This window comes from Neoarius graeffei, chromosome 8 (assembly GCF_027579695.1).
Source record: "Neoarius graeffei isolate fNeoGra1 chromosome 8, fNeoGra1.pri, whole genome shotgun sequence".
Classification (NCBI taxonomy): Eukaryota; Metazoa; Chordata; class Actinopteri; order Siluriformes; family Ariidae; genus Neoarius; species Neoarius graeffei.
Window position 1 is genome coordinate 83,337,132 of NC_083576.1, and position 72,089 is coordinate 83,409,220.

General features: G+C 43.4%; 1 pseudogene; it reads left to right on the forward strand.

Moving 5' to 3' along the window:
• The first annotated feature begins 14,000 nt into the window (after nt 1-14,000).
• LOC132890966 (zinc finger protein 850-like) lies at nt 14,001-49,567 on the forward strand (annotated as a pseudogene).
• Nucleotides 49,568-72,089: the final 22,522 nt, after the last annotated feature.

Here is a 72,089-nt window from a genome sequence, read left to right on the forward strand (position 1 = left end):
ATAAGCGTAGAGCCAAAGCTACCGCTGAGGCTCGCCCACAGGAGCACCACTCCTCTCTGCGTCACGTGCCGAACAGGTTTGCTCTTCTTAGTGATGCACCCACTGAGAAACCTGAAAGAGCTCTGGTTATAGGGGACTCTATCATACGGCATGTGAAATTAGCTCAGCCTTTAGGGGCACCAGCAGCTTTAGTCAGGTGTATTCCGGGAGCCAGGGTGCCAGACATAGCAGGTAATCTTAGGGTCCTAGGCAAGCACAGGTTCTCAAAGATAGTTATCCATGCAGGAGCTAATGATATACGCCTTCGTCAGTCTGAGGTTACTAAGAGTAACTTTGTAGAGGTGTTTAAATTAGCGAAGGCGATGTCTGTCTGATGCTGTAGTATGCTCTGGCCCCATCCCAATGCGGCGTGGTGATGTAGCTTACAGCAGGTTATGGTCGCTGAACTGCTGGCTGTCCAGGTGGTGCTCTGAAAACAGTGTGGGCTTTATAGATAATTGGGCTAATTTTGAGGGCACTGCTGGCCTGTTAGGGCGGGACGGTATCCATCCCACTCGGGAAGGTGCTGCTCTCATTTCCTGCAGCATAGGTCATCGTCTCAGAACAGGCCTAGTTAATTTCTGACAATCCAGAGCCAAGGCCAGGGAGCAGACGAACAGGCTAAACCGACTGTCTGCTAGCTGCACAGAGTCGTCACTCAGGGTCCACTACATCGAGACTGTGTCTGTTCCCCGAGCTCAACAAAAAGGTAGAAATTTTCAGAGAGTTTGTTCCAGTAACCTAATCAATATAAAATTAGATCATACTGACTGTACAGCTGCTGCCAGCACCTTTGATCTAAAGGTGGGGCTATTAAATATTAGATCTCTTACATCTAAAGCGCTAATGGTTAATGAACTCATTACTGATCAGGAGTTTAATGTACTTTGTTTAACTGAAACATGGATTAAGCCAAATGAATATATAGCATTAAATGAAGCGAGTCCTCCTGGATACAGTTATATACACCAGCCTCGTCTAACTGGCAGAGGAGGAGGCGTTGCGGTTATTTATAACGATTATCTAGGTGTAACACAAAAACCTGGTTATAAATTTAATACATTTGAAGTTCTTCATACTCATATAATGTACCGGTATGTAGCCTCGAAAAATAAGTCTACCCAGTTAATTCCATTGCTTATTATTTACAGGCCCCCGGGGCCATATTCTGAGTTTCTTTCTGAATTTGCAGATTTTATCTCAGATCTGGTTATTTCCTTAGACAAAGCTTTAGTTGTCGGAGATTTTAATATTCACTTCGATAACCCAGAAGACCCTTTAAAAACAGCGTTTGTGTCCATCTTAGATTCAGTCGGGATTAAGCAGAATGTCATAGGACCGACCCATAATGGTGGTCACACCCTTGGTCTAATACTAACATTCAGATTAAACGTAGACAATATAGTCATACTTCCACAGTCTGAAGTTCTCAGATCATTATCTCATCTCATTCAAACTATGTCTGAGTAATAATATATGCACCTTACCACGCTACTGTATTAAACGTACTTTCACTTCAACTACTACACAGAGCTTTATAAATGATCTCCCAGAGTTGTCAACTTTGATTGGGTCACTGTCAGCCCCTGCAGAACTTGATCAGGCAACTGAATGCTTAGAGTCAACATTCCGCCATACTTTAGATAATGTAGCTCCTCTAAAAAGGAAAATGGTCAGAGACAAAAAATTAGCACCCTGGTATAATGATGACACTCGCACATTAAAACAGACCACTCGAAAATTGGAACGTAAATGGCGTCAAACAAAATTGGTAGTGTTCAAATTAGCTTGGAAGGAGAGCTTCCTGAAGTATAGAAAAGCTCTTAGTGCTGCGAGATCAACATATTTCTCCTCCCTAATAGAAGATAACAAAAATAATCCTAGATTCCTATTTAATACTGTAGCAAAATTAACCAGGAATAAGTCCACTATCAACACATGCACACCTGCAGTATGTAGTAGCAACGACTTCATCAATTTTTTTAATGACAAAATTGAGAATATCCAACAAAAAATTCAAACTACTAATTTAAGGTCAGACAATGCAAGTGACCGTGTAGTTAACAATATAACTGTATCAGATCATCAGTTAGAATGTTTTACTCCCCTTAAAGAAACTGAATTACTTTCATTAATCTCTACATCAAAAGCCTCAACTTGCGTACTAGATCCCTTACCTACACATCTATTCAAACAGATAATGCCTGGAGTAATTGAACCGCTTCTAAAAATAATAAATTCTTCTCTTATGATTGGCTATGTACCCAAATCCTTTAAACTAGCAGTTATCAAACCCCTGATTAAAAAACCTGACCTTGATCCCTGTCAGCTGTCCAATTATCGGCCAATATCAAACCTCCCCTTTATCTCCAAGATCCTTGAAAAAGCTGTGGCACAGCAGTTATGCTCATATTTACATAGGAAATAACATCCATGAAATGTATCAGTCAGGATTTAGACCTCATCATAGCACAGAGACAGCACTGGTTAAAGTAGTAAACGACCTACTGTTGGCGTCTGATCAGGGCTGTGTCTCGCTACTTGTGTTGCTTGACCTTAGTGCAGCATTTGGTACCATTGATCATTCCATTCTTCTGGATAGACTAGAAAATGTTGTGGGAGTTAAGGGAATGGCCCTCTCCTGGCTCAGGTCTTATCTAACTGATCATTATCAGTATGTTGATATAAATGGTGATATTTCTAGACATACCGAGGTAAAGTTTGGTGTTCCACAAGGTTCTGTCTTGGGTCCACTGCTTTTTTTCTCTATATATGTTACCTCTGGGTAATATTATTCGTAAACATTGTATTAGTTTCCACTGTTATGCTGATGACACACAGTTGTATGTCTCTGCAAAACCTGATGAGAGACACCAGCTTAATAGAATTGAGGAATGTGTTAAGGACATTAGACACTGGATGCTCATTAATTTCCTTCTGCTTAACTCTGACAAGACTGAAGTACTTGTACTAGGACCACATACAGCTAGAAGTAAGTTTTCTGATTACACAGTGACTCTGGATGGCCTTTCTGTTTCTTCACGTGCAGCAGTAAAAGACCTCGGAGTGATTATTGACCCCAGTCTTTCATTCGAAACTCACATTGATAACATCACCTGGATAGCTTTCTTTCATCTCAGAAATATTGCAAAGATAAGAAATTTAATGTCATTGCGTGATGCAGAAAAACTAGTCCATGCTTTCGTTACCTCCAGGTTGGATTATTGTAATGCCTTACTGTCTGGATGTTCCAATAAGTGCATAAATAAGCTCCAGTTAGTTCAAAATGCAGCAGCAAGAGTCCTTACTAGAACTAGAAAATATGACCACATCACGCCTGTCTTATCCACACTGCATTGGCTCCCAATCAAATTTTGTATTGATTATAAAATACTACTACTGACCTTCAAAGCACTAAATGGTCTTGCACCACAGTACCTGAGTGAACTTCTGCTCCTCTATGACCCGCCACGCCTACTTAGATCAAAAGGTGCAGGCTATCTGCTGGTACCTCGTATAGTGAAGGCTACATCAGGGGGCAGAGCCTTTTCTTACAAAGCCCCACAGTTATGGAACAGCCTTCCAAGTAATGTTCGGGAATCAGACACAGTCTCAGCATTTAAGTCTAGGCTGAAAACATATCTGTTTAGTCAAGCCTTTTGTTAATGGTGTTTATGAGGTAAAGGTGTAGATCTAGAGGGTCCTCAGACATAGAGTGTTTTGGTAAACTGGGATGTATGGATGCTGTCAGTCCCCACTCGCTTGCTCACTCGAGTTTGTTGACGGTGTAGTGGCTGGCTGCTTTATGTCCCGGGGCTCCCTCATGCCTGTGTTACCTTCTGGCTCTCTCCTTTTAGTTAGTTGCCGGAGTCCCTGCTTGTACTTGGTGCAATATGTATACTGCTCCTACTTATTCAGGTGACATTGGGCATACCTAACAACCTGTGTTTTCTTTCCATCCCCCCCCACCCCAAATCTGTCCCTCTGAGTTACCGTACATGGAGTCAACAGGAAATCTTTTGGTGGAGAGGGTGGAGACCTCGACTGGCTATCGTAGTCTGCAGGGAATTGGCCGTCAGACTTTCTGTCGCATGTCCCAGACCCGGTGAAATGTAACTGAATTGTCTTGGCCCATCTAAGGGTCCCATCTGCATCTCATCATTGCTGAGGAGTGTGCTCCCATCACCCAATCAAGCATCCAGCCAGAGCAGGTCATGATATATTTTTTACCATATTAACATGCCATTGTTGTGTGTTGTGCCTGATGTAAAGACTCTCGTCTCTGCAAGCCTACCACACAGATTTAATACTTGTCATTTTTAGGGCATACCTAACAACATGTGTTTTCTTTCTCTCTCTCTCTCCCCCCCCCATCTGTCCCTCTGAGTTATATGTTGGTCCTGGGATTGAGATGCTGGCCTCTTCTGCCCCTCGGACCTGCTTGATCCATCCTGGTGCCCTGTGTCTGGTCGGAGTTTTATCGCACCGCTCCTGTGAAGGACGGCCCCACGAGGACAGTTGAGGGTTATACCTGGAGGATGCTCTGGACTCTTACAGTAATGCTTTTATGGCTGAGGACTACAGTTGTCTTGCTAACTTTAGGACTGCAGTTATCATGAACAGTTTTGCACTCAAGTTTCCATCAATGAAGAGTTATAACATCAACGAAACTGTCCTCATGTTAAAACTGTTAATATTATAGTCAGGCTGTCTGTTGTTGCCCAAATGAGGATGGGTTCCCTTTTGAGTCTGGTTCCTCTCGAAGTTTCTTCCTCGTGTTGTCTGAGGGAGTTTTTCCTTGCCACCGTCGCCACAGGCTTGCTCATTGGGGATATATTAGAGATAAAATTAGCTCATGTTTTAAGTCGTTCAAATTCTGTAAAGCTGCTTTGCGACAATGTTTATTGTTAAAAGCGCCATACAAATAAACTTGACTTGACTTGACTTGACTAGTTTTTGTTGTGGGGTGTACTCATTTTTGCACCACCCTAATTTGAGTAAAACTGAAAAAATGTGTAATCCAAGTTATATTATTAACCTTACTTTCACGTTATAAGTTAAACAGATGTTATATTAAATTTTGTCTTGTCAACATTTTGGAAATTGTGTTCATTGAGATATTGTTTAAAATGTTACTTTTCAAAGGGGGTGTACTCATTTATGCTGAGCACTGTATATGTTATAAAATGATTAATGAAGTCAGCGACGTGGCTAAATATGTAATTTTAAGTCTTTTTAATAAGATTTGGGAGCAAGGTAGATTGCCTTTGTGTTGGAAACATTCTGTATTGGTTCCGATTGGAAAACCAGGGAACAATGAAACTGAAGTTAAAAGTTATAGGCCAATAGCATTAACATCTAATTTACAACCCCAATTCCAAAAAAGTTGGGACAAAGTACAAATTGTAAATAAAAACGGAATGCAATGATGTGGAAATTTCAAAATTACATATTTTATTCAGAATAGAACATAGATGACATATCAAATGTTTAAACTGAGAAAATGCATCATTTAAAGAGAAAAATTAGGTGATTTTAAATTTCATGACAACAACGCATCTCAAAAAAGTTGGGACAAGGCCATGTTTACCACTGTGAGACATCCCCTTTTCTCTTTACAACAGTCTGTAAACGTCTGGGGACTGAGGAGACAAGTTGCTCAAGTTTAGGGATAGGAATGTTAACCCATTCTTGTCTAATGTAGGATTCTAGTTGTTCAACTGTCTTAGGTCTTTTTTGTCGTATCTTCCGTTTTATGATGCGCCAAATGTTTTCTATGGGTGAAAGATCTGGACTGCGGGCTGGCCAGTTCAGTACCCGGACCCTTCTTCTATGCAGCCATGATGCTGTAATTGATGCAGTATATGGTTTGGCATTGTCATGTTGGAAAATGCAAGGTCTTCCCTGAAAGAGACGTCATCTGGATGGGAGCATATGTTGCTCTAGAACCTGAATATACCTTTCAGCATTGATGGTGTCTTTCCAGATGTGTAAGCTGCCCATGCCACACGCACTAATGCAACCCCATACCATCAGAGATGCAGGCTTCTGAACTGAGCGCTGATAACAACTTGGGTCGTCCTTCTCCTCTTTAGTCCGAATGACACGGCGTCCCTGCTGACCACAGAACAGTTTTCCACTTTGCCACAGTCCATTTTAAATGAGCCTTGGCCCAGAGAAGACGTCTGCACTTCTGGATCATGTTTAGATACAGCTTCTTCTTTGAACTATAGAGTTTTAGCTGGCAACGGCGGATGGCACGGTGAATTGTGTTCACAGATAATGTTCTCTGGAAATATTCCTGAGCCCATTTTGTGATTTCCAATGCAGAAGCATGCCTGTATGTGATGCAGTGCCGTCTAAGGGCCCGAAGATCACAGGCACCCAGTATGGTTTTCCAGCCTTGACCCTTACGCACAGAGATTCTTCCAGATTCTCTGAATCTTTTGATGATATTATGTACTGTAGATGATGATATGTTCAAACTCTTTGCAATTTTACACTGTTGAACTCCTTTCTGATATTGCTCCACTATTTGTCGGCACAGAATTAGAGGGATTGGTGATCCTCTTCCCATCTTTACTTCTGAGAGCCACTGCCACTCCAAGACGCTCTTTTTATACCCAGTCATGTTAATGACCTATTGCCAATTGACCTAATGAGTTGCAATTTGGTCCTCCAGCTGTTCCTTTTTTGTACCTTTAAGTTTTCCAGCCTCTTATTGCCCCGTCCCAACTTTTTTGAGATGTGTTGCTGTCATGAAATTTCAAATGAGCCAATATTTGGCATGAAATTTCAAAATGCCTCACTTTCGACATCTGATATGTTGTCTATGTTCTATTGTGAGTACAATATCAGTTTTTGAGACTTGTAAATTATTGCATTCCGTTTTATTTACAATTTGTACTTTGTCCCAACTTTTTTGGAATCGGGGTTGTATGTAAGATTATGGAAAGAATGATCACTAGAAGGCTAGTGTATGAAATTGAAAAAAGAGGTCTTGTCTCCCCACACCAGAGCGGGTTCCGTAGTGGACGTACTACAATGGACCCTATTGTATGTTTAGAAAATGAAAAGCACAAGTCAATCAAGAATCAGTTTTAGCAACATTCTTTGATATAGAGAATGCGTATGATATCCTATGGAAGGAGAGGTTGTTAATTAAGCTGAATAGGATGGGTATTGGTGACAAGATGTTTAACTGGATTAGAGACTTCTTAAAGGATAGAACAATAGAAGTAAGAGTTGGGGTTAACTTCTCTAACATCTATTCAGTAGAAAATGGAACACCTCAGGGTAGTGTATGCAGTCCAGTACTGTTCAACGTTATGATTAATGATGTTTTTCATAAAATTGATGACATTAAAATCAATAGAGCATTATATGCTGATGATGGAGCTTTGTCGGTAAAAGGACGAAATATTGATGATAATATTAGAACTAAAATGCAATTAGCTATCAACAAGGTAGAAAAATGGGCATGTGAGTGGGGTTTTCATTTGTCTGTAGAAAAGACTCAATTTTTTTGTTTTTCAAAGAAAAGAGTAAGTCCAACACTAGAGCTTAAGTTATATAACCAGTCCTTCGAGCAAGTTAATATTGTTAGTGACTTGGGAGTTTGGTTAGATGTCAGGTTAACATTTAAGGAGCATATTCAGAAAATAATTGAGAAATGCAAAAAGGGCATTAATGTTTTGAAATGTTTATCAGGGTACAACTGGGGAGCCTTAGGGATCTCATCTCATCTCATTATCTCTAGCCACTTTATCCTATTCTACAGGGTCGCAGGCAAGCTGGAGCCTATCCCAGCTGACTACGGGCAAAAGGCGGGGTACACCCTGGACAAGTCGCCAGATCATCACAGGGCTGACACATAGACACAGACAACCATTCACACTCTCAGTCAATTTAGAGTCACCAGTTAACCTAACCTGCATGTCTTTGGACTGTGGGGGAAACCGGAGCACCCGGAGGAAACCCATGCAGAGAATATGCAAACTCCGCACAAAAAGGCCCTTGCCGGTCACGGGGCTCGAACCCATACCTTCTTGCTGTGAGGCGACAGCGCTAACCACTACACCACCATGCCACCCAGCCTCAGGGATGTCTCTTAAAATAATTTATATTGCACTGATAAGATCAGTTTTAGATTATGGCTGTATTGTGTATCTTTCAGCATCTAAGACGTTGCTTAATGAACTCAATAGAATGCAGGCTAAAAGTCTGAGGATTTGTTGTGGTGCATTTCGAACTTCTTCCATATCAGCATTACAAGTAGAATCAGGAGACATGCCTTTAAGCCTCAGACGTCTTAAGTTGAGTATAGCTTACTGGATTAATTTAAATGGACATGAAGCATCACACCCGACTAAAAAAGTTCTCAGTGAGTGTTGGGAGTATGTTAGATCCCAGATTTGTAGCTTTGGATGGGATGGTAGTAAATTAGCAAATCAATTGGAAATAGATGATATCATTTGTAGCAAGACTGTGCCCCTGGTAACAACTCCACCTTGGTTGTTTTGCTCCCCTCCGGTGATCATGGAAACCAAAGAGAGAGCTAAATCTGTAGGAGTGTATCAGAACGTAGAGCAATATTTAGGAAGTAGGTACTATAATACAACAAAGGTTTATACAGCTGCATCTAAAGATTCAGAGGGTAAAACAGGTATTGCAGTTTATATCCCGATTACAAAATCTCTATTAAAAAGAGACCATCAGATCATCTGTCCATATTTGCAGCTGAAATGACCACCATTATTATTGCATTACAGTGGATAGAAGCTAGGCCCCCTAAAGCAGTTATTTGTTCTGATTCTATGTCATCTCTCACATCCATTCAAAGTGGAGAATCACCATGCCGACAGGACTTATTGAATGAAATTAATAATATCTTATTTGCAATGTCAACAGGGAATATCAATCCAGTTTGTATGGGTTCCAGCCCATAAAGGAGTTGGTGGTAATGAAGAAGCAGACAAGCTGGCAAAAGAGCCAACCAAAGAAGAGGAGTTTCAATTAAGTATTCCACTCAGTAGATCAGAAGTTAAGGTATGCATTTAACATAAAGTTAACATAATATGGCAAGATGAATGGGATAAGGAGAAGAAAGGTAGACACTTATATAATATACAAAAAGATATTTCAAGTAGCAAACCTAGTTACCCAAACAGAGAGGAGGAGGTTTGGTTTACAAGACCAAGAATAGGCCATACTAGATTAAATAACAGTTTATACGTTATAAACAAACATCCATCTGGAAAATGTGAACTTTGTGGAGTGAGAGAGAGGATGTTCTTTTAAGGTGCTTAAAATTCTACAGACAAAGAGAAAAACTGAAGAGGAAAGTGAACGCAGTTAAGAAAGCCTTTTCTTTAGACACCTTATTACAGTGGTACTTGAAAGTTTGTGAACCCTTTAGAATTTTCTGTATTTCTGCATAAATATGACCTAAAACATCATCAGATTTTCACACAAGTCCTAAAAGTAGATAAAGAGAACCCAGTTAAACAAATGAGACAACAATATTATACTTGGTCATTGATTTATTGAGGAAAATGATCCAATATTACATATCTGTGAGTGGCAAAAGTATGTGAACCTCTAGGATTAGCAGTTAGTTTGAAGGTGAAATTAGAGTCAGATGTTTTCAATCAATGGGATGATGATCAGGTGTGAGCGGGCACCCTGTTTTATTTAAAGAACAGGGATCTATCGAAGTCTGATCTTCACAACACATGTTTGTGGAAGTGTATCATGGCATGAACAAAGGAGATTTCTGAGGACCTCAGAAAAAGCGTTGTTGATGCTCATCAGGCTGGAAAAGGTTACAAAACCATCTCTAAAGAGTTTGGACTCCACCAATCCACAGTCAGACAGATTGTGTACAAATGGAGGAAATTCAAGACCATTGTTACCCTCCCCAGGAGTAGTCGACCAACAAAGATCACTCCAAGAGCAAGGCGTGTAATAGTCGGTGAGGTCAAAAAGGACCCCAGGGTAACTTCTAAGCAACTGAAGGCTTCGCTCACATTGGCTAATGTTAATGTTCATGAGTCCACCATCAGAAGAACACTGAACAACAATGGTGTGCATGGCAGGGTTGCAAGGAGAAAGACACTGCTCTTCAAAAAGAACATTGCTGCTCGTCTGCAGTTTGCTAAAGATCACGCGGACAAGCCAGAAGGCTACTGGAAAAATATTTTGTGGATGGATGAGACCAAAATAGAACTATTTGGTTTAAATGAGAAGTGTTATGTTTGGAGAAAGGGAAACACTGCATTCCAACATAAGAACCTTATCCCATCTGTGAAACATGGTGGTGGTAGTATCATGGTTCGGGCCTGTTTTGCTGCATCTGGGCCAGGATGGCTTGCCATCATTGATGGAACAGTGAATTCTGAATTATACCAGCGAATTCTAAAGGAAAATGTCAGGACATCTGTCCATGAACTGAATCTCAAGAGAAGGTGGGTCATGCAGCAAGACAACAACCCTAAGCACACAAGTTGTTCTACCAAAGAATGGTTAAAGAAGAATAAAGTTAATGTTTTGGAATGGCCAAGTTAAAGTCCTGACCTTACTCCAATCAAAATGTTGTGGAAGGACCTGAAGCAAGCAGCTCATGTGAGGAAATGCACATACATCCCAGAGCTGAAGCTGTTCTGTACAGAGGAATGGGCTAAAATTCCTCCAAGCCGGTGTGCAGGACTGATCAACAGTTACCGGAAATATTTAGTTGCAGTCATTGCTGCACAAGGGGGTCACACCAGATACTGAAAGCAAAGGTTCACATACTTTTGCCACTCACAGATATGTAATATTGGATCATTTTCCTCAATAAATAAATGACCAAGTATAATATTTTTGTCTCATTTGTTTAACTGGGTTCTCTTTATCTACTTTTAGGACTTGTGTGAAAATCTGATGATGTTTTAGGTCATATTTATGCAGAAATATAGAAAATTCTGAAGGGTTCACAAACTTTCAAGCACCACTGTAGGTGAGCCTAGATTAGGAAAGATCACTCGTGCTATGATAACATTTATCAAAGAAACAAAATTAGCAGGGGCGGCACGGTGGTGTAGTAGTTAGCACTGTCACCTCACAGCAAGAAGGTCCGGGTTTGAGCCCCATGGCCGGCGAGGGCCTTTCTGTGTGGAGTTTGCATGTTCTCCCCGTGTCCATGTGGGTTTCCTCCGGGTGCTCCAGTTTCCCCCACAGTCCAAAGACATGCAGGTTAGGTTAACTGGTGACTCTAAATTAGGGTTGCCACCATTCAGAAATGAAAATAAGGGACGCCCACCATGGCTCTTTGGGGCCATGACCACCATGGACACGACTCCCATGGGGTGGGGTGCCCGCAGCAGTGGTATGTTTTATTTTGTAGGTGTTTTTAGTAAAGGGGTGATCAAGAAAGCTAATAATATAACACACTAATAAAATACAATTTTTAATCTAGGAAATGTATGTCTCGTCTCATCTCATCAACTCTAGCCACTTTATCCTGTTCTACAGGGTCACAGGCAAGCTGGAGCCTATCCCAGCTGACTACAGGTGAAAGGCAGGGTACACCCTGGACAAGTCGCCAGGTCATCACAGGGCTGACACATAGACAACCATTCACACTCACGGTCAATTTAGAGTCACCAGTTAACCTAACCTGCATGTCTTTGGACTGTGGGGGAAACCGGAGCACCCGGAGGAACCCACGCGGACACGGGGAGAACATGCAAACTCCGCACAGAAAGGCCCTCGCCGGCCACGGGGCTCGAACCCGGACCTTCTTGCTGTGAGGCGACAGCGCTAACCACTACACCACCGTGCCACCCGGAAATGTATGTCTCATCTCATCTCATTATCTCTAGCCACTTTATCCTGTTCTACAGGGTCGCAGGCAAGCTGGAGCCTATCCCAGCTGACTACGGGCGAAAGGCGGGGTACACCCTGGACAAGTCGCCAGGTCATCACAGGGCTGACACATAGATACAGACAACCATTCACACTCACATTCACACCTACGGTCAATTTTGAGTCACCAGTTAACCTAACCTGCATGTCTTTGGACTGTGGGGGAAACCGGAGCACCCGGAGGAAACTCACGCGGACACGGGGAGAACATGCAAACTCCGCACAGAAAGGCCCTCGCCAGCCACAGGGCTCGAACCCGGACCTTCTTGCTGTGAGGCGACAGCGCTAACCACTACATCACCGTGCCGCCGGAAATGTATGTATGTATGTATGTATGTATGTATTTATTTGTTACTATTATAATATACCGTACGCCACTGAAAACACTCGCCAACAGACTTTACAGTTTGCTCTGTAGTCGACTCCACTCACGCTGTCCAGCCAAGGATGTGCCTCTTCCTACTCACATCTGTATTTTTGTAAGCGTTTACGCTTTTGAGGACGTGGTGGAGTCCCGGGTGCAGCAGACATTTTCTTCTTCTTCTTCTTTAGGTTTTATGGCGGTTGGCAAACTAACGTTAATGGTGCATTACCGCCACCAGCTGGACTGGGGTATGAATCTGAAGTCTAACCCTAACAAGGAAATACAAAATAATATGAGGAAAAAGAAAAAAAAAATTTTAATTGTTCTTCTAAATTCTATGAAACAGTCCTGTGTTCTTCAGGAATCTAAAAACAAAATTTAAACAAACCTCTCCAGTACTCCTTTGTAAAATATCTTGCAAATTAAATTGAATCTTTTCTCTCTCTAACTGTTCTATTAGACTTTGCCTGTTTTCCTGGTACCTTGGGCATTGTATAAAAACATGATCTACAGTTTCTGGATAACCACAGTAAACACAGTTACCATCAGCATGTTTCTGTATTCGATGTAGATTACTATTCAAACTGGTATGTCCAAATCTCATCCTTGAAAATACATTCTCCTCTCTCCTGCTCGTAGGCCTAAGTACTCCTACTTTTTTGTGAATGTTATAAAACTGTCTGCCAGTCAGCCCATCCTCCCACAACATTTGCCACTCTCCTTTTACTTTGCGTTTCACCATACTTTTCACTTCTGCTTTACTGACGTTTACTGCCATATCTATGCTTGGACGTTCAGTCGCCTTTTTTTGCACACTTGTCAGCCATTTCATTCCCCAAGACTCCTATATGAGCTGGCACCCACACAAAGGTAATGCCAACCCCTGACTTCATTAGATTACTTGCAAGAAGTACAATTTCCAGGACAATATCTTGCCTGGTTTCTGATTGTCCAGTTTTGATGGTGATCAGCGCTGAACTGGAGTCTGACGCCACCACTACCTTCCTTGGTCTTTTCTCCTCAACCCACTGTAAAGCCAGCCACACAGCTATCAATTCCCCTGAGTATACTGCCAGGTCATCAGTGATTCTTTTCCCTTCTACATGTTTCAATGCAGCAGACATTTTTAAAAGGCCCGGGTTTTTTGAGCAGCGCTGGTGTGTGTTGTCTGTCGCTAGGCAACCGTGACAGCGCCACACGCAGTGACGCAGGCAGCCAGGCACAGACGCACAGAGCGTGACGCAGAGTGGAGGGGTTTGTGTCCTGGGTAGATCCCGCAACGGAGTATTTCCTGTTTTATTTTGTTCATTATTGTTAGATTTAGTGTTGATATGTGTGAGACAGACATGTGTATTGGACATTTATGAAAATACGGAACAAATCGCGTCCCGTATCGGTTCAATACGGGACACAAGATTTAATTGCCAAATAAAGGACGATTCCGTATTTTACGGGACGGGTGGCAACCCTGCTGGCGACTTGTCCAGGGTGTACCCCGCCTTTCGCCCGTAGTCAGCTGGGATAGGCTCCAGCTTGCCTGCGACCCTGTAGAACAGGATAAAGCGGCTAGATGAGATGAGATGAGGTTATTATTTTCCTTTGAAATGACATCCATTTGATTGCACCTCAGTCCAGTAGATGGCGGTAATACACTTTGCCTGTAAACTGCCATAAAACCTGACAGCAGAAGAAGAAGAAGCGACATGGCCAGGATCTCATTTCAGTTGGTATTTGCTACGCCACTCCAGACCAGGTGGTGGCGGTAAAGCGTCTAGTTGCTGTTTCTCCAACCGCCAGAAAACATTGGAGAAGAAAAGGTCTCTATGTTTCTTGCTGGGACATCTTATTACATTAAATATTTGGAATAAAATTTCCAGTGTAGGTTATATCTGATACAGTTAAAAATGCAGGTTCATTATTTTGCCTATGTTTGAAGATTCGTTGTGCTTTAAACCCTGAGGTAAGTTAAAATGACGCTGTGAGGCCGAGTGTGTTTAACCTATCGGTCAGTTTTTAAGGCCAGCAAACCAGAAATACAGACCATAAAGATTTGGACCAGTGATAAAACGGAGGAGCTCAAAGGATGCTTTCTCTGTACGGACTGGGACATTTTCTTTGAAGACACTGATATTGATGGGGCTACTGAATCCATCACTGCCTATATTTCTTTCTGTGTTGACTCCATTATTTCCCAGAAAAATGTTAAGCGATATCCTAATAATAAACCATATTTTACAAAAGAGATGAAGGAATGCATTAACAGGAAAAGAGTAGCTTTTAAAAGGGGACACACTGCAGGAGTTTGTTCTGCACAAAAGGATTTAAACCTACAAATAAAAGCAGCCCGACGGGAATATAAGGAGCGGGCAGAACATGATCTGTCCAACTCCAACACAAAGAAACTGTGAGATTCAATAAGGCAAATGACCAATTATGGATACTAAAAGGAAGCCCCTTTTTGCTTATAATGGGAGGGCAAGGGCAAATGAACTACAACCCCGATTCCAAAAAAGTTGGGACAAAGTACAAATTGTAAATAAAAACGGAATGCAATAATTTACAAATCTCAAAAACTGATATTGTATTCACAATAGAACATAGACAACATATCAAATGTCGAAAGTGAGACATTTTGAAATTTCATGCCAAATATTGGCTCATTTGAAATTTCATGACAGCAACACATCTCAAAAAAGTTGGGACAGGGGCAATAAGAGGCTGGAAAACTTAAAGGTACAAAAAAGGAACAGCTGGAGGACCAAATTGCAACTCATTAGGTCAATTGGCAATAGGTCATTAACATGACTGGGTATAAAAAGAGCATCTTGGAGTGGCAGCGGCTCTCAGAAGTAAAGATGGGAAGAGGATCACCAATCCCCCTAATTCTGCGCCGACAAATAGTGGAGCAATATCAGAAAGGAGTTCGACAGTGTAAAATTGCAAAGAGTTTGAACATCTCATCATCTACAGTGCATAATATCATCAAAAGATTCAGAGAATCTAGAAGAATCTCTGTGCGTAAGGGTCAAGGCCGGAAAACCATACTGGGTGCCCATGATCTTCGGGCCCTTAGACGGCACTGCATCGCATACAGGCATGCTTTTGTATTGGAAATCACAAAATGGGCTCAGGAATATTTCCAGAGAACATTATCTGTGAACACAATTCACCGTGCCATCCGTTGTTGCCAGCTAAAACTCTATAGTTCAAAGAAGAAGCCATATCTAAACATGATCCAGAAGCGCAGACGTCTTCTCTGGGCCAAGGCTCATTTAAAATGGACTGTGGCAAAGTGGAAAACTGTTCTGTGGTCAGACGAATCAAAATTTGAAGTTCTTTATGGAAATCAGGGACGCCGTGTCATTCGAACTAAAGAGGAGAAGGACGACCCAAGTTGTTATCAGCGCTCAGTTCAGAAGCCTGCATCTCTGATGGTATGGGGTTGCATTAGTGCATGTGGCATGGGTAGCTTATGCATCTGGAAAGACACCATCAATGCTGAAAGGTATATCCAGGTTCTAGAGCAACATATGCTCCCATCCAGATGACGTCTCTTTCAGGGAAGACCTTGCATTTTCCACCATGACAATGCCAAACCACATACTGCATCAATTCCAGCATCGTGGCTGCGTAGAAGAATGGTCCGGGTACTGAACTGGCCAGCCTGCAGTCCAGATCTTTCACCCATAGAAAACATTTGGCGCATCATAAAACCGAAGATACGACAAAAAAGACCTAAGACAGTTGAGCAACTTGAATCCTACATTAGACAAGAATGGGTTAACATTCCTATCCCTAAACTTGAGCAACTTGTCTCCTCAGTCCCCAGATGTTTACAGACTGTTGTAAAGAGAAAAGGGGATGTCTCACAGTGGTAAACATGCCCTTGTCCCAACTTTTTTGAGATGTGTTGCTGTCATGAAATTTAAAATCACCTAATTTTTCTCTTTAAATGATACATTTTCTCAGTTTAAACATTTGATATGTCATCTTTGTTCTATTCTGAATAAAATATGGAATTTTGAAATTTCCACATCATTGCATTCCGTTTTTATTTACAATTTGTACTTTATCCCAACTTTTTTGGAATCGGGGTTGTAAGTGATTTTTACATGCGTTTTAACACTAATAATACTGGAGATTGTGCTGCAGTTTTAAAGACAGTAGTTTGTAATGGGAACACACGCTGTTGCCAAGGTCTTTAAATCAATGCATACTAACAAGGCCACTGGCCCAGATAATCTATCTGCTTTTGTATCGAAGACATTTGCTGAGGAACTTACTCCAGTTTGGCATAGACTTTTTCAGCTCTCCATTGATACACATTCAGTCCCAAAACTGTGGGAAAAATCCATCATAATTCCATTGCCCAAAAAAGCATGTCCTCAGGAGGACAATGACTACCGGCCAGTAGCGATTACCTCAAATGTGTTTAAGTCATTGGAGAGGCTAATGATTGAGCAACTTCGCATATATGTAGAACCACAGCTAGATAAATACCAATTTGCTTATATAAAAAATTGGAGTACAAATGATGCTATATCGACAATAATGCACCTTATATTGAGACACTTGGAGAGTCCTGCTGCATATGCTAAACTCCTTTTTATTGATTTTAGTTCTGCTTTTAATTTAATTCAGCCACATATCCTTCTCAGGAAGTTAATTAAGTTGAACATAAATCCTTTTCTAATTAGGTGGCATCACTCCTTTTTGTCTAGTAGACCACAGCAAGTAAAATTTAATGCAGCTCTCTCAGATATTACAGAGAGCTGTATAGGCGCCCCTCAGGGGTGTGTTAGCTCACCTTTTTTGTTTATACTTTATACAAATGATTGTGTCAGCTCTGATCGAAATCAGTTTATAGTGAAATACTCTGATGACACTGTAGGTGTAATTAATGATTATGGATGTGTAGATTGGTATCAAATGATCACTCTTTAATAATTACATGAAATCAGTCTCATTACATTTGAAGGTTAATAGTTAAAATGAGTCAATCCTATTGAATCGTTTAATTTGACTCATTTGAATTGAATCATACCATAGAATCAGTCTCATTGAATTGGTTGAAGTGAATCATTTAGTGAATCATTTAGTGAATCAAGTGAATCATTTAAAGAATCAATTGAAGAGTCGTTTAAAATTTGATAATTCAAATTTGATCACTTACCAAACTGCATCTAATTAATTATTCATACACCTTAGGAGTTCTTTGACAATGTGGGCGACTTCAAGTATTTAGAACAACAGACAATGACACGATTTCAATAATAATGTTTATTATTAAAAAGATAATAAAAATTCTAATAAAAAGAAAAGGAAAAATTTGAACAATCTAATAGCAGCAGAATTGAAATCTTCTGTAAACAGTGTGTGTGTGTGTGTGTGTGAGAGAAAAGAGAGACCTGGGCTCTCTCTCGAAGTTGGAATGCGTCCGTACCAGGACGTGCTATCTGCAATCTTGGAGGAGGGGAATCCTCAAAGTTTAGTGAGCACGTGTGTGTGTAAGCAGTTTTAGCTTGTGAGCTAACTGAACAAAAGAATTTCTAACTAGCCATGTGCTTCCAGGCCTAGTGTGTAAAAGCTGAAGGCTTTAATTAAAATTAAACATTCAAACAGTCATCTGTAGTTTATATGGCTTTAAATGTAAAGAGGAGAATTACTATCAAGGTTGAATTAAACTCAGGACTTATGATGTTTATCTAATACTGAGATACAGGACCACGTGTTAAAACTTAGTGTGTGAAGGCAGGGCCCAGATCTGCTCCTTGGAGAACAAAGGAGCTGGCTCTGCTTTGCTATCTAAAACACGTGTGAGGCCCAGTGGAAGGGAAACTTTCCAGCCAGCCAACTCTCTTAACTTCCTAGTATTACCCGAGTTACTGAAATCTTAATGAGATCAGGATATGAGTGAGTAATGAATTTAGGATGTTAAAAGGAGAGAGAGAGAGAGAGAGAGAGAGAGCATGCAACTTATGGATTAACCAATTTTTAAATCAACAAACAAATGATAGAGAACCAAGATTCAGTGTATACACTTCATTTAACTTCATACAACTTCACTTCTTACTAATTCCTAAGACTTAAACTTCTGTTTGCCCAATGCCTTTTCTTACTGCAGAGGAAGTTTGTCTTCTGTCTGAAGTTGGAGGCTCGAGGAAGTTGCGCACGCTTCCTGAGGTCAGAAGTCTTCGGTGAGGGAGAGAGAAGTTCTGAAGCTTTCTTTGGTGATCTTCATAGTTGATAAGACAAAGTCTTTGTTCAACACCGTGCACGGATTTAAAAGAAAGAAAAGAGAAGAGCTCTTTAGAAAACTGCCTTTGCTCGCAGCCACGTACGCGTTTAAAAGACAAGTGATACTTGCAAACCGGTTAATAACTCGCTTGAGTTGATGATCGCATGTTTCCGATATCTACTTTGATCAGGAGCAGATTAAAGAAGGAAACGTGCTGTTTAGACATCTGATGGTGAGTTCTCTTTATCTGGTCAGTCTTGTTCAGAGTCCGACGTGAAAGAGCAAAGATGGCTGTGTTCCAAGTCCTTTTGTTGAAACTTGAAGAATGTGTACGTGATCCCGCCCAGGCGTGACGTAGTCAACGCGGAAGTTGCCTGGGAATTGTAGTTCTGACACAAGATGGCGGCATGATACCTACAACACTGTTATCTTAAGCTTACTTACAAAAAACGGTAATTCTTGTATCCACCAAGCGGCAGTGGACAAGTTTGTGGTCTGGTGTGATTCACATGAACTTCACATTAATACAAGTAAGACTGTGGAAATGCTTATTGATCCTAGATCAGTGGGTGACAAAATGCCAGCGGTCATCCATGGTCAAGATATAAAACAGGTGACCACCTTCAAATACTTAGGTATTTATATTGACAGTAACCTGAGTTGGAGAACACAGGTGTCTAGCGTATGTGCCAGGGTTCACCAGCGCCTCCATTTCTTGCGTAGACTTTGTCTGTTTGGTGTCTGTAAAAATATCATGTTGATTTTCTTCAGAGCAACAATAGAATCAATTCTCCATTACGATATTTCCAGTTGGTTTGGAAATCTAACAGTAAAGTCGAAGGCTCAGATTTTTAGTTTGGTTAAGACAGCAGGTAAGATCATGGGAACTCCCGCCCCTCTGAATCCGCAGGAGCTTTTTGAGCAATCAGTAATTAGTCAGGCTAAAGGTATTTTATCTGACAGTTCCCATGTGCTTTATTCTGAATATATACTTTTACACTCAGGGAGGAGATATAGTGTCCCTTTATGTAAACATAACAGGTATAAACATTCATTCATCCCTCTTTCAATTAAGTTTCTGAATGATCAGAGGTGAATGTATGTGGGCTAATAAATGGATGGTGTATGTATGCATAGATGGAAGACTAGAATGTGTTATCTTTCTTTGGCTATTTTGCCCAGGTTATTTAGAACTATGGTTCTTTTGTACATGTATGGAAATGTATGAATGTAATTTATATATATGACTGTAGGAATGGTATTAATTTTTGTGAGATATCTAGGAATGTATAGATGTTATTGATTGGATGTATGGATAGGTATGTATGGATGGATATTATTTGAGTGGATGTTAGGTAGGTATATTTGTATGAATGTATTAATGGTACTTGTTTGAATTGTTTGTATGTATCAATGTTAGGATTTTTAATTTGCACAGTTCACCTGGAGCAAAAATGCCGGATTGCACATAATTATGTTCTTTTAGTTAATTAGATGTGTCCCTTTCTTGATGCAGCAATGTTCCCTGACTCTAAGCTAAATTTCTCCCTAGGGAGACCAATAAAGTTACTTTACTTTAACCTGTTTGTTATTATCTCATCTCATCTCATTATCTCTAGCCGCTTTATCCTGTTCTACAGGGTCGCAGGCAAGCTGGAGCCTATTGAAATAATATTTTGTTCAAAATCACTCTTCACGAGTTGTCTGCACTAATTAAGATAAAAACAATGCACATACATTTAGTTAACTAACCTAGTTTTTTGTAGTTTTATTTTTTTGTTTATCTTAAGAATAAAAAGCATTAATGTTGAGGTTTAAAGGTTCATGAATGGTTTTACATAATTCTCTTGCTTTTATTTTTATAGTAATGTTAAACACGTTGTTAAGGCCAAAAAAAAAGTGTGTGTGTTTCCGGTTACCCGACCGACCCTAATCCGTACCGCCCGACCCTAAACTTTTTTTTCGTTTTTTTCCCAGTCGCGACTTTTACATATAACCCAACCGCGTGAACCGGAAGTTTTTGTCACTCACTGGGAAAATCAGGGCTTTCCACAAGCGCCGGCTGCCGGCCATACAGCTGACTACACAATTAAGTCCAGCCGGCTACTTTAATGACTATTATTTTTGTAGCCCACAGGCTCTAAATATTAATTTTCGATTTTAATAAAATTAAATGTTTATCTAACGGACTGACAATAATGTCAAACTGAACCGCACTCATTTAAGTTGTGATTTGCGCTGTTTGTACCGATAATAACCACAAATTCCCCTCCGACTTCGTTGATCAGGGGAGAGTAACTCATCCGCGGCCCCGACATGCGGTGTGTGTGCGCGCGCACTCGGCGGAGGCAGTAGTGTGTTGGGGCCGTCGGAACAGAAGCAGAGATAACGCTTATTTTGTCTTTCACCTAGAGACATGATTCAAACTTTAAAATGGAGACAAAATTCTCCTGTGTGGATCTGGCATTCAACTTTTTTGCTAGGTTCTATACTGTTGGATCAGTCCCAGATCAAACACCATGATCAAATCTGGAGAAATTCAGGCTTTATAATGGGTGTCTATTGCGTTACACACCAGTGGAGCTCAGGAATTTAGAGTGTAGGCAGCTTGAAAAAAAAAGCTCTAACTTTCTCATTTAAACTGTTTTCTCAGCCACAATTTTCACTCTACACACACAATTTTCTCAAAAGTTGTAGTCACACTTGTCTTGATTCACACAATGTGTCTACCTGAGCGATAGGATTTACAGTTTTTGAATGAGAAGCCTGAAAATAAGGAGAGGACAGCCGCGCTCTCCCATAGACTCACATTATAAACGTGGCAGCGCTTTTACTGCAAAATCAGAAAAGTCACTTGTTTTTAACTCGCTCTAGTGTCCACATTTTTTACACTAGGGACAAAAAAAATTACATCAATGTGTTCATGGGAGCCTTGTAGCACTCAATGTGAAATAATTTTGTGAATAGCTCCTTTCGTTTCCGTGTAAATCAGCGTTGTTTGAGGAGAGGGAACTCTGAGAAAAAGCGCTCTTTGCTTGTTATATTGTGTCTTTTCCCTGCACTGTTACCAAGGCGACGAGCTCCACTCAGGGAGCAGAGAGGGGAGGGGCTGCTCTCTCTCTCTCAAACCCCCCCCGGCTGGCTACTTATTTGTCATGGCTGGCTAGTATGAGCCTTAGACCCAGTCCACACGTAGCCGGGTATCTGCTAAATCGAAGATATTTTTCTACGTTTTGGCCTGTCATCCACATGAAAACACATCAAAAACGAATATTTAAAAAAACTCCGGGCAAAGTGAAGATTTTTGAAAACTCCGTGTATGCCTTTTCGTGTAGACAGAGATAACCGGAGTTTTGCGTTTTAGAACGTCACAATCTGCGCAAAAAAAATGACAACAAATCTGCCCTGACATCAGACGTGCGACCTTTGTTTACTGCAGAAGCCAGATTAAGTTTATACTCCAAAATTGTGTTTAGAAGCAATTCTGTCTCTGAGTCTGTCCAGACGAACGAGCTTGGCGCCATGTTTTATGTTTAGGCAGAAGTGACGCCAACAGAGGGCTATTCTGATGTGATTAGGGGGTAGGATTTGTGGAAATAATGCCATCTAACAGGTTTGGAATGCTTATGAATGTGATTGAAAACGCAGATGTTCGGTTATGTGTGGAAGGGATTTTTTTTCGAAGACGAGGTGGTGTGGATAAAACATTTTTATAAACGGAGGGGGGGAAAATGTTCGGTTTTAAAAATACCCAGCTACGTGTGTACATGGCCTTAGTGGAAAGCCCTGGAAAATGGCGGCTGCCAAGTTCGACACGGCGGGAGTTTACTGTATTTAATGTGGCTTGTCTCTCACTAGGCAATTCTGGAAGATCTTTGTTGTAAAAATTGTACTACCATGACTACAGTCTTGTCGAAGTTTACATTTCATATTGGCTATACTAAGGTATCATAGTGAATCTGTGTACTTGTTCAAGTGAACGTATTGTAATAACATCCGACATGAAACATTGCTTTAAGGACTCTTATAATCATGCTTCTAGTGTGACTATCGTAAATGCTTAATTAAAGTCAGCATCATTTTTTTCAAATAGTCCAAATCATAGATTTCTATTTTAAAGACAGGTGTGTATTTGAGGCCTGTTTTTCAGCTTCTTTTTGCTTTCAGCAAGCTCAGTGCATGGTCATCTATTCGAGGCAGGCGTTTAATTAGGGATTTACGGTAGTTTGTTAATGAACTTTAAGAACTTTACTCACAATTCTTTAGTCAGAAATGTAAACAGACGTTGATTAAATAGAAATTATGAAATTTTATTTTTGTCATAAATACTGAACTCTGAAGAAATGTTGATGGTGTTTCTGAAATGTAAAAGAATATGGTGAATGTGGAAGTGAATAATAATGTTAAGTTTAACATCAGGAATCTAGCCCAGGGCTACTCTACAATGGTACATTATTACCCTGACGGAATGGTACGTTCAATGCTGCTACCAAGCGCATCCCACATAGGTCCGTACATCCGTTTGCCAGGTACCCGTTTATACAGCTGGGTGGACTGAGTGCAATATGTCTTGCCCAGGGACACTATGCAGTTTGAGAAACCGGGTTACGAATTTTTGGTGTCTCCACCGGGATTTGAACCCGGCTCTCTGCGGTGACAGGCCAGCATGCTAACCATTACACCAGTAAGCTGTTGTTCTTCACCTTTATAACCATAGACCCTGAACTGAAACAAACATGGTGTATTGAGCTGTTATATTTACAGAAAAATTCATGTTAAAAGGTGTCTCATGCTGCATCAGATTCATCAGAAGGTGGTAACTCAGGTGACCTGCAAAGAAATTCATTATATTTTGTGAAATTATTCTTATCTAAATATAGGTTATGGCAGCCATCTTGAAAAAAAATTCCAAAAAAAAAAAAACGCCTGCCTACCTACCCTAGTTTTGAAATCTATGTAACCGGAAACACACATTTTTTTTTTGGCCTAATGGTATTAATAATAATAATAATAATAATAATAATAATAATAATAATCTTTTTTAGAGCTGTTATAATGAGTTCAGCAGGAGACAGACAGTGCTCCTCCAGGACGTCTCAGGCTCCTGATCCCTCACAGGTAAAGCTCAATAATGATTTGTGTTGTAAAAACAAAAAATAATAGTATGATGTTAAAGGGCACATCTTGGGTAAATTCAGGAGCAAGATCAATGTAATTCTCTTATTTTATATTAAACTTTGGTCAAATATCTGTCACATTTTGCATTTTTGCTATTTATTTTACCTTGCGCAATACCAGAAAAATTCAGTTGAAATCAAGCCATTTGAGGCAAATTGATCCGCCTCTGAAAAAACTTGGCATTTGGATTTCCCAGCAAACATTGATTTTCGTGACATCACGTGCGGGACGCCTCCCTCTGAATCCGACGTCAGCGCTGGTTTGTTTATGAGAAAACGACCTGGTGGTTTTTGGCAAATTTTTTCAACGTTTTCGCGTAATTATTAAAATGGTTAACAGATGTATCGTAGGAGGGTGTAGCAACACCAATCTTGATGGGATTAGTACTCATCGTTTTCCAAAAGACCAGACAATGAGAGAGAAATGGGAGCGCTTCGTGCGAGGCACCCGGAAAAACTGGCAACGTGCAGTAGACCACAGCATCATATGCGGGGCTCACTTCATAAAGCCCGACGACTTTGAGAATTATTTGCAGTGGGAAATGGGCTTCAAGAAGCAACTTGAAAAGACGCAGTTCCGTCTGTTAGAATGCCCAAAGCAACACCGTCTCCATTTGTGTCAGCGTCACCAAAGGAGCCAGCCGTGTTCGTCTCCCTTGACAGAAGGCGAAGTGCCGCATCCACTGAGGCCCTTGAAGCCGAGGACCAAGCAGAGCCGAGAAAAAGACCAAGAAAATCGGCAGTTCACAAGTTGACTGTTGCCAGGGTAAGAAATAAGAGAGACTATACTCTAAATTAGGTGTTCCTGTGTTTGTCTCTCAGCCTGCTGGTGGATCCTCACGTGACGTCACGAATCTGGATCAGTATGGCTCCAGACTCCCTTGGGATTTTTCCAGACGCGTATTATTTTATTTTTTTCTGCTGTAGACAGATGGCCTTGTGCAAAATTACCCTTCTGGATGAGTGTGTAAAGGGACATACTTTCATATAAAAAACAATAAATTGGTCCAGGATATGCCCTTTAAAGCTTGACCAGTGTTTGTATTTTGCTGCCTCGCTTCACTGCCATCCTACAAGCTGTCCTGCTAATCACACAGAACCTAATGATGCATAAGGCCCTGCTCACACTACAGCTTGCAACGGGTTTGCGAATACTTGATGAAAAATTGGTAGCATTGCTGCCAGTCATGCGGTGCAAGGCAAATGTTCTTCAAGTTTCGCGAGTTGTATTTTGGTGTGTCTCCACTTCGTGAGTTGCCAAAAATGTCGCAAAAAATGCCAGTGCCTGCATTAAAATTTGATAGCGATGTTTTCTTCAGCAAACTAAATGGCATAGCCTAACCTTCCCCGAGTCTTAAAAAGTGCATTTGGGGATCGTTCAGAGGCCATTGTGCGCACTCTTGGGACCAAATTATTATGGGAAACACCTGATGCTGATTTGAGCATAATCAGCACAAGCATATGAGGATGTCGTTTCCAAAGAGACTTTGTGAAGTATTTTGTCAGGTATGCAGAGTTAGATGGATGTAAGTGCAGGATGCGTGTTCTTCAGCAGGTGTGATTGTGGCAGTGGGGGCGTGGTCAAGCGCCGGTCTGTGACAGGAGGGTGGAGCCAGGGAAGGTGAGTGGCAGAATCGCTACACCTGACTGTAATTAACCTGTGTTTGTGTGTGTTTTCCCAGTAACCGCTCCCTATTTAAGGAGGCAGAGAGAGAGGAGAGGGGGCGCAACCCGGGACGAGATTACAGAGTGTGTGTGTGTTTGTGTTATACCGCATACGAGAAGCGGGCGATTAGACTGAAAAGTTGTTTAATAAAAGCCCCCTCTGCATCTCAAGCGTTGTCCTATCGTCCTCTGTGCTCCACCCACACTCGATCCGCGCTACAGTGGTGCTGAAACCCGTAAGTAAGGTGGAGCACCAACGCAGCAGCCCCATGGAATCCTCCCCGTTCGCGGACTTGGTCCACGCCCTCGCCACGGCTCAGCAGAGCCAGCACCAGGCACTTGTCATGCTACGAAAGGAGCAGGAGTGCCGCTTGGAAGCCCTGGTGCTGGCCCAGCTCAGGAAGATCGAGAGGCGTTCCGGCATCTCCTCGCGTCGGCGGGGTCCACCAGCGCCCCGGCCGCGGGCCCGTCTCCCCTCACCGTGACCAAGATGGGCCCGCAGGACGACCCCGAGGCTTTCATCACATTGTTCGAGCAGGTCGCCGAAGCCTCGGGGTGGCCGATGGAGCAGCGCGCGGCGCGCCTCCTCCCCCTCCTGACGGGAGAGGCGCAGCTGGCTGCACTACAGCTCCCCGCCGACCGCAGGCTGGCCTACGCCGACCTTCGCCGGGCTGTCCTCCAGCGCGTGGGGCGCACGCAGGAGCAGCAGCGCCAGCGCTTCCGCACGCTGCGGATGGAGGAAGTCGGCAGCCCGTTCGCGTTCGGCCAGCAGCTCCGGGACGCCTGCTGGCAGTGGCTGAGGGCCGAAGATTGCGACGCCGAGGGAATCATCGACCAGGTGGCGTTGGAATAGTTCATCGCCCGGTTATCAGCTGGAACCGCGGAGTGGGTCCAGTGCCACCGCCCGGCGTCGCTGGATCAGGCCGTGGGACTGGCGGAGGATCATCTGGCGGCTGTTCCGGCGGCAGGACAGCGTACAACGTCATCTTCTCTCTCCTCTTCTCTCTCTCTTTCTCCCCCCCCCTCCCGTGTCCCGTCCTCGCCCCGTTCCCCCACCGCGGAGGCGGGGGCCGGCTCCACCCCAGCCGGCCCGCCGCACCCGTGGTGCCCTCCCGTTTCTCCCTTCTGTGTCTGTCTCTCCCCCCCCCTCAGGTGAGTGAGCCCCAACACACAGCTGCAGAGGGAAGGCCCGGGCCGGTTTGCTGGCGCTGCAGGGAACCGGGCCACCTGCAGCAACAGTGTGCAGCGATGGAAGTGGGGGCGGTGGTGCGGATCCCCAACGCGCCAGAGGCTGCACTCGATCGGGCCGGAGCGTATTGCATACCGGTAAGTGTACAAGGGGCTACATTTCAGGCGTTGGTGGATTCGGGTTGCAATCAGACCTCGATCTGCCAAAGCCTGGTGCAAGACGAGGCATTGGGGGGAGCACAAGGGGTGAAGGTGTTGTGTGTGCACGGGGATATTCACAGCTACCCGTTGGTGTCGGACCACATACATTTCAGAGGGGAAAAATCGATAGTGAAGGCGGCGGTTAATCCTCGCCTTACCCACTCTTTGATTTTGGGGACGGATTGGCCGGGATTTCGGGGTTTAATGGCACGCCTAGTAAAGAGTGGGTCCTGCCGGTTAACAGGGGAAGGTCCCGGTGTCGCTTTGGCTGGAGCTGCGGTCGCAGAGCCGTCTACGTCATCTCCGCGACAGAGTGAGGAGCCACCGGCCCCTCCTCTTTCTATTGGGGAATCCCTCGCAGATTTCCCACTGGAACAATCGCGAGACGAGACTCTGCGACACGCGTTTGACCAAGTGAGAGTAATCGATGGTCAGACGCTCCAGCCAAACGCCACCCTGTCTTTCCCCTATTTTTCCATTTTGAAAGATAGGTTATATCGAGTGACGCAGGACACTCAGACAAAAGAGCGAGTCACCCAATTGTTAATTCCAAAGAGCCGCCGGGAATTGGTATTTCAGGCGGCTCACTTTAATCCCATGGCTGGACACCTCGGGCAGGATAAGACACTCGCCCGGATAATGGCCCGATTTTATTGGCCGGGGATTCGCGGCGACGTCCGTAAGTGGTGTACGGCGTGCCGCGAATGCCAGTTAGTAAATCCAGCGGCCATTCCAAAAGCGCCCTTGCGCCCCCTACCATTAATCGAGACCCCGTTCGAAAGAATTGGAATGGATCTCGTTGGGCCATTAGATCGGTCAACACGAGGGTACCGCTTTATATTGGTTCTGGTGGACTATGCAACCCGATACCCGGAAGCGGTGCCTCTTCGCAATATCTCAGCACGCAGTATTGCGGAGGCCCTCTTCCACGTCATCTCCCGGGTTGGAATCCCGAAAGAGATTCTGACTGACCAAGGCACCTTGTTTATGTCACGAACACTGAGCGAACTGTATGGGCTACTGGGTATTAAGCCGATCCGCACCAGCGTTTATCACCCACAGACGGACGGTTTAGTGGAACGGTTCAATCGCACCCTCAAGAATATTATCAAAAAATTCATAAGTGAGGACGCACGTAACTGGGATAAGTGGCTCGAACCCTTGTTGTTTGCAGTGCGAGAGGTCCCCCAAGCCTCCACGGGGTTCTCCCCATTTGAATTATTATATGGGCGTAAGCCGCGCGGCATCTTAGATGTACTGCGGGAAAATTGGGAGGAGGGACCTTCACAGAGCAAAAACGAAATTCAGTACGTTATGGATCTGCGCGCAAAACTCCACACGCTCACCCACCTAACTCAGGAGAATTTGCGGCAGGCCCAGGAACAGCAAGCCCGCCTGTACAACAAGGGCACACGCCTTAGAGAGTTCACTCCGGGAGATAAGGTACTCGTCCTGTTGCCCACGTCGAGCTCCAAATTAATCGCCAAGTGGCAAGGACCCTTTGAGGTCACACGGCGAGTCGGGGACGTCGACTATGAGGTTAGGCGAACGGACAGGGAGGGGGCACTACAGATCTACCACCTCAATCTGCTGAAACTCTGGAACGAGGAGGTCCCCGTGGCGTTGGTGTTGGTAGTTCCGGAGAAGGCGGAGCTGGGGCCGGAGGTCCAAAAAGGGTCATTGGCATCACGTACCTCTCCGGTCCCCTGTGGAGACCACCTCTCCCCGACCCAACTCACGGAGGTCGCCCAGTTGCAGGCCGAGTTTTTGGATGTGTTCTCACCCCTGCCCGGTCGCACTAACCTCATAGAACACCACATAGAGACGCCCCCGGGGGTGGTAGTGCGGAGCCGTCCTTATAGATTACCAGAACACAAAAAAAAGGTGGTTCGGGAAGAACTTCAGGCCATGCTCGAAATGGGCATCGTCGAGGAGTCCCACAGTGACTGGAGCAGCCCGGTGGTCTTGGTTCCCAAGGCCGACGGCTCGATCCGGTTCTGTGTGGACTATAGAAAAGTCAACGCGGTGTCTAAATTTGACGTGTACCCAATGCCTCCTATTGATGAGCTGCTCGATCGACTAGGCACGGCTCGCTTTTACTCGACACTGGATTTGACGAAGGGATATTGGCAGATCCCCTTGACTCCATTATCCCGGGAAAAAACGGCCTTTTCCACACCGTTCGGCTTACACCAGTTCGTCACACTTCCGTTTGGGCTGTTTGGGGTGCCCGCTATGTTTCAGCGGCTGATGGACCGGGTCCTCCGGCCCCACGCCACCTATGCGGCCGCTTACTTAGACGATATCATCATTTATAGTAATGATTGGCAGCGGCACCTACAACACCTGAGGGCCGTCCTTAGGTCGCTGAGGCGGGCGGGACTCACTGCCAACCTGAAGAAGTGTGCGATTGGGCGGGTGGAAGTATGGTATCTGGGCTTCCACTTGGGCAACGGGCAGGTGCGTCCCCAAATTAATAAGACAGCAGCGATTGCGGCCTGCCCGAGGCCCAAGACCAAAAAGGGGGTGAGACAGTTCCTGGGGCTGGCTACTATCGTAGGTTTATACCTAATTATTCGGACGTCACCAGCCCGCTGACTGACCTCACTAAAAAGGGGGTGCCAGATCCGGTCCAGTGGATGGAGCAGTGCCAGCAGGCTTTCTCTGAGGTAAAGGCTGCACTGTGTGGGGGGCCACTTTTACACTCCCCTGACTTCTCTCTCCCTTTTCTGTTACAGACCGATGCGTCGGACAGAGGGCTGGGGGCCGTTTTGTCCCAGCAGGTGGAGGGGGAGGACCGCCCAGTCCTATACATCAGCCGGAAGCTGTCAGTGCGTGAGGGGCGCTACAGCACAATTGAGAAGGAGTGCTTGGCGATCAAGTGGGCGGTCCTCGCCCTCCGTTACTACCTGCTGGGGCGCTCTTTCACCCTCTGTTCGGACCACACGCCCCTCCAGTGGCTCCACCGCATGAAGGATGCCAACGCGCGGATCACCTGTTGGTATCTGGCACTCCAACCCTTCAACTTCAAGGTGGTCCACAGGCCGGGGGCGCAGATGGTCGTGGCGGACTTCCTCTCCCATCAAGGGGGTGGGGAGTCGGCTGCGGGCCGGATGGGTGCCCGGCCTGAGTCGGGCGGTGGGGGTATGTGGCAGCGGGGGCGTGGTCAAGCGCCGGTCTGTGACAGGAGGGTGGAGCCAGGGAATGTGAGTGGCAGAATCGCTACACCTGACTGTAATTAACCTGTGTTTGTGTGTGTTTTCCCAGTAACCGTTCCCTATTTAAGGAGGCAGAGAGAGAGGAGAGGGGGCGCAACCCGGGACGAGATTACAGAGTGTGTGTGTGTTTATGTGTTATACCGCATACGAGAAGCGGGCGATTAGACTGAAAAGTTGTTTAATAAAAGCCCCCTCTGCATCTCACGCGTTGTCCTGTCGTCCTCTGTGCTCCACCCACACTCGATCCGCGCTACAGTGATATTTACAAAAACAAAATGAGAGGCAAGGTTAGAGCAACAAAACACAAATGAAACCAAAACAGAAAGCAGAGTATTTAACCAGAGTCTTAATCACGGCTAGAAACAAACATGACAGTGATGTTAATACTTTCGAAAGTCTCTGTGAAAACAGCGTCCTTATATGCACATGCTGATTTGCACTCAAATCAGTATCAGGTGTTTCTCATGACGACTGGGTCATACGATCGCGCACAATGCACTCCGTGAGCGTGCGTGGCTACTCGAGCTACACCAGACTCAAGTGCTCGAAGGCGTGACAGTCAAGTGTCCACCTGCTGTGTGACCACAACTTTTAGTTCACCTGTACATCGTCAAACCAAAATGCCTCGTTTTCATCTATAACTCATTGCAAAGCATTGCAAGCTGTAGTGTGACTGTAGCTTAATGAGAAAGGAAATCTGAAGTCTTTTCTGAATAAGTGTTATTCTTGTTTGATCTTTAGCTGTATGAAGACGTGAAAATTGAGATTTCAGATGGAGGGACATCCGAAGTGTCAGGAGTCTGTGTGAAGAAAGAAGAGACACTGGAGTTGAACATCTATAACCATGGACACGACCTCGAAAACCCACCTGAAGTTCTCTCCATTAAAGAGGAAGATCCTGACAATAAAGACTGCCTCTGTACGAGATCAGGAGCTCAGTAACGCTCTCACTGATTATTCTGCCTGACACAGTATCTAGTGCATTGAAAGTATAATAGTGGGTATTAATTAACATTAATTAATTAACATTCCAAATATAATTAATTAATTAATCCATGTTAATTAATTAACATTCCAAATATAATTATGTGGAATGTAGCCTCTGTTTCAGATAATTTAATCACCAAATTATGACTAAATTAACTTGCATGGTTTTTATGTTTATAGAGAGTTTAATATCATACGTAAGAGTGAGGAAAACAAAAAAAAAATATTTAAATACATACATTTAAATAGTTACCCCACATTCGCTCCAGAATAACACTTGTTTCAAGCTCCATGGATGTGATTCTTTACAATATATGGCTAAAGTTTGTGCACCCCTGACCATCACACCCATGTGTGGTTCTTCTCCAAACTGTTATTACAAAGTTGGAAGCACACAATTGAATGTCTTTGCATGCTGTTACTTTACAAATTCTCTTCACTGGAAGTAAGAAGCCAGAACCTGTTCCAGCATGACAGTGTCCCTGTGCACAAAGCAAGCTCCATGAAGACATGGTGTATTAAGGTTGGAGTGGAAGAATTCTAGTGTCCTGCACAGAACCCTGACCTCGAACTCACGGAACACCTTTGGGATGATGTGAAACGCCAACTGAACCCCAGGCCTCCTCACCCAACATTAGTGCCTGACCTCATGAATGCTCGAGTGGAAAGTACACCCAGAATAGTGGACCTTAGTTGAAGAGCAAAGAGGAATGAATCTGGAATGAGATGCTCAAGAAGCATTTATTGGTGTGATGGTCAGGTATCCAAATATCTGTATACGGATTTAGGGGAAACCCGGTGGTGCATGGCCTCATAGGTCCAGGGTTGTGGATTTGATCCTGAGCTCAGGTTATTGTCTGTGTTGAGATTTGCACATTCTCCCCGTGTCTGTGTAGATTTCCTCTGGGGCCACTGGTTTTCTTCAGATATGGGCAAATAGGCTATGCTTAAATTACCACTAGGTGTGAACGAGTTTGTTCATGTGTGGGTGCATGATGCTCTGCAGTGGACTGGCATGAGTGTATTCTGGTTTACTCCTGAAGTGGGTGTTGGCAATACGTTTAAATAAAATTTAACTTTAAAGTCTACAAAAATGCCACTGGAAAAATGTGTAGCTCCAGAAATGGCAGCAGTGTCAGCATGCTCAAATAGGGAAACGAGTGGTGTGGGTTTTATGCCCCGCTGATGAAAGGCCCGAAGGGGGATTATGTTGTGGTGATTTCCTTCCATCCCTGTGTCCCTCCCTCAGTCCTGGGAAGGGTGCTCATCTCATTATCTCTAGCCTCTTTATCCTGTTCTACAGGGTCGCAGGCAAGCTGGAGCCTATCCCAGTTGACTACAGGCGTTGTTACGCACTCCTTAGCAGATTCCGACTTCCATCGCCACCGTCCTGCTGTCAGTATCAACCAACACCTTTTATGGGGTCGAATGAGTGTCAGCGTCGGACGCCTTAACCTGGCGTTTGGTTCATCCCGCAGATGGTAGCTTCACGTCACTGGCTCCTCAGCCAAGCACATGCACCAAATGTCTGAACCTGCGGTTCCTCTCATACTGAGCAGGATTACGATTGCAACAACACATCAGTAGGGTAAAACTAACCTGTCTCACGACGGTCTAAACCTAGCTCACGTTCCCTGTTAGTAGGTGAACAATCCAATGCTTGGTGAATTCTGCTTCACAATGATAGGAAGAGCCGACATCGACGGATCAAAAAGCGACGTCGCTATGAACGCTTGGTCGCCACAAGCCAGTTATCCCTGTGGTAACCTTTCTGACACCACCTGCTTAAAACCCAAAAAGCCAGAAGGATCGCGAGGCCCTGCTTTCACAGTCGGTACTCATATTAAATCAAGATCAAGTGAGCTTTTGCCGTTCTGCTCCATGGGAGGTTAATGTCCTCCCCAAGCCTTAGGCTCTGTAGCGTTGCGAGAGAGCAGTCACCCCACCCAGCATTGAACCCAGGTCTACGGGGTGCCAAACCTGTGCCCTGACCACAACACTTAAGACCCAGGCTCGTTGGTATGGCAGTCAGAGCACATACTCAACTGTAGTGATGGGCACTCCATCACACTGCGCTCCCCTTCGGGAGGCACACCCGTGCACTTCACGTACGCAGGCATACAGGCAGGTATCCCTCATACATCCCCCAGCCGTAATTCTCCCATACCAGGGTGCCTCACACACTCGTGTTTCACCCATCTCTGGGATCCCTCGCATAGGGGTCACCTATCCTGGGGGGTCCCTCATATGGCTCACACACAGGGAACACCTTCAATGGTCTCACAGCAAGCCATCCCACTTCTGCGAAGTGAGAGAGTAGTCACCTCACCCAGCCTTGAACCCAGGTCTACAGGGTGCCAAACCTGTCAGAACACCAAAGAGACAGGCTTGTTGGTATGGCAGTCGTGGCTCAGTTGGATAAGGCGCCATGCCATAAATCCGGGGACCCGGGTTTGATTCATTTCCCAATCCCTCCCCTTCTCTCTCTCCTGCTCATTTCCTGTCTCTACACTGTCCTATCCAATAAAGGTGGAAAAGCCCAAAAAAAATCTAAAAAAAAGAATCCTAAATGTTGTTACTTAAACGCAAACATTCCTTGACATCGGGATATTGTTGTTAGATTTTATAATCTAGTTGCATTTCATGTTCACTTTGATATTTTTAACTCTGTGTTACAATTCTTTTCCTGCACAGCATGACATTTTTCTTCTGCATCCCAAATTTACCTAGACACAAACATCCAGAGATGCCACGATGAAGAGTATTTGAAACCATGCAAATCGGGAGATAATAAACATGATCTTCACCTACCTTCCAAAGGCTCCAGTAGTCAGCCAACATCATCTGATACTCTCACTTCTGACAATTCTAACAATGATGAGCAAAAGGAAATTCACCATTGCTCAGAACGTGGGACAAATTTTGGTCATCAGAGTGCTCTCCAACAACATGAACAAGTTCACACAGGAGAGAAGCCATATCACTACTCACAGTGTGGAAAGAGTTTTACTCATCATGGTACTCTCCTACGACACCAGCGCATTCACACAGGAGAGAAGCCGTATCAGTGCTCATGGTGTGGAAAGAGTTTTACTCAAAAGAGTAGTCTCCTACGACACCAGCGCATTCACACAGGGGAGAAGCCACATCACTGTTCACAGTGTGGAAAGAGTTTTATTCATCAGAGTGCTCTCCTACAACATCAGCGCGTTCACACAGGAGAGAAGCCGTATCATTGCTCACAGTGTGGAAAGAGTTTTACTCTTCATGGTACTCTCCTACAACACCAGCGCATTCACACAGGAGAGAAGCCGTATCATTGCTCACAGTGTGGAAAGAGTTTTACTCTTCATGGTACTCTCCTACGACACCAGCGCATTCACACAGAAGAGAAGCCGTATCAGTGCTCACAGTGTGGAAAGCTTTTCAATCAAAAGAGTTATTTCAAAAAACACCAACGCATTCACACAAGGGAGAAGCCACATCACTGTTCACAGTGTGGAAAGAGTTTTATTCATCAGAGTGCTCTCCTACAACACCAGCGGATTCACACAGGAGAGAAGCCGTATCAGTGCTCATGGTGTAGAAAGAGTTTTACTCAAAAGAGTAGTCTCCTACGACACCAGCGCATTCACACAGGGGCAAAGCCACATCACTGTTCACAGTGTGGAAAGAGTTTTATTCATCAGAGTGCTCTCCTACAACACCAGCGCGTTCACACAGGAGAGAAGCCGTATCGTTGCTCACAGTGTGGAAAGAGTTTTACTCTTCATGGTACTCTCCTACAACACCAGCGCATTCACACAGGAGAGAAACCGTATCATTGCTCACAGTGTGGAAAGAGTTTTACTCTTCATGGTACTCTCCTACGACACCAGCGCATTTACACAGGAGAGAAGCCGTATCAGTGCTCACAGTGTGGAAAGCTTTTGACTGAAAAGAATGATCTCAAACAGCACCAATGCATTCAAACAAGGGAGAAGCCACATCACTGTTCACAGTGTGGAATGAGTTTTACTCATCAGAGTGCTCTCCTACAACACCAGCGCATTCACACAGGAGAGAAGCCGTATCATTGCTCACAGTGTGGAAAGCTTTTCACTCAAAAGAGTAATCTAAAACAACACCAACACATTCACACAGGAGAGAAGCCGTATCACTGCTCACAGTGTGGAAAGCTTTTCACTCAAAAGAGTAATCTCAAACAACACCAACACATTCACACAGGAGAGAAGCCGTATCACTGCTCACAGTGTGGAAAGAGTTTTATTCAAAAGGGTCATCTCCGAGACCACCAGCGCATTCACACAGGGGAGACGCCACATCACTGTTCACAGTGTGGAAAGGATTTTATTCATCATAGTAATCTCCTACGACACCAGCGGATTCACACAGGAGAGAAGCCGTATCAGTGCTCACGGTGTGGAAAGGGTTTTACTCAAAAGTGTGATCTCAAACAACACCAACGCATTCACACAGGAGAGAAGCCGTATCAGTGCTCACGGTGTGGAAAGCTTTTCACTCAAAAGAGTGCTCTCCTACAACACCAGCGCATTCACACCGGAGAGAAGCCGTATCATTGCTCACGGTGTGGAAAGGGTTTTACTCATCATAGTACTCTCCGACGACACCAGCGCATTCACACAGAGAAGCCGTATCAGTGCTCATGGTGTGGAAAGGGTTTTACTCAAAAGAGTGATCTCAAACAACACCAACGCATTCATACAGGAGAGAAGCCGTATCAGTGCTCACGGTGTGGAAAGGGTTTTACTCAAAAGAGTAATCTCAAACAACACCAACGCATTCACACAGGAGAGAAGCCACATCACTGCTCCCAGTGTGGAAAGAGTTTTAATCAAAAGAGTGATCTCAAACAACACCAACGCATTCACACAGGAGAGAAGCCGTATCAGTGCTCACGGTGTGGAAAGGGTTTTACTCAAAAGAGTAATCTCAAACAACACCAACGCATTCACACAGGAGAGAAGCCACATCACTGCTCCCAGTGTGGAAAGAGTTTTAATCAAAAGGTTCATCTCCAAGAACACCAGCGCATTCACACAGGAGAAGCCACATCACTGTTCACAATGTGGAATGAGTTTTACTCATCATAGTACTCTCCTACGACACCAGTGCATTCACGCAGGAGAGAAGCCGTATCATTGCCAGGGTGGCCGCGGGTCCTTAAAAAGTCTTAAGTCTTAAATTTAATTTTCCTAAAATAAGGCCATTAAAAAATCTTATTGTCTTAAATTTTCAATCTTAAATTTATGGAGATTTTACTCAGTCATATAGTTAAAAAGTGGTACACTTTTGGATGGGGAAAAAGTTTAATCGTTTTTGATGCTCACAGTTATACCACGCAGGCTCCGAATCCACTCGGAGCCTGATCTGTTGATGGAGGGTAGTCCGAGCCACAATGGGTAAATGTAAATTTAATGATAACTGGCTGCAAGATGCAAAATACTCGTGGTGGCTGAAAGCTGTACCCAAAGATGCCAACGAGGCATACTGTGTAGCATGCTGTAAGACTTTTAAGTTGGGCACAATGGGGATAAGAGCGGTGGACTCTCATATGAAGAGCGCCAAGCACGTTGCTTTTGCTAAAGGCCGCGAGCATCAGCCTCAAATATCCGACTTCAGCGCTGCCACCACTAACGGTCGTGGAGAAGAGGATAGATCTGCGAGGCTACCATCGTCCGACATTCGAACAATGTGTGGATCTACTCCGACACTGAGGGAAGAAGTGATCTGGGTACTCAGGACTATCACTGGCCACCATTCATATAGATCCAATGACGGAATTGACAACGTGTTTAAGGCGATGTTTCCCGATTCAGCACTGGCCCAGTCATTTACCTGTGGAAAGGATAAAACACGATATGTGGCAGCATTTGGTCTGGCCCCATATTTCAAAAAACAGCTAATAACAGAAGTCAACTCCAGCGGCAAGTTTATCATCATGTTCGATGAAAGCTTAAACCACACTACAACGACCAAGCAACTTGACCTGCATGTACGTTTCTGGCAGAATGACCATGTCCAGTCAAGATTTTATGGTTCGCAGTTCTTAGGACATGCCACTGCTCAGGACCTACTTCACCACTTCAAAGTAAGTTTGCTTTATGTCTGTTTATTAGCAATTGGAATAGCTAGATAGTGTCTTGGCTGGGGCTAGGCTACTTATAAAATAGTGATGTAGTTACAGTGTTGTTTAAAGCCACAATACATGATATTTGTACTATGTTGATGTGTCTGTGTGCTAAAAGGATGATTTGTCACAAAATGCATGTTGGCCATAATCACAGAACGTTTAGAACCATAGCAAAGTCGTTCTAGCAGCTACATGTAAACACCCCATGTATCGTATGCATTGAGCGTTGGCGTCACCTACTGGCGCATAATGAATCGGAACACAGTCCAATAGCTCCGAATGTCCTTGACGTTGTGAGGGAAATTTAATGGACGAACATTATTATTCTCTGTGTTTCTGTATGTTGAGCTAAAGTGGCTTAGTTACTGAGAAGAGATGTTTTTCCACATGCTGTAATCGCTTTTCTGTGGCCTTGGTGATAAGCAGGGTGCCTGAGTTCTCCATAACTACACATCCGCCTGCACATACCAGAGCACACCAGGTGCACGCTTTAACAAAGCTTCATAGAAAATCTTGAGCCAATCACGTGAAGATGCAAGCAGTAAGCGAATGCCTTTAGAGTATAATAGATAACAGCCACTAAAACACAACTGAGTGCGCGTACTCTCGGCATCATCAGAAGTGGTGTCTTCTTCTATTCTTTTTTTTCCTTTCCTTTCCTAATTTATATATCTTTTATATGATCTACTATAATAAATGACTGAAAAGACAACTGCTAAGCGTTCTGAAGTGTTTATTAGAAATTTCCATTACAATTTGGCGTCCCTGGGTGGGCCCTACGCGTCTGATCCTCGGATGACGGAACACTCCCAAGGCTACGGTGCGGAGCTGAGAACTCGGACGAGAGACCAGACCGTCAGGGCTCACCGAACCAGTAAGTGATAACTTTGCATTCTTGTGTAAAGAAATTAGTGGAAACAGTATTTAAAGAATGATACAAGAAATGGACAGAGATTTGTCCTAGTATTTAAAGAATGATATAAGAGATGGACAGAGATTGTCCCAGTCAAGGAAGACTGATATAAGAGATGGACAGAAGTTTGTCCGAGCCCAGGAGGACTGCTAAGCTGTGATGCCATCAATATGTTTGCAGAAAACGGATAAAACACAATTTTGAGACAATAAACTGCAAGTAGTTTATTGGGTTGTGTAAGAGAATTATCCACCCAAGTGACGACTGGGTAATGGCTCACCTACTTGAGCGAAGGAAGTACGGGTGCGTGTCTCGACGGACTCGCGTTCAGCGATTCGTAACTGGAAAGAATTGAATCTTGCTCCCTTTGTTCTGTGTGAACAACTGGCCCGTTGGAGGAACAGGATAGAGAGGTTCGATCACGAAGTCACAAAGACACACCGGTGTGCATGCAAAATATTGATGAATTAACAGAGTACTGTCCTCCTCCAAATTCTGAAACAGAGAAACAGATTTTGTACACATGCGTGAGTTGTCTTTGAGGTTGTTGTGCTAAATGACACCTACTTTAGTTTAAGGCAAATGTCAGATAAATTGTTTACTAATAAGAACACACCTAAAGGATTATTGTGTCGCATTTTTGGACATAGTCCAACTTGTTCTTCTTGTGAGCCTAATAAAAACTCAGCCATTGTTGTCATAACCTATTGATATAACAGTGTACAATGAGGAACAGAAACAGTAAGTTAAGAAAAGAAAAAAGCAAGTAAGTGTGAAGCTACATGTGCTATAATAAGAATTGGATGTTCCTATGACAGCCCAAACATCCAGTTTATGAAAACCTCGTATGGCGAGGATTATTTGGCACAGTTTGACATATGGGTAAAGGACTTAGGATTCCCTGAGAAGGGCAGTTTTAGTCCCAGGCAGATAGGACAGTTAGAAGAAAAGTTGAAACAGAAGGAAAAAGAAGAGTCTGCAGATAATGTTAAGTTCTTAGGGGACTGGAGGGCGTTTTCTGCATGGAAAGAAGAAACAAAACAAAACTGAGCCTCTGGAATCTCTCCCAGCCTACCAGCCGCCTCCAGCATCAGCGCCTCTCGGCGCTTCTCCATCACACACGAGATCTGGTCTTGCATATGGCGATGGAAAAGACACTCTCCTGGACCTGACCACGTGCTCACCAGTGGGTCCACAAGGCCATAATCTAAAGTCTGAAGTCCTTCATCTTCCAATGATGGAAGTGGCTGGAGCTGACGGCGTGCTCTTAGTCCACAGACCCTGGACGACAGCTGACATGAAGGAAAGCATGGCTTCTCTTCCCAACGTGAGAGAGGTAGGAGGAAAGAGATTTGGTAATGAGCTGTTGATATTTTGCAGAGAATTCCGACCAACCACCCATGAGCTTCGTCGCCTACTCATGATCAAGATGGGTATAGATTGGAACAAGGTTTCCAAAGAGTGGCCAGAAGCTGACCAGCGGATGGTAATCGTGAGTACAGAAATACCCTCACTGCTCTCTGTGCTTGTCTGGACAGTGCGTTTCCCTTGAACATAGACATTACTAAGATCAGTATGTGTAAGCAAGAAGATGGAGAAGGTGTGTCAGCATTTCTCGTCTGTCTCACCGCTGCGCATGAGAAAAAAAAAAACACAGTGACCTGACCAGGCCTGTGAACCTGGCTGCAGTGGAGGGCACTCCTGAGCCTCACCAAGATCGAGCAGTACACTGTGCATGCAGAAAAGCTGCTGAAAGGAAAGGAGAAGACAAAGTCAACACAAAGAGACCAAGACCTACACACTGCCACTCTCACTATTCTCCAGACTGCTCAGCCTGGACCTAGAGGAAGAGGTCAAGGTAGGGGCCAAGACAGGACGACCTGGGGTAGCTCGTCCTGGATAAAAGGCGCAACCTGCTACAACTGCAATCAGAAGGGACACATTGCTCGAAATTGTCTCCACAGTAGCAGCCAGAGGCCCTGTGAGGAGTACAGAAAAGCAGACTGATGGGTGGACTCCGGGAACGGGCCCCGCACAGAGAACAGGGGAGGTAACACACACACACACACACCTGATGATACACATAGACAGGAGCATTCACATAATGTTAAACACATTAGTAGCAGCACCTGCATGCAACAGCAAGACTACACAGAAACGCCGGATACACCAGTCCAAATAGATACACCTGAAGTTGCATTAAGTTTGTTAAAATACATAACTACTCCCTTTTCTAAACTCCCTTGTATGCCCCTCACTGTATGTGGGCATGTGTTAACCTTTTTAGTAGATTCTGGAGCAGGACACTCAGTGATACAACATGGGGCACTTCCAGTAGACCCACCGCTCAGCTCAAATTCTATTCAGACGATGGGCATCTCAGGACGACCTGTAACCAAAACTTTCTCAGTCAACCTCCCGTGTAAAAGCGAGGGAGGAATAGTTATGTCCCACTCATTCCTCATCTCACATGCATGTCCAGTAAATTTGTTAGCACGTGATTTAATGTGCAAATTAGGAGTAAATCTCACGTCCACTCCAGATGGACTAACTATTGAAGTAAGTGAAATGTGCGGTGTGCAGTATGGGTTTGGAAGCCCTCTGTATGTGTATGTCTGGCGGCTCTGCTCAGATCAACTCACACAAACTCCAAAACACCTTGTACAGCTCGCACACTTGAACACCTCATCAATTGGCACAGATTATATGAAAGAGGAAGATTTACATTGTACAGCACATGTTCACCAAGGTCAAGATGTGGAGTTTGAAAAGACTTGGTTTGCAGACCCCTCATGTACATGAAAGATTGACCCTCAAAACTACATATTGGTCTAAACATTATTGCGCTGTGCAGGTCCATTTTACTCATTGTCCAAACAGCTGCATCAATGTTCATCGCAGTGTTCTCAAACATGTTATACGCGGCCTCGTGTCAGAGGACTTTGAGGTCGGCTGCTGCCAACATGATTTCTTAGACATCATTAATTCTATATCCCATGTCTCATTAGCAAGGCCACGAGCCGCCCATTGGAAAGACGTGGGGAAGTGGGTCAAGAAGTGCGCAGCCAATGGCAATGAGTGGTCCCAAACAGAGGACCCTAGTGTGTTGTTTTGCCAAAAGCTTGGGGTCTACAAACAAAGTCATGCTATGTGTGTGTATGTTAAGCGCAGCGTAATATTAGCCACTGATGAACAGGGTCCTGGGGACCCCGGCCATAGTGGCCTGTTTGTCTCTGTTTCCACAGGCATAACTCCAGCAGAGGTGCACCCCAAATTGGCGGGAGTTCCAAATTCCGTTTGGGCAAAGGGTAAACATGATGTGGGCCTAATAAAGAATGCTGAACCAGCGGTGATCACCCCCAAATCAGATTTCAGGCCTAGACAGACCCATTACCCACTCAAACCAGAAGCAATCGCAGGTATAAAACCGGTCTTTGATTTGTTGCTGAAAGCAGATGTAATTGTCCCTTGCCAGGACTCTCCAGTGCGCACTCCTGTTTTTCCAGTTGAGACCTGTAGCCTACTTCTCCAGCAGGCTGGATCCAGTGGCGGCTGGACTTCCTCTTTGCCTGCATGCAGTTGCTGCAGCTGAAAAGGCGGTAACTGCCTCCAGAAATATTGTGGGGTATTCTAACCTCACCCTTTTGGTCCCACATGCTGTCTCCCTGCTTCTGTTGGAGAAAAAGACGTCACATTTGTCAGCACAGAGATGGTTGAAGTATAACACTGTCATACTTGATATGCCTAACATCATTGTGAAACGTTGTACTGTTCTGAATCCTGCCTCTCTTCTCCCTACAGAGGACGATGGAGAGCCACATGACTGTGTTGCTCTCACTAATGATTTTTGTTCCCCCAGGGCAGACTTAAAGAGTGACCCTTTGGAAAATCCAGACATGGTCCTCTATGTGGATGGTTCAGCCTCCAGAGACCCAGAGACGGGAAAGAACAAAGTAGGTTTTGCCGTAGTCTCAGACCACGAGGTCCTCAAGGCATCGTGTCTGTCCTCAAACCTGTCGGCGCAGGCCGCAGAGCTCTGTGCCCTTATCGAGGCATGCAAATTGGCTGCAGGGCAATCTGTCAATATTTTTACAGACAGCAGGTATGCATTTGGCGTTGTGCACGATTTTGGCACCATTTGGAAACACAGAAATTTTCTCACTAGCACAGGATCTCCCATTGCACATCATAAACTGGTCTCTGAGTTGTTGGATGCTATTCTACTCCCTAGAGCCATTGCTGTGTGCAAGTGTGCTGCCCATACTAACAATACTGATCTTGTGTCTCAAGGGAATGCCAGGGCGGATGCGGCAGCAAAGTGTGCAGCCTTAACTTCCAGTTCACCCTCTAACCTTGCTTTTCCTCAGGTTTCTACCCCCTGTTTACAGCTAGCGGACCTTCAGAGCACTGCCCTCAGGACGAGAGACGAGTCTGGAAACAGGCAGGCTGTATCTTTGCAGACTTGGTCTAGGTTTGTCCCTCGGTCCGTCCCTGTCTACCAAAATACATGTTCCCTTTCTATACAAAATTGGCACATGGGCTCACCCATGTGTCAAAAGGGGGGATGGTAGCAGAAGTAACAAAGAGATGGTTCACAAAGGGGTTTTCAAATTATGCTGCGAAATTTTGCAAGCAATGCTTGATATGTGCACAACATAATGCAGGTCAAGGTATCAGACTAACTCAAGCAGCACACCCAATATCAGACAAACCATTTGATCACCTCCAAATGGACTTTATTGAACTGACACTTAGTGAAGGGAAAAGATATTGCCTGGTAATAGTTGACATGTTTTCAAAATGGGTTGAAGTATTCCCCACAGCTAAACAAGACTCAGAGACGGTAGCCAAAGCACTCCTGAGAGATATAATTCCTAGGTGGGGTATACCTAGCAAAATCTCAAGTGACAATGGAAAACCCTTTGTTAATGCTGCCCTAAAGAAAATAGGAGCATTCCTAGGGATAGACCTGAAACAACATTGTGCCTACCATCCTGCCAGTGCGGGAGCAGTAGAGAGGGAAAATGGGTCTCTTAAAAATAAACTAAGCAAAGCTTGTGCAGAAACAGGCTAGGATGGACAAAGGTCCTCCCTGTAGTACTCACACAAATGAGGATGCAAACTAGGCCTAAACATGGGTTAAGCCCATTTTGAAATTCTGTTTGGACAAGTACCCAACACGGGGATAGGGCCAGCTCAAGGAACACTGCCGGACACCACACTGTGTGATGATGCAATGTTGAATTACTGTGCAACGTTGTCCTCTGCTTTGAAATTTATCCACAAACAGGTAAAAGAAGCACTTCCCAAACTCGCTGAGGGATCTACAACCAGAGGATTGGATAGTGGTGAAGGACTTCCGACGAACCAAGTGGAACAAGCCACAGTGGAATGGCCCATTCCAGGTCCTGCTCACGACTCCAGCGGCAGTGAAGGTCACAGGCAGAGTGACGTGGATCCACGCTAGCCACTGCAGGAGGGTTCCTGAACCGGCTGAGCAGGAGGAAAAGGAAGGCCTAAGTGACCCGGATGCTGGTAAAGCTTGTGAGGAAGAAAGGCATCACTACATGGAACAGCGCGAGTATCACATCAATCACGCACGCACCCTCAATAGGGAGAGTATTTCAGTGTCTAGCCGATAGATAAGCCTTAGGGTTTCGAGTTTCCTCCAAGTCCCGGTGAGGTGGGACGAGGGCTGATAGGGCGTGCCCGCCCTCTGAGCACCAATACACGTCAAGAAGGGCAAGGGTTAACTCGGTAACATCACTGAGGCACTGAACAAGATGCGCAAGGTTGCTGAACAATTACGAGCAGATGAACATGGAGGAGTTGAAGACGGCTGATTGTGTTAGTTCAGTGGATGGAAGACTCTGATTCTATCCACCATACCGGTCCTGGGCTTAGTGATTGTGATGCTATGTTTGGTCCCTGTTTTCTGTCAATGTTGTATGTCTGTGTTTCAGAGGCAGCTGACAAATATCGGTTACCAGATGGTGAAAATAGACTCCGATGACTTGCCTGACTGGCCTCCAAACTCACATGACGACTATAACCCACCGTTCGATGACATCAGCACAGTTGACATGAAACTAGTCCTGACTTAAAACACTTTCATCATGATTGTTTCCTGTTCTATTATTCCTGATCTATGTATATGGCTTGCTAGCATTCATTTAAGACGTCTATGTCTTACAAAATAGCCTTAGCATTATCCCTGTACACTCAATGACGTGTTAAGTCAAATCCCTCTGAGAACTCTTATCACTGAAACTGTGTACAGTTCTTTTCCTTTTAACAATTATTATCCTGTAGGATAAAAAGGGGGGAGAATGTGAGGGAAATTTAATGGACGAACATTATTATTCTCTGTGTTTCTGTATGTTGAGCTAAAGTGGCTTAGTTACTGAGAAAAGATGTTTTTCCACATGCTGTAATCGCTTTTCTGTGGCCTTGGTGATAAGCAGGGTGCCTGAGTTCTCCATAACTACACATCTGCCTGCACATACCAGAGCATGCCAGTTGCACGCTTTAACAAAGCTTCATAGAAAATCTTGAGCCAATCACGTGAAGATGCAAGCAGTAAGCGAATGTCTTTAGAGTATAATAGATAACAGCCACTAAAACATAACTCAGAGTGTGCGTACTCTCGGCATCATCAGAAGTGGTGTCTTCTTCTATTCTTCTCTTTCCTTTCCTTTCCTATTTTATATATCTTTTATATGATCTACTATAATAAATGACTGAAAAGACAACTGCTAAGCGTTCTGAAGTGTTTATTAGAAATTTCCATTACAACGCCTTAATGGTTCGTTCAATTGATGATCTTTGGTTCAACTTGAATAAAATTATTCGTCCATTTAAATCATTTTATACTCGGATGGCCCAGAATCAAAGCTGTTGTCCTAGTCTATGCCCTTGGCTATGTAAATATGAATTATCCATTGCATTTATATTCATTTTTTTTTCTTTTATGGCATTCTCTTTGTCTTCTATTTAATAAACTTGCCAGGGACTGCACATGAAAACTAGTCAGTGACTAAATCTGGTGCATTTATACATGTTCTGTAAGGTCATGTAAATGAAGGTGCATTAGTCAATGCACCTTCAATAAATAAATAAATATTCTTGTTAAGGTGATCTAGCTTCATCTACCAGCTACCACTTGTATTTCATAACCTGTGTTAGCCAGCTAGATTGCTAGCTATATTTATCATCGGTGTAAAATAGCTTCAGCTTGCTAAAATGAGCTAAATTAAATGGTTGTGAAATAATCTACTGTAGTCTTTTTGTCTGACCCAAACCATTGTGTCCCTAATGCCTCTTTACGTTTCCCAGGAGTGTGTGCAGGACCTTGACTTGAGAAACTTGATATCGGTGTCCATGGATGGCCCAAATGTAAACTGGAAGTTTTTTGAGCTGCTCCAGCAGGAACATGCAGAGGCATACGGAGGTTCGCAGCTGATAGTAGTGGGTAGCTGTGGGCTGCATACACTTCACAATGCCTTTAAAGGTGGATTCAGTATGTGGCAGTTGGATAAGGTGCTTCAAGCACTGCATACAGTGTTCCACAATACCCCTGCAAGGAGGGAAGACTTCACCACGTTCACAAAGTCATCTGTCTTTCCATTACCATTCTGTGGACAACGCTGGATCAAAAACTTCCCAGTGGTGAACCGAGCCATTGAAATATGACCACACATAGAAATGTACGTGGATGCAGTCACCCAGAAAAAGCTTCCGGCTCCTAGAACATCATCCTATGATTGTCTTTCTGTGGCGAGGCAAGACCCTCTTATCATGGCCAAGTTACATTTCTTCATGGCGATTTCCAGGTCCTTCACTCCGTTTCTCACAAAATACCAAACAGATGAACCTGCATTGCCATTCATCGGTCAAGATTTGACTCTGCTCATCAAGGTAATGAATAGATTACATGGTGTCTATGGTCTCCTCCTATGGGTTAAGATGTGTACACCTCCTATGGGTTAAGATGTGTACTTAAGCATTACATTGTAAATCTTCTCAGAGCCTGCTGAAGAGGTTCATCAAGTCAGAAGTCCTTAGTGGTATCACTCCACTTCAACTAATCAAACTGGACCCCGCTGACAGGACAGCAAGGGTTCCACTGAAGAATGTCGACATTGGCCTGGGGGCAGAAACAGTCCTTAAGGTAAGTAATTAGGAATTTAACAAATCTATTTGTTAAAGAAAGTAAATGTAGAGTGATATTTTGGGCAGCAACTATTGAATTTTTTTGGAGTGAAGTATCTACACGGAGTGCAGAATTATTAGGCAAGTTGTATTTTTGAGGATTAGTTTTATTATTGAACAACAACTATGTTCTCAATCAAACAAAAAGACTCATAAATATCAAAGCTGAATATGTATGGAAGTTAGAGTGGGGTGTTTTTAGTTTTGGCCATTTTAGGAGAATATGTATGTGTTCAGGTAACTTTCACTGTGCAGAATTATTAGGCAACTTAATAAAAACCAAATGTGTAGCTATTTCACTTATTTATTTTCACCAGGTACACTGATATGACAACTCCAGATTTGCAAATAAACATATCTGACATTCAAACACAAAACAAAAACAAAATCAGTGACCAATATAGCCACCCTTCTTCATGAGGACACTCAAAAGCCTTCCATCCATAGATTCTGTCAATTTCTTTATCTGTTCACGACCAACATTGTGTGCAGCAGCAACCACGGCCTCCCAGACACTGTTCAGAGAGGTGTACTGTTTTCCCTCTTTGTAGACCTCACGTTTTATAATGGACCACAGGTTCTCTATGGGGTTTAGGTCAGGTGAACAAGGGGGCCATGTCATTATTTTTTTCACCTTTCAGACCTTTACTGGCTAGCCACGCAGTGGAGTATTTGGACGCATGAGATGGAGCATTATCCTGCATGAAAATCATGTTCTTCTTGAAAGATGCTGACTTTTTCCTATACCACTGCTTGAAGGTTTCTTCCAGGAACTGGCAGTAGGTCTGGGAGTTGAGTTTGAGTCCATCCTCAACTCGAAAAGGTCCAACAAGCTCGTCTTTGATGATACCAGCCCATAGCAGTACTCCACCTCCACCTTGCTGGCGTCCGAGTCGGAGTGGAGCTCTGTGCCCATTACTGATCCAGCCACAGGCCCATTCATCTGGTCCATCAAGAGTCACTCTCATCTCATCAGACCACAGCACCTTAGAAAAATCAGTCTTAAGATATTTCTTGGCCCAGTCTTGACGTTTTATCTTGTGTGCCTTACTCAGTGGTGGTCGTTTTTCAGCCTTCCTTACCTTGGCCATGTCCCTCAGTATTGCACACCTTGTACTCTTTGACACTCCAGGAATGTTGCAACTCTGGAATATGGCAGAACTGGATGCTAATGGCTGCTTGTTAGCTTCATGCTTGATTTTCTGCAGATCATGTGCAGTTATTTTGCGCCTTTTTTTTCCCCACACGCTTCTTTCGACCCTGTTGACTATTTGCAATGAAACGCTTGATTGTTCGGTGATCACGTTTCAACATCTTCGCAATTTCAAGAGTGCTGCATCCGTCTGCAAGACATCTCACAATTTTATACTTTTCAAAGTCTATCAGATCTCTCTTCTGACCCATTTTGCCAGAGGATAAGAGGTTGCCTAATAATTATGCACACCTGATATAGGGTGTTGATGTCATTAGACCACACCCCCTCTCATTACACAGATGCACAGCACCTGATATACTTAATTGGTAGTAGGCTTTCAAGCCTAAACAGCTTGGAGTGGGACAACATGCATTAAAAGGATGTTGTGGTCAAAATACTCACTTGCCTAATAATTCTGCACTCAGTGTATAAATGTTGGAGTTGTTTTTTTATTCCAACTCCAGCTTTTGTTGAATCAAAGCTCAAAACCTTCGGCTCACCGTCTTCCAAACTAAACCATTTGGTGCATGTGTGATCTGACATTGTAACAATTACGTAATCATACACCCAGTATAATGTAAATGTAGGCCTACTGTGGCACGGACAGGGAGATGGCCAAGGTACTGTAGTAATCTGGAAATCGCTTTTTTCACCCTTCCTGTTAGGAACTCCAGAGTAGCCCCAACAGCAGCATAAGTGAACGCAGGCAGTTGGAATTTAGACAGGACTGCATGACTACAATAATCCAAAAACTACAGACCAAGAGTCCCTTGAAGTACTCTATTGTGAGGCAAATGGTGTCTTTGGACCCGAGAAACATGTTTTCTGACCCTGACATGTCCAGGGAAAGGATGAAGCGCCTTGTCCAGAAGTTTCTGCAGGATGGCCAGCTGCCAGGAGGTGTCTCTGCCGGTACTAAAGTTAACTAAGCAAAAGCTATATTAAAATCTGTACTGGATGTAACTATAAATTGGATTTGTTCAGTCACCCATTGCAACAGTGATGGCTGTTTCCGATTCAGTATTTTCTTCTTAACATTAATTGTTACCATGTTTGTGTGTGTGCATTTGTTTTCATCAGGTGATGTGATTATCCAGCAATTTGAATCGTGTTTAACATTGGAGGCAAAAGAAGAATCATTTTCTAAATTTGAACCAATGAAAACAAGGCTGGATGTGTTCCTGCATGGACATATGAACTCCTAGCCTGAGCTCTGGAGCTTCTGTCGAAAACTTCTGCTACTCTCGCATGGGCAAGCAACAGTGGAGAGGGGCTTTTCTATTAATAAGGAGGTAGAGGCTGACAACCTGCAGGAGGATGCAGTAGTGGCGCAGAGAATCATTTGTGATTATTTCGCTGTCTCTGGGGGGGTTCTTAATGTTCCACTGACAAAAGAGCTCCTGGGAGCAGCTGCCTCCGCTAGGTCTCAGTACCGTCTGCACCTTGAAAATGAAAAGAAAAAGCAGGAGAGCATGGCACAGAAACAAAAAAGAAAGGCTGATGAGGACCATCTTGAGGAACTACGAAAAAAGAGGAGGGTACTGAATGAAGTGGCTACCAGTCTTGACAAAGAAGCTGACAAACTTGCTGAACAAGCAGAGGGGAAATCGGGAACCCTCATGGCCCAGCTAATAACAAAATCAAACGTTCTTAGAAAGCATTTCAAAGAAAAAGTAGCTGAACTGAAAGACCTTGAGAGTGAGCTGGATCAAGAAACGGAAAAACTTAGGAAAATGCCATAGTTGCATTGTCAGTGAGTATTGTACTGTACAATGAGTAAGAGTGTTGTCTTGTTTATGTAAGAGAATATTGTGTGTGTGTGTGTGTGTGTGTGTGTGTGTGTGAGAGAGAGAGAGAGAGAATATATTCTATTGCGTGCATGTGAGAAAATAGTATTGTTTGTGTGTGGGTATCGTTCCAAGTGTTTTAAGAAGTGCAAGTGAGCATACCTTTCAAGTGAGTGAGCCGAAGTTTCAGGTGTATGTGCATTCACATTGTTTAACTGTTTTCTGCATTGTTGTTTGACCAAAGATGGAATTGAACAATTCTGCTTACAATGTGACTCCCCAAGCAGAGAAAATAATAATTAAAAAAAAACTGTTGCATTGGATTCTGTGTGTGAGACTTCATTCACATTTTCACATTGTTACATGGGGCGGCACGGTGGTGTAGTGGTTAGCGCTGTTGCCTCACAGCAAGAAGGTCCGGGTTCGAGCCCCGTGGCTGGCGAGGGCCTTTCTGTGCGGAGTTTGCATGTTCTCCCCGTGTCCGCGTGGGTTTCCTCCGGGTGCTCCGGTTTCCCCCACAGTCCAAAGACATGCAGGTTAGGTTAACTGGTGACTCTAAATTGACCGTAGGTGTGAATGTGAGTGTGAATGGTTGTCTGTGTCTATGTGTCAGCCCTGTGATGACCTGGCGACTTGTCCAGGGTGTACCCCGCCTTTCGCCCGTAGTCAGCTGGGATAGGCTCCAGCTTGCCTGCGACCCTGTAGAACAGGATAAAGCGGCTAGAGATGATGAGATGAGATGAGATGTTACATTGGATTCACAAGTTTATCCTATCCTTATATTGTGTTCTGAGCTTGTGAATGCCTGTCAAGGAAAAGAAATGAAGTACTTCTAGAATAGTGTTTTCTGGTGAATGTTTACAAGAACAATAAGTTACATTAAATTATATAGGGTTTTTTTTTTCAAAAGAGTACGTTTTTGCGTGACTTTAGATTTGGTCTTAATTTTTTTTGGAACATGGTATGAAAAAGTCTTAAAAAGTCTTAAATTTAACTTGGACAAACGTGTAGACACCCTGCATTGCTCACAGTGTGGAAAGAGTTTTGTTCAAAAGGGTCATCTCCGAGAACACCAGCGCATTCACACAGGGGAGAAGCCTCATCACTGCTCACAGTGTGGCAAGAGTTTTACTTTTCATAATTCTCTCCAACGACACCAGCACATTCACAGAGGAGCGAAATCATATCATTGCTTATAGTGTGAAAAGAGTTTTACTCGACAGTATCATGTCAAACAACACCAGCGCATTCACATGAGAGAATCCATATCATTGCTCACAGTGTGGAAAGGGTTTTACTTGACAGATTCATGTCCAAAAATAACATCAGCACATTCACACAGGATAGAAGAGTTTGCTAATATGTGGGCGCATGATGCCCTGCAGTGGACTTGTATGAGTTTATTCTTGTTTACTGGAAAAATGTGTAGCTCTAGAAATAGCAGAAGTGTCAAAATGCTCAGATAGGGAAATCAGTGGTGTGGGTAGGGTTTTTTTTTTATTTAAATTCTGCTCACAGTTATTTTTGTTTGTACCTGCCTGTGATTTCTGAGCATATTGGTTGGCTAGTTGGTTCTATTTGACAAAATATAGAACAAGCAAATAGCCTAATTTAAATCAACTGTGACCATGACTAAGCAGTTACTAAGGATGCTGTAAATACAGTGTCTTGCAAAAGTATTCATTCCCCTTGGTGTTTGTCCTGTTTTGTTGTGTTACAAGCTGGAATTAAAATGGATTTATGGGGGTTAGCACCATTTGATTGACACAAAATGAATACCACTTTAAAGGTGCAAATTGTTTTTTTATTTTTTGCGACACAAACAATAATCAAGATGAAGAAAAAAAAATCAGGAATCTGGAGTATGCATGGGTATTCACCCCTAAAGTCAATACTTTGTAGAGCAACATTTTGCTGCAATTACAGCTGCAACTTTCTTGAGGTATGTCTCTATTAGCTTAGCGCATCTAGCCACTGTGATTTTTGCCCATTCCTCAAGGCAAAACGGCTCCAACTCCTTCAAGTGATATGGGTTGCGTTGGTGTACAGCAGTCTTCAAATTATGCCACAGATTCTCAGTTGGATTGAGGTCTGGGCTTTGATGAGGCCATTCCAAGACATTTAAATGCTTCCCTTTAAACCATTCCTGTGTAGCTTTAGCAATATGTTTAGAGTCATTGTCCTGCTGGAATGTGAACCTTTGTCGCGGACTCAAACAGGTTTTCCTCCAGAATTGCCCTGTATTTAGTGCCATCCATCTTTCCTTCAATCCTGACCAGCTTTCCTGTCACTGCAGATGAAAAACATCCCCACAGCATGATGCTGCCACCACCATGCTTCACTGTCGGAGCAGTGTTCTCAGGGTGATGGGAAGAGTTGGGTTTGTGTCACACCTAGCGTTTCCCATGATGGCCAAAAAGTTCAATTTTAGCATCATCCGACCAGAGAATCTCCTTCCATGTGTTTGGGGAGTCTGTCACATGCTGTTGGGCAAACTCCAAACATGTTTTCATATTTTTGTCTTAACGCAATGGCTTTTTTTCTGGCCGCTCTTCCATAAAGCCCCACTCTGTGGAGTGTACGGTTTAAAGTGGTCCTATGGACAGATACTCCCATTTCCGCTGTGGATCTTTACAGCTCCTCCAGTGTTATCTTTGGTGTCTTTGTTGCATCTCTGATTAATGCTCTCCTTGTCTGGTCTGAGAGTTTTGGTGGGTGGCCTTCTCTTGTCAGGTTTGTAGTGGTGCCATTTTCTTTCCATTTTGCTATAATGGATTTAATTGTGCTCTGTGGGATATTCAAAGTTTGGGATTTTTTTAAATAATTTAACCTTGATCTATACTTCTCCATAACTTTGACCTGTTTGGAGGCTGCTTGGTTTTCATGTTGCTTAGTAGTGTTGCAGAGTCAGGGTCCTTCTTCTTCTGGTTTTATGGCGGTTGGCAAACCAGCGTATTTGGTGCATTACCGCAGTCAGGGTCCTTCCAGAACAAGTTGATTTATACAGACATCATGTGACAGATCATGTGCCACTTTGATTGCACACAGATGGATCTTAATTTACTAATTATGTGACTTATGAAGTGAATTGGTTGGACCAGCTCTTATGTAGGGGTTTTGTATGAAAGGGGTGAATACCCATGTCCACTCCAGATTTCTGTTTTTTCATCTTTTTTTGTGACCAAATGTTTTATTTGAACAAGAACACAAGTTACAACCGAAAACACAACTCGTTAATTGGACAATAAAGACAGTACAATAATTGACAGTAACAAATAATTACTAGTAGTAATAATAATAATAACAACAATAACCTTGCACGTAAATAAGGTGCAAACAAACGAAACTGTGGGTGGTAAAAGAGAGCAACTGGACTTGCTTGAAGATTCTTGAAGACGTTTCACCTCTCATCCGAAAGGTTTCTTCATTTCTGTCTGACTGGTAGGGAGTATCAGGCAGGGATGAGAATTTTCCGCCGATCGGCGGATTTCCGACTTTTTCAGACCAAAATGATCGTTTTTGAGTGTGCGCGCGCAACATTAAGGTCTGCATCACGCATCTTAGAATGTGCGCGCGAGGGAGACTGTGTGCTTGTTCATGTAGCGCATGCCAGACAAAGAGCATCCTGATTGGGTTACTCAGCAAAATAAGCCAATCAGCTTTCAGTGTGGGCGAGCTTTTATCTCTTTTCTCGAGGACCGGAGTTTTCAGCTGAGTCAGCGCAGCCTACAGGATCGGCATGGCAGAGAGAGCACGCGCGCGCCCCAAAAAACCAAAGTACAAAACCCACTTCAGCTCAGATTACACAAAAGAATCTCCCTGTCTAATAATAATCTCCCTGTCTAATAATAATCTCCGTGTCTAATAATAATCAGTGGTGTAGTGGAGATTTTTAAAGTGGGGGTACGCGATTCGTGATGTCATCGATTTGATATCGTCAGAAGCGGTAGCCTTTGTTTGGTCGCCTATGTTTGGTATGAATGATTTGTATAAATGTTACGTTCTTTTAACAACACAAGAGGGCACAAGAAGACACTTTTTTCCAGACATTTTTATGTGTGCAATTTTCATTCGTGTTTGTCAGTACAGCCCAACTGTTATGGCGAAAAGCCGCTGTTTATTTTGTCTCCAATAAATATGCCGAAATGGCTAAAGAGGAACAAATTCGCCTTCTCCTTCCGAATGCATCGTCGTAGACAGCATCACTCTGCTGCTGGAACTCAACATAAACCTTGCATAGGTTTAACATGGACTATCAGGCGTGAAGCCAAAATATTGGAAATTATGATACACAAACACCTTTGTTCATGTTCGATTCATGTTCATTTGAGCCGAGCTGCATTCGGAATTCGATATTTTTACTAGCCTACTTACTGCCGTGGCAACAGCTACAGCATGTGCCCAGAAGTTCAAAAAAAGTCACGTCACTCACTCACATCGCATACAAACCAGCAATGGGCTGAAATTTATTATAAAAGGCACCAATCGAATAAATCAAGCATTTAGTCTGGCGCGATTGAGGCACCTACGTATACAAAATACATGACATGCAGCCATTGGGTTAAGCCCCACCATGCACTCCTTCTTAAAGACTTGAGTATTTCTTTAAATTTATTGTCATTTCACATTTTTGGATGTACAACAAAACACTAAACAGGAAGGCCACAAAGATTATGAATTTCAAATCATATATATAATACAGTATGTGGTGAAATTATCCGCGTAAGGATGACCAGGCAGGCGATTATATCAGTTCTGTTGCCCTCTCGGTGCTGCTACCATGAACGCCCGGAAATCACACACACACACACACAGAGAGAGAGAGAGACCCTACTGTTATTATTAGGCTATTCAAAATCATAGGCCTATACTGAGCAAAAATCGCATTAGAACTTCAAAGATCATGAAGCATTAAACCGACAGATGGCGGAGTCAACCGTTTACATAATTCTAATATCTCGGCTGCGTTTAGAATGCATTCTACTTTGCGTCGCTACGTTTTACGTAACGTTCGATTGTGGGGGGCATTGATGATGAGCACAAAGGCACGTGTCACTTACTGTAGAGCGTATAAACTCAGGCCATTGAATGACAGTTTTTTTTTTTAATCTCACTTCGGGAGAAGTGGGTGGATGGTGTACCCCCGCGTACCACGCCCACTACACCCCTGATAATAATCTCCCTGTCTAATAATAATCTCCCTGTCTAATAATCTCCCTGTCTAATAATAAAGAAAATAAATAAATAAATAAAATAGCCAAAAATCATTAGCCCCTGGGCCCCACCCCCCTGGGCCATGGGCCCCGCCCCCCTGGGCCATGGGCCCCGCCCCCCTGGGCCATGGGCCCCGCCCTGGTTTTTTCAGACTTTTTAAATATTTTTCATTCTCATCCCTGATCAGGTATTTATCCTCTCATGGATGAAAAGCTCATCTAAGGTGTCGTTGAGTCATCCTGTTGGTGTGGGTCACTGGGGGCTAGATGTGAACGGCCTCAAGAGTCATTAGGGTGATCAATGGATTGCCTGTTAAGGTGATCAATGGAATGCTGATTCTCTCTGTCCTCCTGTGAATCACTGAAAACAGCTGGGTTTTGGTGTGCATTCAGTTGTCTGGGAAGTGTGCCAAGGACTGCATTGTAGGTGATTGATAAATGATGTCTTAGACCCCCACCTCTGTTCAGTGATGGCCGTTCCAGGTTGACAAAAATGGCTTCTTTAACGCCTCGTTCATACCAACGATCCTCTCTGGCTAAAATGCGTACGTTGCAATCCTGAAAATGAGTGTCCTTTGTTGTTAAGATGAAGGTAGACAGCAGAGTCCTGGCCTGAGGAACTGGCTCTCCTGTGTTGAGCCATACGCCTGTGAAGCGGTTGTTTTGTTTTCCCCAATATACGAGTCCATGCATTCCTCATTGCACTGAATTGCATACACTATGCCCATGTTTACATTAGACCGTATCAGCGGATCATCAGATTAACGTTTTTAAAACGATTAGTGTGCACACAGCAACAGCAATACACGATTTGCGTGCACACAGCAATACCAATACACGGATACGCTCGGCTCCGCAGGCATCCTGCGCTCCAAATCACTCCGCCCTGAACAGCAAGTGCCCTCTGGAGGGTGTGCACTCCGGCCTTGCGCAGCTCACAGAGCACGCGAGTGAAGTGAACAAGCTGTGATTCGGGACTGAGCCACTGTGTGTGTGTGATCCCAGCGCATATCACTTATCACTTGCAAGTGGAAGGATGGCAAGCCTAAAGACAATCATAACTACACAATGGGCAGTATTTGCATCAGTATTTGCAGTATTTTCATACTTTTATACTCTTTAATGAAAGGTGATACAAGGCGGAAGTCCGCGCCATTTTTCAGCAGTCGCGTCACATGACCAACGCCAGCGAATCAGGAAGGTGGATGTCACAGTGACGTTGTCCAATGAGACGCCAGCTAGAGCTCAGCACAGTGTATCCGCGTATTCTGAATGTTTACACAGCACCGGAGCTGACACGATCTGGATTGAATACGTGGACGCTGGCGGATTCCCGTTTCCCGGCGTTTCCAGGCGGTTTAATGTAAACGGACAGTGCATCCGCGAAGAAAACGAGACAGATATGGTCTAATGTAAACGTAGCCTATGTTGTCCTGCTTGTGTCTGGCTATTCTGTCCTTAGGGTGGACCAGTTTCTGCTTCAGGGTGTTACTGGGTCTGAAATGTACCGGAATGTTGTGTTTGTAGAAGATCCTCCTGAGTTTCTCAGATAGACCAGAAATGTAGGGAATGACAATGTTCTTGCGTTTGTTCCTGTTATCCTCCTTGTCCGTTATGTTCCTTTTTTTGCTCTTGAAGAAAGACCAGTTGGGATACCTACAGTTTTGAAGTGCTTTCTTGATGTGATTCTGTTCCTCTTTTCCCTCTGTCGTTGTAGGGATGTTCTGAGCCCTGTGTTGGAAGGTCCTAATGACCCCCAATTTGTGTTCCAGTGGGTGGTGAGAGTCGAAGAGTAGGTACTGGTCTGTGTGTGTGGGTTTCCAGTAGACCTTGATGCTAAGGCTTCTGTCTTGTCTAATGTGTACATCACAATCCAAGAAGGCTAGATTATTCCCACTGACGTCCTCCCGAGTGAAATTGATGTTGATATCCACTGCATTGATGTGCTTAGAGGACTTCCAGAAAACTGGCAGACTACAGAAACCACCTGCGTTTCAACCTGAGATGCCGACAATCCAACATTATCCCCACTAGCCTACGCCTGCATTCAACGGTCAAAGGACACAGAGCTGAAATAATCCTCCAGAAAGCCCAGAAGCAGCTTCTCAACGAGAGAGTGAGATAAGTACATTTCACCATCGATGCTCTCCAGAACAAGACTGAACTGATGTTTGAAGAGTTGACGGTACTTCTTCCCAGTGAAGTTTTCAAATGAGTCTCTGATTTCGCGGAGAAGGCACAGATTTCACAACATACCAAAGGCAAGGAATGACAGATGTGCAAATTTCAAACACACACACACACACACTCAGGGGAAACAAGGAGATTAAGAGTCTCACAAAAAGCATCAAGTAAAGGAAGAGTTCATCCTATAATTTCTTTCAGCAAATCAGCTGCTGTGTGCCAATTGTTTATGGTAGCCTCACTAGCACCATTAACTCTAGCAGTCGACAGTTCTAAATAAATTACATCCAGGAAAGTATGGGCCCAGTGTCTAATGGTGAGAGAATGGGGAGGTTTCCATCGCAACGCAATCAACTTCTTGGCAGCTGTCAGGCCGGCTAAAACAGTGCGCTTTTTAAGTTTGGTAATGTTCATCTCTGACAGATCGTTCAGCAGAAGGACAGGTATAGTCACTGGTATAGTCACTGATACTAAGTCAGATAACTTAGCTGCCATTTTAGACCAGAACTGTGAGACAGGAGGGCAATTCCACATCATATGCAAAAAAGTGCCAGAGGCTTTCATAGAACATAGGCTACACAAGGGATCAGTTGTCAACTTCATACAATGGAGCTTGCGAGAGGTTAAATATGTTCTGTGTATGTAGTTAAAGTGGATCTGCTGGTGGTCTGGGTTGTGGGAAGCCTCCCTAATATTTGCTCAGACCTGTGACCATTCAAAATCAGAATCAAGATTGGGGCAATCACACCTCCACATTCTGTCAAGTGGTAATTCATTATAGGAGGCCTCCAGGAAGAAGTGATATAATGCAGAGACCATACCTCTATTTTTAATTTGTGTGATGAGTAACTTGTATAGTGGGTGGATTGGTAAAGATTGTTGCCTCGGGGCACCATGTGCCAGTAGAGATGATCTAAGCTGCAGATAGAAAAAGAATGAGCATACAGGCAAATTATACCTGTCTCTAACAGCTTGAAAGGTGCACAGCCCAGAGTCACTATAAACATCGTCTAAAGTGCAAATATGACTATTACTCCAGGCAGAACATGAAAGAGGTCTTACTCCAATCAAAAGGCCTAGGTTGTTAAAGATCGGTGTAAGTGTATGCCACTTGCAGGGGATCTTGCACTGAAGTTCAGCTGCATGCCATGTCTGAATAAGTTGTGAAACTATTGGGCCAAAACGCAACTGATATTGCTTATTGGATATATTAGCAAAGAGAACCTCCTGCAAGTTCCAGGGTCTTACACAATTTTCCTCTAGCCGACACCAGAAAACTGATGCATTAGAGTCATACAAGTAATGGCCTAAGCATGAACAGGCCTAGACATTAAGCATTTACCACTGGTGGCCCATTGGGCCAGTGGAATTGAAAAGTTACTGGCCCAAATGGAAAATGTGGTGGCCCAAATGCGCGCGGTACCCGAACTGCAGGTGCTTGCACAAAGAGGGGGGTCCGGGGGCCCTCCCCCGGAAAATTTTGATTTTTCAATTCATATTCGTGCATTCTGGTGCATTTTAAGGTGAAATTAATGAAAACAAGATTATTCATATTTTGCTAACATTATTATATCTTTATTGTTTGTTCACATTGATATTTTATTGTTTGCATTTCTTGTTCTATCAATTTCTTAGTTACATTTAAAAATTTCCTTTGTTCTCTGTTTGTTTAACACATGCTGTTTATTACTGTTTTACATTAACAATTGTTTGTATAAGTTTTAGAATAAGCTAAGTTTTGCCTCACCATGCAACTAACTTGTTTATAGAATAAGCTTTGCATGTAACCCACCCTGTGTGATGTAGACATATTTTCCTTTTTTGTCATGGTTTCAATTTTGGCTCATATATTCTCAATATTGTAGATATTGAATTCTCACCACTGTAGATATTCTTATAGAAATAGAAGTACAATAAACTTTTTAAATACACCTTTATATAATAGCCACAAGACACACACAGGCCAGTCCCAAGTCTGGATGAAAGGTGAGGGTGGCATACTAACCCTTATCATGCTGGATTTAAATGGGCATTTTTATTGCCCATGAAGAAGTTTTATTTCTTAATTAATAAAATATCATGAGAATCATTGACAAACCATACATTTCCTGAAAGGGTGGACTTTGGGGAATAATCTAGTGAGATTTTTGCAAAGCCTTACCTGCTCGGGGTGATTTATAACCCTAATTACCTGTTAATTAGCTAATTAACAGGTATGCTCAGGTGAGCCAAAAAGGGGTGAAATGTTGTATTTTTTTAAATAAGACAAGATATAAACACCAAATTTTCAGGATATGTCCTTGGGGAAACTAGTAGTAAATTTTTGCAAATTCAGCTCATTTGCATAAACCGTTGCCATGGCAACAGCAGATACCCTAGCAACTGGGGGTATACTGGGTTTAGCATGGTCTGGTTGTACCAGAGAGGGTCAGAATAGGTATTATTTTTGTTGAATGAACTAATGTAGACCTAGTTTGGCTATTTTGATAGATTTAATCATCTTTGGATATTTGAATAATATAATATATGGGATCAGATCTCATTTACCACATTATCTGTTCTTCTATTTCAGTCATAGCAACCAACATTTATACTTCATTCTTTAATCTCTAAAAGTTGATACACGTGTAGCCATATTTCTTGGCAGTGTATCCTGAAATTTTGATATTAATATACAAAGTCTGAACGATTTTACACCATCTGAAGCTAAAGCATGTGTGTTGAAATGCTGTTTTACGATTTGGCGCCATATTCAGCGAGTTGTAAACCGAGCGTGACATCGCGCGCTCTGATTGGCTGCCGAGCTCAAAATGAAGCCATTCGTTAACACCCGATAGTTAATTTATGCACGATCGTATTTATGAATGAATGACACCACTGAACTCTCTAGCGGAAGAGGCAGAAAGTGGTATAAAGATGGCAATGATCGGACAATTTATTAGTTTGTTTTTAGCTCAAACTTTTTACCTGGCCTTTGGCCAAGTTGGGGAGCGTGGAGTTTGAACATATTTCTATTTGAATTTCACCGTTCTGATGGTCTCCTTGCCGCAACCATCTTCATCTACAAGATGCTATTTTCCCGCCAAAATGACGTTTCTGAACAGCGCCGAACATCTCCGAAGATGCACGAAGACTACACACTCCTGCCGCGGAGCGGAGAGTGACGAAAACAAAGATGGCGGACCTCGTATCGAAAAGATGCATTTTACGAACAATTTCTTCACAATTCTGGGTAAAATATGAGTAACAAAATTGTTAATTTGTATCGAAAATGTCCTGGCCCACCTGGGCCACTGTTTGGCCAAATTTAGTGACCCGAACTGGCCCAAAAGACGTAAAAAACACCGCCGGGCCATCGGGCAAGTGCTAATGTCGAGGCCTGATGAATGACCAGAAATAAAACTTATAGTTAGGTACCGATAAGCCACCACTGGCCACTCCTCTTTGTATAGTTGACAGTTTGAGGCGCGGGTGCTTCCTGTTCCAGATAAACCATGAAATACTAGAATGTAATTTGTTCTAATAATTGACAGGAGGGGAGAGAGGGATCGTTGAACTGATAAAATTTATTCTGGGCAAAATATTCATTTTGACTATAGAGACACGGGCTCAGAGAGTTAGGGAGACTAATCCACCTGTCCAAGTCTGCTTTAATTTTATTCAGTATGTCTGAGTAGTTGTGCGTTACAGTGCGATTCAAGGATGGGAAAATTTGTATCCCGAGATACTTAAAGTCCTGGATAACTGGAATGTCAGCTGCAAATTGCAACCTCCTAGCCGATTCATTAATAGGAAGTAATGAGGATTTGGTCCAGGATTTGATCTTAAAACCAAAGAGACAACTAAATTCTTCAGAAATGCACTGCAAAAAATGATCTCTTGTTGAGAGAAAATATCTTTAATATGGGTGAATTTATCTATTATTTCTTATTAGAAGTTTACTAGAACTCAAATATAAGATTATTTAGCTTACTTTGAGACGTTTTTACTAATTTCAAGCCTTAAATGTTCTTATTCTATTGGCAGATAATTTTGCTCATTTTAAGCATTCAATTCTAGAAAGAAGCAAAATTATCTGCCAGTAGAATAAGAAAATTTAAGGCTTGAAATTAGTAAAAGCGTCTCAAAGTAAGCTAAATAATCTTATATTTGAGTTCTAGTAAACTTCTAATAAGAAATAATAGATAAATTCACCCATATTAAAGATATTTTCTCTCAACGAGATCATTTTTTGCAGTGTGGATAGCAAGTTAGGTATAGATTGTAGTGATTTCTCCATAAAGATCAAATGTCATCAGTATATAAAGACAAGTGGTGATGAGTGTCGCGAACTGAAATAGGATGCACATTGGGAGACTGACGAATCATCTGAGCAAGTGGCTCAAGAGAAAGTGCAAAAAGTGCTGGGCTCAGGGGACAGCCCTGTCAGGATGATCTAGTGACTGGAAAAAACACAGAGGCTAGTTGGCCAGTGAGAACCAGGGCTGAGGGATTTGAGTACAAAACCTTAATCGTATGAATAAAGTTTCCACCGAAACCCATTTTTTTTTAAAACCGCCCACAAAAAGGACCACTCCAGCCTGTCAAAGGCTTTCATAGCATCAAGGGATAGAACTGCAGCTGGCGCTGTTTTGTCTACTGCAGCATCAATTATATGGAGGAGTCGTCTGACGTTGTCTGCAGCTAGCCTAGACTTTATAAATCCAGTTTGATCGCAGCTGACTAATGTTGGCATGTGATTCTGAATGTGTCGGGCCAGCACTTTTGCATATATTTTAAGATCTGCATTTAATAAACTGAGTGGTCTATAACTACTGTAGTCTACAGCAGCGTTTCTCAACCTTTTTTCAGTCACGGCACCCTTCAGAAGTATGCAAATTCTCAAGGCACCCCCATATAAAATATACACAGTCACGCTGACCATACGCTGATCCCGGCAGTGACGTTGTGACATGGAAAAGGGGGCCGTGAGACAAATTTTGATGATGCATGAGGCGGCAATGATCTGCATTAGTGTAACTACCATTTTTTGGAATTTTAATTCCAACCCCGATTCCAAAAAAGTTGGGACAAAGTACAAATTGTACAACCCCGATTCCAAAAAAGTTGGGACAAAGTACAAACTGTAAATAAAAATGGAATGCAATGATGTGGAAGTTTCAAAATTCCATATTTTATTCAGAATAGAACATAGATGACATATCAAATGTTTAAACTGAGAAAATGTATCATTTAAAGAGAAAAATTAGGTGATTTTAAATTTCATGACAACAACACATCTCAAAAAAGTTGGGACAAGGCCATGTTTACCACTGTGAGACATCCCCTTTTCTCTTTACAACAGTCTGTAAACGTCTGGGGACTGAGGAGACAAGTTGCTCAAGTTTAGGGATAGGAATGTTAACCCATTCTTGTCTAATGTAGGATTCTAGTTGCTCAACTGTCTTAGGTCTTTTTTGTCGTATCTTCCGTTTTATGATGCGCCAAATGTTTTCTATGGGTGAAAGATCTGGACTGCAGGCTGGCCAGTTCAGTACCCGGACCCTTCTTCTACACAGCCGTGATGCTGTAATTGATGCAGTATGTGGTTTGGCATTGTCATGTTGGAAAATGCAAGGTCTTTCCTGAAAGAGACGTCGTCTGGATGGGAGCATATGTTGCTCTAGAACTTGGATATACCTTTCAGCATTGATGGTGTCTTTCCAGATGTGTAAGCTGCCCATGCCACTCGCACTAATGCAACCCCATACCATCAGAGATGCAGACTTCTGAACTGAGCACTGATAACAACTTGGGTCGTCCTTCTCCTCTTTAGTCCGAATGACACGGCGTCCCTGATTTCCATAAAGAACTTCAAATTTTGATTCGTCTGACCACAGAACAGTTTTCCACTTTGCCACAGTCCATTTTAAATGAGCCTTGGCCCAGAGAAGACGTCTGCGCTTCTGGATCATGTTTAGATACGGCTTCTTCTTTGAACTATAGAGTTTTAGCTGGCAACGGCGGATGGCACAGTGAATTGTGTTCACAGATAATGTTCTCTGGAAATATTCCTGAGCCCATTTTGTGATTTCCAATACAAAAGCATGCCTGTATGCGATGCAGTGCCGTCTAAGGGCCCGAAGATCACGTGCACCCAGTATGGTTTTCCGGCCTTGACCCTTACGCACAGAGATTCTTCCAGATTCTCTGAATCTTTTGATGATATTATGCACTGTACAGTAGATGATGAGGTGTTCAAACTCTTTGCAATTTTACACTGTCAAACTCCTTTCTGATATTGCTCCACTATTTGTAGGCACAGAATTAGGGGGATTGGTGATCCTCTTCCCATCTTTACTTCTGAGAGCCGCTGCCACTCCAAGATGCTCTTTTTATACCCAGTCATGTTAATGACCTATTGCCAATTGACCTAATGAGTTGCAATTTGGTCCTCCAGCTGTTCCTTTTTTGTACCTTTAACTTTCCCAGCCTCTTATTGCCCCTGTCCCAACTTTTTTGAGATGTGTTGCTGGCATGAAATTTCAAATGAGCCAATATTTGGCATGAAATTTCAAAATGTCTCACTTTCGACATCTGATATGTTGTCGATGTTCTATTGTGAATACAATATCAGTTTTTGAGATTTGTAAATTATTGCATTCCATTTTTATTTACAATTTGTACTTTGTCCCAACTTTTTTGGAATCGGGGTTGTCATTTTATTTATTTCAATGTTAGAATATATAATTTTTTGACGGCACCTCTAACGAAGCCAGACGGCACCCCGGTTGAGAAAGGCTGGTCTACAGGGTCCTTGTCTTTCATTAAGAGTAAAGATATGAGGGCTATATTGACGTCTCTTGAAAAACTGCCTTTGTCTATAGATGTCATTATCATGTCTCAAAGTAGCGGGCCTAGCTTGTCCCAGAATTCTACATATACTTCCGGTGGTATTCCATCAAATCCTGGTGATTTTCTTTTTTTGCATGTCGAGAGCCGCTGACTTAAGTTCTTCCAGCGATATGGGTGCATCAAGTCGCATAGAATCAGTTGCTGCCAACTGTGGTAGATCTAGCTGATCAAGGAAGTTGTGACACCTACCGTATCTCTATCTAACCGAATCTCTGATTGGTATAAATTAGAATAAAACATGCGAATGGTCTCATTCACCTGGTTTGGTTCAGTTACAATTTTGCCCGCCGCGGACCTGATAGAAGGGATGTCAGCATTCATTTGTCCTGATTTTGGAGGCTAGAAGGTGACTGGGTCTAGACCCCTGAAAATAGTAACGCTGTCTAGACCTATGTATGAGGAATTCTGACTGTTGCTTTAAAATATTATTAATTTCTTTTTTAATGATGTCACGTTGTAATTCAATCTGTTAGGAGTAGTTACTTTGTAAGGTCAAATCTATTCTGGCCAAGTCAGCTTCCAGAGTTTGTAATTTAGCTGTTCTACCCTTACACAAATTTGAGGCGAAACGGATGCCGTTGCTGCGTATAAACTCTTTGACAGCATCCCACAAAATTCTGGGGTCATCAACTGAGCCTAAATTAAAGTCCAAGAAAATCCTCTAATTGGTGTAGAAACTGGGATTTATAATCGTTGTTTTTTAACAAGGTAGTATTGAAGCGCCATCTAGTAGCACGCTTGGATAAGCAGCCCAAGGTTGCACAACAAAATGCCCCTTTACGGTCTGATAAAGGAATAGGCAGCAAAGCAGCATCATGAATTTTCTGAAAGTTGTGGCGAAGTGAAAAGAAAATCTATCCTTGAGAATGATTTATGTCTGGCTGAGAAAAAATAGTAGTCTTTCACTGTAGGGTTAAAGGAACGCCATGCGTCCGTTAAACTGAGAGTCTCCGCCCAGGATCGTAGAGCTGCAGTTGCTAGCTCCTGATCCTTAGAGGCACTCATGCTAGATCTGTATGCCACACTGCATTCATGTCGGCCCCCACGATGAAAGAATATTCAGATAATTCTAGCATTTTCTTTGTAAGCGTGTCATAGAAAACCTTATCAAATTTATTTGGAGCATAAGCAGAGATAATAGCAACCTTCCTCCCATACAGTTCCACCTTGGCCATTACTATCCTTCCTGCAGTGTCTGCCCATATATCCAGCACCTTAATTTTGAGATTACGTTTACATATGATAGCCACTCCTTTATTTTTTGATTCAGCTGAAGAGGAAGCAACTGTCTGGTAAAACCTGTTAGCCATGTGACCAGAGTCTTTGCTTAACAGGTTTGTCTCCTGTAGATGAGCCAGATCAATTTTCCGGTGACACATACAGTGGTGCTTGAAAGTTTGTGAACCCTTTAGAATTTTCTATATTTCTGCATAAATATGACCTAAAACATCATCAGATTTTCACACAAGTCCTAAAAGTAGATAAAGAGAACCCAGTTAAATAAATGAGACAAAAATATTATACTTTGGCATTTATTTATTGAGGAAAATGATCCAATATTACATATCTGTGAGTGGCAAAAGTATGTGAACCTCTAGGATTAGCAGTTAATTTGAAAGTGAAATTAGAGTCAGGTGTTTTCAATCAATGGAATGACAATCAGGTGTGAGTGGGCACCCTGTTTTATGTAAAGAACAGGGATCTATCAAAGTCTGATCTTCACAACACATGTTTGTGGAAGTGTATCATGGCATGAACAAAGGAGATTTCTGAGGACCTCAGAAAAAGCATTGTTGATGCTCATCAGGCTGGACAAGGTTACAAAACTATCTCTAAAGAGTTTGGACTCCACCAATCCACAGTCAGACAGATGGGTGTACAAATGGAGGAAATTCAAGACCATTGTTACCCTCCCTAGGAGTGGTCGACCAACAAAGATCACTCCAAGAGCAAGGTGTATAATAGTCGACGAGGTCACAAAGGACCCCAGGGTAACTTCTAAGCAACTGAAGGCCTCTCTCACATTGGCTAATGTTAATGTTCATGAGTCCATCATCAGGAGAACACTGAACAACAATGGTGTGCATGGCAGGGTTGCAAGGAGAAAGCCATTGCTCTCCAAAAAGAACATTGCTGCTCTTCTGCAGTTTGCTAAAGATCACATGGACAAGCCAGAAGGCTATTGGAAAAATGTTTTGTGGATGGATGAGACCAAAATAGAACTTTTTGGTTTAAATGAGAAGCGTTGTGTTTGGAGAAAGGAAAATACTGCATTCCAGCATAAGACCCTTATCCCATCTGTGAAACATGGTGGTGGTAGTATCATGGTTTGGGCCTGTTTTGCTGCATCTGGGCCAGGATGGCTTGCCATCATTGATGGAACAATGAATTCTGAATTACACCAGTGAATTCTAAAGGAAAATGTCAGGACATCTGTCCATGAACTGAATCTCAAGAGAAGGTGGGTCATGCAGCAAGACAACAACCCTAAGCACACAAGTCATTGTACCAAAGAATGGTTAAAGAAGAATAAAGTTAATGTTTTGGAATGGCCAAGTCAAAGTCCTGACCTTAATCCAATCGAAATGTTGTGGAAGGACCTGAAGCGAGCAGTTCATGTGAGGAAACCCACCAACATCCCAGGATTAAAGCTGTTCTGTATGGAAGAATGGGCTAAAATTCCTCCAAGCCGGTGTGCAGGACTGATCAATAGTTACCGGAAACATTTAGTTGCAGTTATTGCTGCACAAGGGGGTCACACCAGATACTGAAAGCAAAGGTTCACATACTTTTGCCACTCACAGATATGTAATATTGGATCATTTTCCTCAATAAATAAATGACCAAGTATAATATTTTTGTGTCATTTGTTTAACTGGGTTCTCTTTATCTACTTTTAGGACTCGTGTGAAAATCTGATGATGTTTTAGGTCATATTTATGCAGAAATATAGAAAATTCTAAAGGGTTCACAAACTTTCAAGCACCACTGTAAAAGTAAGGACACCGGTCCTCTTATGTGGTGTATTTAACCCGTCACAATTCCAAACCAAAATAGACAAATCACCCATTATTGCGTGATAAAATATAGTGCCAGCAGCTGTGGCAAACTGACTCACCGATATGAACACAAAATGAACATACCTCTCCCCCAGTGAGAAGTTTAAGCTTCCATTCCTTTTTCCCAGAATATAATAGGAGCAAAGATGACAGTTTCCCCCCACAATATCCCCTGGTGGTGCCCAATAAACAACAAAACACATGAAACCCAATAAACAGTAAAGCAAAAAATAACTAAACCAAAAAATAATGAAACACTCATATGTTGATCCGTGATCTAGAGTGGATATGGGGCCACAAAGGATCAAACCTAACCTCAAACCTGGCAATTAATAAACTGAACCGTTGAATCAGGCTGGTAGAATGAGCTGCATCTAGCAGACGTAACTCTGAGTTTAGGGCTCAGGAAGAAAAACAGGAATCAGCTATCCTCTCTGGATGCCCTGGCACCCACACACATCTTAAATAGGTGAGCAGAGAACAGTGAGGCCAGGAGGAGAGCTATGGACATCAAATAAGAGAGATAGAACTGAGAAAATGCAATGGTTTAATGAGCATAACATTGCCACATCATTTCTGGCCATAATGGTTAACTAGTTAACTGTCGGCTAACCAGGTACCTGAGCAAACAAACAAACTCAACATCACAGTCAAAATCTCAAGATTATAGTGGTGGTATGCTCAGTTCTGTCCTTTGAGAAAGGTAAGGGAGCCTACAAAGCGCAGCAAATAAAAATAATTGTGGACCAAAAGGATTGTAAAATAACTGCTAATGCAGGCCAGGCTAAAGTAAGTCACATCTCTCTAATCATAATCATGAAAACAAAGGAAAAAAAACCTGTCAAACACCTTATATTAACAAACCAGTGCTGTGACAGAGACTTCAGGTGATGTTCAGCAGTGTAATCTGGGCACCGTGTAGAATAATTCAGTTTCAAAGAGCTGTGGTTAGCTGACAGCTTCGCCCGATCGTACGGGCACCGAGTCATCATTCCCGGCTGCAGGTGGAGCTTGCGATGCCGGGAGGGATCTCATGAAATCCTCGGCCTTATCCGGACACTGGAAAACCTCCGTTTTGCTGGCAGCTTTAAGTTTAAGCGTGGTGGGTAGAGCAGGAAGAACTCCACTCCTTTTGCTCGGGCCATATTCATAGCTTGGGAGAAAGTTTGCCGCCGCTTGATGGTGTAGCCGCTGTAGTCGGGTGAAAAGTGAACCGTCCGTCTGTTCACTATGGGCGGGGATTTCTTTGCAGTGCGAAGAATAAGCTGGCATGTTGTGTACCGGAGCATATTAAAGACTAGGGTGCAAGGACCGGATTTGTTTCTGTTGTTGTCACTGTACACACGGTGGGCTTGCATGATCTCACCATCCAGATTACCCAGTTTAGGGAACCACTTCGGTAGCGAATTCGTGAGGAACTGCACCGCTTTGGACCCTTCAAACCCTTCTGGTAGCCTGATGGCGTGAACGTTGCATTGCCTGCTCTGATCCTCCATGTCAGCTAGCTTAAGTTGCATCATCTCCATCATGGCCTCCTGGCTAGCTAGCTTTTCAGAGTTACTCTCAACATCCAGCCATATTCTACCCAGCTCCACATTAATGGTGCCAATACTCTCAGTTAGAGATAATAAGTCTGCCTGAATGGCTGTTAATTTTCCCTACGTGTCTTCTCCCATCTGTTGGAGTTTGTCGAAATGTGCCTCCAGGAAGCCACATTGTTTCTCAAGCACAGCCTCTGCTTTGGCCTCCTTGTCAGACATCCCACTTGTCTTTACAGCAAGGCCTGGCTCAAATTTCTTGCTTGAATCAGACATGGCATATTTACAATCATTAGTGCAGACATATAAGAAAAATAATAGTTGTCACAATGGTAAATATAAGTAAAAATGGCAATGCTGGGTTGAGCGGATTCGACCTAAGCTGGCATCTTGTCCAGCTGATCACATGACTCCCCTGTTTTTTAATCTTAATTATTGTTTATGTCACAAAAAACCCCAACAATTTGCACATTTAACGGGGTAGGCATGTTGTGTAAATCAAATGGTGATAACCCCCCTCCCAAAATCCATTTTAATTCCAGGTTTTAATGCGACAAAATGGGACAAACACCAAGGGGGATGAATACTTTTGCAAGACACTGTACATTACGCAGCAACAAATTTTCATGTTTAATGAAAATAATTTTACTCTTTGTGGAATGCAATGATGGCCTGAAAATATTTTGACTGACCGTGATTGGAGACCACTTAAAGTCTTGGTGAATTTGAACTGTAAAAAATCAACAGTAGAACATATGGCCATGTTTAATAATGAAAGTAAGAGCATTTCCTCATGGTTGTGTGGCCAGAACAAAACCCCTGTTAATGAAGGAAATTGGAAGAAAAGGCTTCAGTTTGCAAGGGAGTATAAAGATGGAGCAATTGAAAAAGGTCATGTGGGTTTGATGAGTCCAGATGGGTGCATCAGGCTAAGAAGGGAAGTAAAAGAGGCGATGCACCCAACATGCATAGTGGCCAATGTACAGTGTTATGATCTGGGGTTGCTTCATTTGATCATGTCTAAGCTCAGCAACATTATGTGCCAATAAATTGAAATTAGCTGACTACCTGAATGTACTGATAACGTGTGCCATAATCAAAGCCAAAGGTGGTCCAATGAAATAAGACGTTCATTGGCTTTTTTTTTGGCCAGGCAGTGTGTTTGTAAGTGGAGGAATCCTCACAGTCAATGTTTGTCCAGATCAGGCACTGGCATCCCATCTGGTATGAGGACTAACATGTATAGTCTGACCATAGCTCTCATGAAGTCAGGAACCCTGTGATTTCCCCCCCCCAAGAAGAAGCCTTTATTTTTTATTTTGTCATGTGTACATGGAAGCACAGCAAAATTCCTCCTCTGCCTCCTCTTTAACCCATCTGAAGCAGTGAACACACGCACACAAGTGAGTAATGAGCATGCACATACCCAGAGCAGTGGACGGCTATGCTACAGTGCCCAGGGAGCAGTTGCTCAAGGGAAATTCAGCCATGATTTGGAGGGGAAGTGCTGTTTATTCACTCCCCCCATATTTTTCCTGCCAGTTTAGGGAATCAGACTGGCAACCCTTTGGGCCTAAGGCTGCTTCTCTAACCTTTAGGCCATGGCTGCCCCCAGAAAAAGAAAATTTTATATCAACTTTCATTGCTATGCGGAGGACACCCAGCTCTACCTGTCTGGAAAACCCTCTTTCACCCTCTGTGGCAGCGGGGGCGTGGTCAAGCGCCGGTCTGTGACAGGAGGGCGGAGTCAGGGAAGGTAAGTGGCAGAATCACTACACCCGAGAGCAATTAACCTGTTTGTGTATCTTTCCAGTGACCGCACCCTACTTAAGGAGGGAGAGCGAGAGCAGAGGGACCTCTTCGCCGAACCAGACGCCGGTTGAGTGTGTGTCTGTTCCCTGAAAAGTGTGACAAAAACCCACTTTACCAACCTGAACTCTGCCCTGCTGTCTTCTGTGCTCCGCCCATACATAGGAACTGCCACACCCTCCCTTCCCCTTCCCTTACCACCTGCTTAGCTGAAATCAAATCCTGGTTCACCTCTAACTTCCTGAAACTGAACAGCGACAAAACTGAAGTCCTCCTTGTAGGCACCAAATCCACCCTCTCCAAAGATGACAGTATCTCCTTTTCAATTGACGGTTCCATAGTCTTCCCCTCCCCTCAGGTCAAGAGCCTGGGTGTCATCCTAGACAGCTCTCTATCCTTCCTCTCTCATATCAATAACATTACACGGTCTGCTTATTTTCACTTACGCAACATAAATAGTCTTCGCCCCTCCCTCACCTCCCACACCACTTCCATCCTTGTACACAGTCTTGTCACCTCCCGCATTGACTACTGTAATTCTCTCCTCTTTGGTCTCCCTCAAAAATCCCTTCATAAGCTCCAATTGGTCCAGAATTCAGCTGCCCATATCACCAATTTGCCCTCCTTTCATCACATCACCCTAACACTACAGACTCTCCACAGGCTCCCTATCAAATACAGGATCAATTTCAAAATTCTCCTCCACACATTCAAGGCCATCCATAATCTTGACCCTCCATATTTGTCCAATCTTCTCCACATTGCTACCCCCTCTCATTCCCTCCGATCCTCCATCTTCCTCACTGTCTCCTCTGCCCGCCTCAGTACTATGGGGAGTAGAGCTTTTAGTCGCTCTGCTCCCCAACTCTGGAATTCACTCCCCCTGACATACATAATATCAACTCTACCTCTATTCAAATCCAGACTGAAAATTCACTTGTTTCAGTTAGCATATTCATTGTGACTTTTACCATCTCTAAATTCTGTGCTTTTATTGTGTCTTGTTTTACTGTTTGTATAGTGTCCTTGAGTGTTTTGAAAGGCACTTCTAAATAAAATGCATTATTATTATTATTATTGCTGCCCCCAGAAAAAGAAAAGGCACTACTCCACCTATATGTGACCCCCCCAGAGGGTGGATCGAAGGGTCTTGGCTAAAATGTTTGACTACGCCACCTGTGGCCTTGCACCACAAGAGATAATTGTACCACAGTATTTCCCCAGACCAGGTTTTAGACAAAAGGGCTCTCCCACACCGGTAAGTAGTGAATACAGAGACATCAGGTTTCAGTCTAAATGTCAATATTTATTGACAAACTGACAATAAAAATATTAAAATGCACTTTGATTAAATAAAAGACAAGTTATGACAGTGGTAAAGAAAAAAAAAATATAACACACGAGGGGAAAGTAAGGGCTGCCACCTAGATTAACAATACTATACATTAGCAATTTAGACTAAAGCAGCTTCAAAAGGTTGGTTACCTGCCCTGGAAAGGTGAGGCTGACACCAAACGTGCTCTGGGTTCCCTGTGCCTACCTACACACACCTGGGAAGATACTCAACCGCACACACACACACACACTGCAAAAAGGTGATCACAGCAAACAGTGAGGTGCTCATTACCACTACCAATGGGTGAAGTGCACAAAGAGGAAAACTCAGATCTGGCGACCTGCCCCATGGAACCACCCAGGCTATAGAAAGATCAAAAGAGTAAGGTAAAACCAACAGTTCAAATCAAACAGCAGCTGACAATAGCCAAATCAGTTACTAATGGTGGCAGCCAGTACTTCCCTCACAGCCAACAACATTAGACCAACACGTCACAGCAGCAAACACACAAAAAGACATGCCTAAGCATAGGCTGGAATGAAATCAAAAACACAAAATAAAGAAAATCCAAAGTAATACAAAAAAGTCAAATACTAAGGGCAATAACTAAACTCACACACACAGTTAGGCTAGGCAAAGCAGCAGTGGCATCACTCTCCATACATCAGACTCGGGCACAAACAATGGCATCAGACATCCCAAGCAGTCACAATGTTCACAGTGTACTACCGGAACTTTTGTCAAGACCACAAACGGCAGAATGCTCCCAGCGTCCTCTGGACCAAACCTTCGGTAGTTCAACACTACCCGGA